Raw genomic sequence first — 72089 nt, 5'->3', positions numbered from 1 at the left:
TTCTGCTTCAGTACTAGCCACTGCAGTTTAAGGCAACAGATTCACAATATAACAGATTAACATGAGATAAAACCTAAACTGTTTAAAATGTGTATAAAAATGAATTTAGGCTTAAAAGAAAGAGAAAAATGAACATAGACAGTTATATAAAGAAATAGAATGTTTTAAAAAATAAAGTCTTTAAAGAGAAAGTAAAAGTAATATAAAAAATAAGCCATGTAAAAATTGATATTGCACAAAAAATCTGGATTGTGCTCTCTTAACTGCACAAAAACATTTGATTGTGAAGGCTCCTCAGTTAAGACCATATGTATATTTTAAAGGTATCTTGACCTAAAAATTTATGTCCAAGGATATGTTGCTTTGGAAGGAAGTCTATGCTTTTGTTTCTACAAAGAGCAAGATGCTATGGATGTGTTCCAGGTTAAGATGGATCAGATTTGATCAAGCCAGACCTCCTGAATCTTAACAGATGGTACCTATCAACAAAGATTATAGCCAGTCCATAATTCTTAATTTTCTCATAAGATCCCCATAAGATTGCCAGTGTCCTCTATCAGCAGGAAGTAGCCTAGAACACTATGCCCACATTCCCAAAAAAGGATTATGGATGTTTTTGTCTTTGTTTAGATTGCTGGTTACAAATTGTTATTGGTCATAATTAATCTCTTTCTAAAAAAGGGGAATAAGATATAGAAACATAAGATATAGTTATGATAGGATAAAAGGGTAGATTTTTGAATCTACTTTTAAAAAGTAACAACTTATTTTAAATGTTTTATAATTCTATGCATTTTAGTTTATTGATACAAATTTAAAGTGAATTTTATTATATTATATGTATATTTCTACTCTTGATTAAAGTATTTTGTGATTGCAATTCATTTGAAATTGTAATGTATAATTAAGAAATACAGATTAATAATTAGTATTCTATAATAGTCAAACTTATAGTCATGTTAAATTTTCTAGGTATACAAGATATAAATTCAATTAGGTAGGTAATCTTCAAATATTTCAAAGACCTAGAGAACATGGCATTTAAAATATTTTGAAAACTTAGACTTTCTGGACAATGAGACATGCTTGTTCCTGACAGTACTAATAATTTACTTCAAAGAGAAAGATGGGCATCAAAGGCACTCCATATGGAGTTTATCTTCTTCTTAGTAAAAATAGCCATCTGGGTAAGAAACTGTGTCTGGACTGTTTGACAAAATGTTGTATTGACTGGACATGCAGGAGCCATAGGAAGGTAACCACTGAACTTTGCAAGGCAAAATGGTCCTTCAGGTTTCTGCTTTGCAGAAGAAACTACCAGACACAGGAAGAAGTGACTGAGAGACTCTAAACCTATGGGCTGAAGATGGATGCCCCAACTTTACAGAGGAACTTTGGATGACTGTCCAGGCAGACAGCTCTCTCTGCCATTCTAGAATTTTGGAATTGTTTACAATGGTCTTCCTGTTTATTTAGATAATATTGTGTCCTTCTGAGGTCTTCAATGTAGTTGAAGACTAGATGGTTGTAATTATATTTTTCCTTGGTTATGATAAAAGATAAATTAGATATGAAACTTTAGACTCACAAATATAGGATAGATAGAATATTTTCTTTAATTTTGCAAAATGCAAATAGACTAGATATTATATCTATAATTCTTGATTGATAACTATTCTATTATATGTAATTTTACTATGCCAAAGTTAAACCCTTCCTTTTTGATTAGACAGAAAAGTAGAGGTGCTGTGGGATGTTCTGTATGCTGTGAGTATGTGTTGCTCTGATTGGTTGATACATAAAATGCTTATTGTCCAGTAGCCAGGCAGGAAGTATGGGCAGGATAAGCAGACAAGGAGAATTGTGGGAATAGGGAGGTTGAGTCAGGAGATGCCCACACGACATCCAGGGAACAGCATGTAATGGCACACAGGTAAAGCCATGAAAAACATGGTGACATATAGATTAACAGAAATGGGTTAAGTTTAAGTGCAATAGCTAGTCAGTAGAAAGCCTGAGCTAATGGCCAAGCAGTTTTAATTAATATAAGACTTTGGGTCTGAGCGTCTGTGGATGGGGTGGGACACAGGAAAACTTCCAGCTACAGATATTCATACTTTATTAATTTTGAAGGGCCTGCAATATATGGAGTCTATATTTTCCACAATAAATTGTTACAATTAATAAGAAAATAATATTTGATAATACAATAATTATCTTTTAGTCCTTACCTCTTTACTTGTAAGTGTTTATTGCAATGTGTCATTCATTGGTCTAGTTCAAAACCTATGGCTTCTGCTGCACTATTGATACTGGGCCCTCAGTGGGACTCCACTTGGATAGCCTGTTGTTGCCCTGTGTCATAGAGAGCCTGTAGCTTTTTATATGCACGTCCAGCCCTTCACATACTCTACAAGTTCATAGAAGAAGTGGATGATGGGGTGAACTGACTCATAGCCTATGTGGTAGCTATGTTGGTCAGCCAGCCAACTTTTCCTCATCATTGCTGCCCTGGTGAGGTCTCAAGAACTGCTCCAGGTAGCTCTTACCAAGTACAGCAGGCTCCAAGGCACAGGGCCAGTTCTCCTGCTCGCATGGTCACTTGCCCCCTCACTCTACCTAGGCCAGGTCTACTCTTTTACCCAGGAGCGGTGCAGGTCCCTTTCTCAGTGCTGCAGTTGGTAAGGGGCAGGGCCAGCTCTTCCATCCTTATGACCCTGAAGTTGGCTCTTCTGCTGTTTGCAGTTGGCAAGGCATGGAGATGGGGCATATTTCCCTCATCTGTGCCACCAAATGGCATACAAGGGAAGGGGCAGGGCTGCTCTCCTGCTCTCACATCTCACCTGCACCCCTGCCTACAGGGCCAGGCAATAATTTAATATCACCATCTGATTATAATCTAACAACTCCCCAAGGAATTTAGAAAATATTCACAAACTAATTAAAACAAAAATATAATATTGTAATAGTTGCATAACACACTTAAAGCAATACACAAAAAGGATAATACAACAATCTACCTCTACTTTAAAAAAATAGAGAAAAGAAAACAAACTAAACTCAAGGACAATGAAAACTAGTAGAGAATAGGAAACAAGAAATATAAGCCAAGAAAGAAAATGCTATTTCTTTCTTAATATATACATGAATTCACAAAACTTCATGTGGTCTGACAAAGAAAAAAAAAAGTGAGATTACTCAAATTAATAGAATAAGAAAGGAGTTTAAAAAGAGAAATGAATAAATATAAAAATCAGACTGATCAAATTAGATGATAAATGAGGTATCTACACCTCTAAAGTGGAAGAGATATGTAAACTGACTCCATCAAACATGAAATTCAAGTTGTGATTTATAGTGATTTATGAAGTTCCGCTCCACAATCCAGTTCCTGATTTTTATGTGGAAATATGTGATATGACAAAGGTTTCAAGTATTACTAAACTCTTTTAAAAATCACTAATGCAGGTATTACTGCCACCAAAATAAACAATGATCTAACAGAAGAAAATTTTTTTCTTTAATATTCATTTTGAAAATACACAAAAATGTTCCAACCAAAATCCCAATAAATCAAATCAAATGACAAGCCTGTAAATACACCAAAACATCTTGAAAATTAGTGAAAATTTATTATATTAATTACTCTACTCGTTTGGTGATATAAAATACTCACAAATTTAGTAGCTTAAAAACATATATTATTTTCCCCAACATGACTTTAATGTAGAGTTCATAGGATTAAAATGAAAGTGTTAGCAGACTTTTGTCTCATTCTGAAGACTATAGCATAAGAATATACTTTAGAGTATCTAACTCAGTCATTTCATTCATTAACTGTTCTACTGTGTATTTTTAACACATGCTGCTGGGATTTTGATTTGGTTTCCATGTATTCATTTGTTAAGATTTAATCAGCATGTTTTACTCTGTTCAATCTTTATCAACTTTAAATTAGATGATGTATTCTACAGTCCATTATTCTTTGGTGGTTCCCATTAATATGTGATTCTCATATCCCTCATGCTCTGTATTATCCAATCTAGCTTCCCTTCTTTAGCCTCACTTAACTCATACCATCTGTCAACATGTGACAGCTATACTGATATTTCTTCTTCAAGAGATCAAATACATCGAAGATATTTCATCTGGACCATTTATTGACATTGAGAGACATTTCCTACATGTATTTCCTTATTAAATTCCACAATTTTCTGAAGTCTCTGCTAAATGTTACATGCCCAGGAAGGCTTTTCTCTGAACAGCTAATAGAATTGGACTTCCTGTTGTAATTGGTCAGTATTTGTCCTCCCTCAAGAACTGTAAAATCCACAAGAATAGCAATTATAGCTGATTTTTTTTTCTCCCACACTATTTCAATAGCTCCTTTAACCATAGAAACAGAACAAGGCATTTAGATTTCTCCTAGTTATTGATTTGCGGACATGTCCTGATAAAGAATAAATGAATGTTCATTTTATAAGTGATCACTAGGAATGTCATTTAACTTTGCTAACAGACATGATGTATTTGTCAATAATAATCTGATACAGTTTGTAACAAGTACTTTTGCTTTATGTAAAACAAGCATTTAAAAAGAACAACTGTATGAAGAAGGATCATTTTAATCCTCATATGTAAGGCTCCACACTTGTTTTGTTTCTTTCAATAGACTTTAACTTTCAGGACATTTTCCCCACAATAGCATGGTGATTATCTTAATATTTTCCACAACAGAGCAAAATGTGTTATCATAGTATGAGGCCAGTAAAATGTTCTTTTGCTTAAATAGAGTCCCTGAATGTAAATACTTTAGTAGTGCAGAGAATACATTTTCATTTTAAAGATATAAAAGAAATAAAACTGCAGTTCACAAATGATGGAAAAATGAACAATAACCTCAATAATTTATATTCTGGACAAGGGCTTTGTGGAAATTGGATACAATGCTGATGGGGGGTATTCTGTTTTGATACAGATTTTTACATGATTACTCTAAACAACTTTCGAATCAATAAGTAATTATGATTTTTTTCCAATCAAATAAGTATTGACTTAGAAGAAGACATGCTTTTCTCTACTTTGGAAAGAGAATATACTGATTGCTATTTGCTATGATTTAACATTAAATAAACCCGTATTTCTGTTAAATAAAGTAATACAGATTTAAGAGAGCACCACACTAACTTTATGTGCTTTTCTTGGGGTCACAACAGGCTATTATGTCTGTTTCTCTACCAAGTCTTTGCATACCAGTTTGTAGGAGATATACCCAGAGAATATAGTAGTGTGTTTATTTGAATCATTAATATTAAATCTTACAGCATTATCTCTACTTTTTATAACACTGAGTAGTACTGATTGTTCCACAGTAAAATTCATTTATAGTGAGAGAAAGGACAATATTTGTGCCATGATGCTTTATGGTACCGGGTAGCTGCACTGTAGGACAATGGCAGTTATTCAGGCTGCTTTTATCTCAGTTAATCTGCTTGCTCAAGGTACATCTTAAATTTTCATTCCCAGAACACAGGGATACATTTTGGCCACCCGTTTAAGAGTTGTTGTTGTTGTTTTTTTTCTTTTCATTTTCCTTTGTTTTCTACAACTACTGTTAGTATAATATAGTTCATTCTTTTGAGTGCTATAGACACTTTATCTTTTCATTAATATGTGAGGACAAGTCAATCATTTTTTTTACTTATATGTTTCCTATGTAATTATCATTTTGTAAAGAGATTATGACCTTTATTTTAATTAAATTTAATCAAATATGGAGTTAAATCTCAACTCATAGACAATAATAATAGTATTCTATATTTTGGTAGCTTAAATATACTGAAGTAAGTGAATTTTTTTAATAATATGATAATATTGGCTAAATGTCAAAGTAATATTCTATTTGTCTATTACATATTTCAGGATAGATTAAGATAAAACTCTTTATTCAACAAAAATACCCTTGATGTAGCATTTGAAAGATTATTTATTGCATACAACACTCTAGACAGGAAATTCTTGGACTTGTGTCTTCTGTGAAATAATGATGTAGTCTCAGGAAGCCTTCATTGTTCTTCACTGAAAGTGTATTTTATTCTTAATATGAGGTTACCTAATTCTGGCAGTTATCAAATTGTAATTAAATTTTTGGCAATAAAAATTGTAAGTAATAAGTATTCCCTTTGGTGACACAGTAGCTTGCATCAGTCACATGCCCCTTCCAACTGCATATACTAGAAAAGGAGGTCAGTTCTCTTTGTTTCTCAGAGAGGGGTATAGACACTGTTATGCCAGAAATGTTAATCAAGCATGGGGAACTAGGCTTATAATCCCAGGTGCTCAGGAGAATGACACAGGAAGAAGATCACCAACTCATAGTCTACCTTGACTTTAGAGTGGTTTCTCACCCAACAAGAACAAATTATGGAGATTCCATCTCTAAAAAGAAAAGACAAACAGATAACTGGTAATATAGTTCAGGAATAAAGCACCTGTCTATCTTATATAGGACCCTCATTCAAATGGTAAAATCATTATAAAAACATCAATTAATGTTTAAAAATGGAAACATTGATCACTTAATAATAATTTGTTTTAATTACTGCATTTAAATGATTTTATATCCATTAATACTTAATTATTCTAAATAAGAACCTACCAAATATAAAGTAAATAAAATTCTACTTGTAAAAAGAACTTATTCAAGATTTTATCAATTCTGTTTTGGCACCAACATATCAAGATATTAGTACAATATGGGCAGTGAGCTGACCGAGCAGATAAAATGTCTATGCAAAGCTGATTTTCTAAGTTCAATCCCCAGTTCCCATGGTGGTAAGAGAGAACAGACTCCAGAAATTTACTCATTAACCTACACATGCATGCCTTCACATATGCTTTATATTCCACAAACACAACACATATGCATATAATAATAAGAAATAAAATGAAGTAAACACTTAATCTAATACCTGTTAGCAAATGAAGCAAGCAGCTTCAGAAATGATCGACTATAAAAACAGTCCAATGTGCACTACAAAATGTACCTTGAGCACACAGATTAACTGAGAGATAAGAGCTCATGTCCTAGAGTGCAGCTACATCATGTCAAAAGCTTGATGACACAAATATTTTGTGTATCTGACACAATGCAATAACATATTATTCTAAAATTATCTCTCTCCCTTTTCCCTCATGTCTCCATCTCTCTGTCACTGTCTTTCTCTCTCTCTTCCTCTCTCTCTCTTTCTCTCTCTCCCCGTGTGTGTGTGTGTGTGTGTGTGTGTGTGTGTGTGTGTGTTTGTGTGAAGCTGCAGTTCAAACTTAGGACTGTGTAAGTGCTAGGAAAGTGAGAATCATGAAAATAAGTTGTACATCTCAAGTTTCAGTATTTATTTTTTCCTTCAGTGTTTTATTCCACAATACCAATAATCCAAATCACGTTTTCTAACACTTCTATTTGTTTGAGTCATTCATTTTCTCCTTATGTTAAACACTATTTTCATAGAGAGTTTGTTTCAGGTTCCTGATAAATTGTGCTGATACTTAGAATATCTTGCAAATGAATTGAAAGCCAAATAGTCTCTATTCTGGTTCTAGGGCTAAGTTGAGCTAGTGATATATGTGTGAAATAAAATGTACTAGTAACCATCAGAAAACCTCCTGTGGCAATAACAGGAGGGAAATTAATTCCAGTGTCACTACTCTAATTAGAAATGTATATATGTCTACTCCATGCATTTTCTCTGGGATCATACAATAATCATAGATAAGTATGGGAATCACTGTTCCTCTGATATTGGAAACAAGCTCCTCAATCATTGTCTTTATTTAATTCCTGTACTGGGTGGCTGTTTTCATTAGAGGGGGACGCATAATTTTATGCCTGCTTCATGAAGAATACATCTTAATTTTATGAAAAACATACCATTTAAATATAGAACCTTTTTCTCTTTTACTTTTTATAATAACTAATGCAATGTCTAGCATGTCCTTTGGTTAATCCCATCTGATTTATGTTTGACCCATGAATCAATTTATTCAGGTTGTACAAAAATGTTCTACTTGTTAAGATTTTGATGTATTCCTGAATGGATATCTCGCTGAGTTTTTCTTGTGATAATCTTCATTTTACTCAAATTAATTTTTATATCACTTCCTCTTGTTCTATTAGCTAAAACTCCTACAATGAATAGAGCTATCCTAAGGAACAAAATGTATTCATGAGTGTGAGCTGGCATCCTGGCACCAACTCTAAGTCATCTGACTTCCATGGATAATTAGAAGGTGTGTTTCTGAGGCCAAAAGGTGGTGGAGCACGCCTTTAATCTCAGCACCCAGGAGGCAGGGGCTGGTGGATCTCTATGAGTTAGAGGTCAGCCTGGTCTACAAAGTGAGCTCCAGGAAAGGTGAAAAACTACACAGAGAAACCCTGTCTTGAAACAAACAAACAAACAAAATGTGTTTCTAGATTATGTATTATTTTTGAACAAATCCTCTTTCAGACATTTAAAGCTAATATATACTATTTATTATAAGACTGTTGGTTAACTAAGCAGTAATTCAATTACTCTATATGTATTTGTATTGGCATTTAAATAAATATTATTATATCATGTCAGGGACCAAGATGTCAGGAACCAAACATGAACCATGGAAAATTACTAGCTAGGCCAGAGAACAAGTCATACACCCACAGCCCTTTCCCAGAGCAGTAACACCTGTTTACTAACCAGAGGCTCCCAAAGATAAGAGAACATTCCACAGTCAAGTGCCATGACAACTGAATGTAAAGAGCATTCCATGATCAGGTAACCTAGCAACAGAACAAATGGGCCCTGACCAGTGACCTTAGCCAACAGCCTGCAGTTACAGGATCTGCACATCTCCCACATCCTGCACCCCTTCCAAGTCTCTTCACCCTTCCCTCCTTCCTGCCCCCTCCCCTCCTATGCTATATAAGCCTTACTGAGGAAAATAAAATTTGCAGCTTTATCAGAATCCTGTCTTGCTGTCATCTTTTGTGTCCCCAGTTGAATCCTCGCTGGCTGGGGCAATGTCATATGAAAATGATTTTAATGCTTCTTGTACACTCTGATTTCTGTTGTAGTTATAGTAACATCTCTTCCTTCATTCCTTAGATTGTTTTCACAACTCTGGACCTTAATTTCCATGGAATCAATTGATTCAGTGTGGATGTGGTCCTGGCCATTCAGTGATCAAGGTCCCCACAAACAATGAACTCAATGTTATTTTTGTTTCCTAATTTTTTTGTTTGTTTTGGTTTTTGTCATACAAGTTTTTTACTTGTGTTTTTATGGAGTGTGTGTGTGTATGTGTGTGTGTGTGTGTGTGTGTGTGTGTGTGTGTGTGTGTGTGTTAGCTGTGTTTCTTTTTAAAATTTTGATTTCAATTGACTGCCTATTTTTTTTCTAAAGAAAGAAAAAGAAATATCTGGAGCTGGGTTGGTGGGGAAAATATTTGAGGATTTGAGGAAGGGGAAAGTGTGATCAGATTATATTGTAAGAAAGTATTTTTATTATATAAAATAGCAAACAAACATAAAATTGTTTATAGTTTATCTGGAAAGAGCAGGGTTGGGGGCTTAAAGATGCTGCCAAAAATTGTCTCTGTTTAAAAGAAGTAAAGTGCTTTGTTCTTAGACTGTAAGACAGGTGACTTATTGAATTTCTGGACTCAATGGGGTGTCTTTGCACTAAAAATACAGACTGCTTCAAAGACATTTCAATTAAATGAAATCCTTGGGAGTCCTCATTGCTCAGGGTACTAGGAGATTATTTGCTTGTGTTTAGCTTGTAAGGAACATAAGCCTTTGTATCTGCAGCAGGGTTTCCCATAAGCTCAGACAGTAATCACATAGAGGTTACCACGGAGGTTTTCAGAAGGAAACCTGGTAGGTGAGGCAGTGTATGACAAGGTTACAGTCCTACCATGCAACTTCTGATCATTTAGTAGTTCCTAAGCTTTGGGGGCTTACTTGAATGCCTGGAATGTGAAGTATGTGCTGAGCAAGCTTTATGCAGTGAGAAGGGGCAGCTCACAAGAGTACACAGGTTGTCTGTCCTGAGAGAGGCCCCAAGGTTGGTAATAACCAAGTCCTCTGCAGCTTCTACTGTGCTGCTCTGTGCTTCAGACATTTAATGTAGTACTTTAAGATCAAGTGTTTTCACTAATAGTTCAATCTTGTTTTCGTCCATTTTCTCATGTTTAATAGCCTGGATCTATCCTTTTAAAAGGGGTGGTGGTGGTTATATTCTGCCACTGTATTTGGGAAACCTGCAATTTTGTTTGTAGTTGGAGACCTTCCCTCCAGCCCCCGCCAAGCCCTGTTAGACAGCCCACTTATAAAATAAATACACAGACATTTATATTATTTAAACTGCTTGGCCATTAACTCAGGCCTACCATTGTCGTCTAGCTCTTACTCTTATATTTAGCCCATTTCTATTAATCTATACTTTGTCACATGGCTTGTGGCAGTGTCTCCTACCAGCTTTCCTGTTCCCAGCCTTCTCTTCCTTGTCCCGCCTACTGTATCCTTCCTGTCTGGCTGCTAGGAGGAGACACTGCCAGCCACTGCCAGGAGAAGCAACATGTAAAGACACTGGTAAGCCACAAGTCACGTGACAAAGTATAGATTAATAGAAATGGGCTAAATATAAGAGTAAGAGCTAGACAATGGTAGGCTTGAGCTAATGGCCAAGCAGTTTAAAAAATTGAATGTCTGTATGTTTATTTTATAAGTGGGTTGTTGGACTAGCAGGGCTTGGTGGGGGCTGGATAGTAGATCTCCAACTATATTTGTTTCTACTTTTTATATATTTAATTTCTAAGATTTGCCTTGAGATGCAGAAGGGGTCTTGATCTTGAAGTTTTGATCAGTGCAGAATTGGGGAAGACCGATTAACACAGATCCATTATGAGACAGGCATGAACCATTCTGTGGTCCAAGGAAAAAATTATTGTTTTGATTTGAAATGTCCACCAATGTCCTATCTATTAAAGGACTGGTATCCAGCCTGAGTTTCTGTGCTTGTGGAAACCATAGGACATAATGCTGTCTGAGGAAAGATTGGTCATTTGGAAATGTATTATTATAGGGGATATTATAGTGATATTTTATTTGTATTGAAATGTGATTTTATTTATATGTTAATAAAGTTGCCTTGAGGTCAGAGCAAGCCAGAGCAGAAGCTGAGCGGTAGTGGTGCACGCCTTTAATCCCAGCAATTGGGAGGCAGAGCTAGGTAGATCTCTGTGTGTTCAAGGACATAGCCAGCATGGTAGACACACGCTTTTAATCTCAATAGCAACCATAGAAGACCTGGAGGTCTGTACAAACAGGCAGTGCCGAGGAGGTCATGTGGCTGGGTTTACAACCAATGAGAAAACAGAACAGAAAATCTATAAAAAAGGACACAAAGAGGTAGCTCTCTTGCAGAGAGGAATATTGGTGAAATTATTAAGACTACTCCACGTAGTTAAAAGGGAGATTTATTTTGTGGGGTAACTTACAAATGAAAGGATAGGTTGTAGGGTCTGGCAAAAGTATGGCGCAGTCTGGTGGTGTTCTCTGGAGAACTCTGCTCAGTGTACCTCCTGCATCCAGCATCCCAGAACCAAGAAAGAGCCCTCCTCTCGATCTTAGGTCTTCCACTTCCTCTCCTGCCCCTCCTTGTGTGCGTGATCATTACCGAAGCCTCAGTGGGTGTTGAACTTCCAGGCCAATGCTGGCATGGCTATTCACTACAGAGGAAGAACAGCAGAAGCAGAGAAGGGTAAGGTTTTCTGCTCTTGCTCTGACCTTGTGGTTTTTAACTCTGCATTTAGTTCTGTGTTTCTTATTTAACAAGCTGGTTACATCTACAGGATATTAGGATATCCTCTGCAATTTCCCATCATGAGATGAATGGGGATGCCAGCTATGCTTACAATGATATAGGTCTTTTTCACAGATCCTCATCCAAAGGATTGTGAACTAGAACATCTAAAATCAAGAAACTGAATAATCCTCTTCTCTTTGTAAGTCAATCAGACCTTTCACTACAACAGTGGGTCCTGATTAAAATATCTGTTTCAGTTTTGAGTCTATATCTAAGTTTTATTATTGATATTAACTTGAATAAGTTGTTTAATTTTTCAAAGTAGCAGTCTATAAGGGAAGGGAAGTATTAATAGCACTTTATGAGAATAAAGTGGCAAATTATGTTACTTAGCTTAGTTTCTAATACACATAGAATACCATTAAAGTAAATACCAGATATGTTTGCAAATTTTCATGCTTCTAAGAATATCAAGTTCAACATTTTAAAAACATGTCACTTGTACCAACATGAAAGGAGCCAAAATTTTGTAGTGACATACCAAAACCTTAGAATAATATTTTTTACTTTACATCTTAAAATTATTCAAAGGTTTACTGAGGAATATGATATTAACAGTTAAGCAATTGAGATTACAAGCTTAAAATGTCAACTTAAAAAAAACATTTTGACACATATCCTGCTTCTAAAATCAAAATGATATAGTTTCTCTATTTCCTTGGATAACACCTACAGTTCAAATCAGTTACTGGATAAAACATGTTCTTTTAGGAATGCAGATAATTTTAATACAGACATGACTTTATTATAATTGGTAAGAACTCAGAAACACATAAGACATCAGAGAATTGCCTTTGATTATTTAGCAAATACAGATACTACAAATTACAAATGGAATGATGAGCAGGAAGTCAGAGGAAACAATTGTCCCCAGTAATAGAAGGAAAAGATGTAATTATTAAGAACCACATTAAGAAAATGTTCTTTTTTGGACTAGTGGGAAAATGGGTTTAAATTTTTATTAGGGTTTTTTTTTTGTTTGTTTGTTTGAAGTGAAGATAATATCATCATGTTAAGCCTGTTAAGTGGCTTTTACTGGAGTGATTTTAAAAAAAATCTTATTGTAAACTGAAGAATTATTTAGAAAATAGTAGACATGAATTACTACATACTGGTTTCCTCACTATTGAACTGAATTTTAAATTACATAAGTGTATTAACATACTGTTTTGCTTCAATAATTTTAGATATAAATTTGAAAATCATGTATTATAACTCTTATTTTATCATTCCTTACAAGGCTTCAGTTTATATGACAAAATTTTCATTCTCTTAATCAACAGTAGTATCTGAATAATTCTTTAGCCATTGCTCCATGCTATTTTAAAATATTTTAAAATCATGATGTTATATTACATAAAATAATAGATTTGAAAGATCAACTAGTATTTTAATTTGCTTATTTCTACTAGCTTACTAAAATTAAGTATACAATATTTCTATGTTATTAGACCTAGTTTTATAAATGATTGAAAGGAAATTGATGACAAAATATACTTGAACAAAATTCTACTTGCCAAGAGACACAAAATAAATATGTACAAAAGAGATTTACAAAACATTAAACTATGTATCTGATGAAGGGAAGAGTAAAATGTTAAAAACATATATTAACCTCTGTCTCAGTGCAATGTTAACTATTAAAACAATAACCTCACTAGTTCAAAACTGTATTCTTTCTCTGTCACAATGCTGGTTTAGAAAATGTAACATTCATAAGCCTTTTTAAGTGAGATTTCAAATATTCACTTTGTATTACAAACGTCAAAATAAAAACAAGTCATTTTTAAATAACATTCAAAATATGCAGGGAAATTGCCAAGTAATTCTGTTTAATAATTTGTACAATTTGCCTATAACCTATGTTATACGTATATTCAGAAATCTGAGTATTTTAAAATAAAATTCAAATCCCTGCCTTTGTAAAATGTATTGCATAATTTGTAGTACAGTATCTTAAAATCCGAACTACTAAAATTGGAGAAGTTACAGGTAATCCAAATACTCTTTCATCCATGAAGCAAAGGTATAATTATAAAAAAATGGAATGATATTAATATGTCTAAAAATAAATTAAGGAAAAAGCTTATATGAAAAATATAATTAAAGTATAGAATGGTAATATTATGGCTATGGCTATCAACCTGTATTCTGTGAATGTGTTGCTCTGATTGATTGATAAATAAAGTGCTGATTGGCCAGTAGCCAGGCAGGAAGTATAGGTGGAACAAAGAGAGAAGAGAAATCTAGGAAGTGGAAGGCTGAGACAGGAGATGCTGTCAGCTGCCCATGAGAAGCATGATGTAAGATACTGGTAAGCCACAAGCCATGTGGTAAGGTATAGATTTATAAAAGGAGGTTAGTTTAAAATATAAGAGCTAGATAGCAAGAATCCTGAGTGATTAGGCCAAATAGTTTAAATAACATAAGCCTCTGTATGTTTACTTGGCTCTGAGTGGCAGCAGGACTGACAGGTGAGAGAGATTTGTCCTGACTGTAGGCCAAGTAGAACCAGGAAAACTTCAGCTACATATTATCTCAAAGGTGGATAGCATATTTCAAGACTATTGTTAAAGACATCAACTCCCAGATTTCTTTCTTGGAATATTTGTTGTTGGTATATAGGAAGAATGCTTGTTGTTTTATGTTTAATTTTGTAGCATAATTTGCTTAAAGTGTCTTCAGTTGCAGGAGTTTTTCTCTTGGGCTTTTTTTAAATATATATATCATCATATCATCTGCAAATACAAATATTTTGATTTCTTCTATTCTTATTGTATTCTCCTTTATTGCCTCAATCATCTTATTGCTCTAGCTAAGACTTTAAGCTTTGGATTCACCAGAAATAGAGGCAATGCACGTAATTGCTACACTCCTAATTTTTAGTAAAATATGCCTTGAGTTTTTCTCTACTTAGCATTATTTTGGATGTGGCCTTTTTTATTATTATGCTTTAACTATGATAGGAAACTGGTTTTAGCAAGATGAAAGTGGATTACTCACACCTTGTCATTAAGTGTTCTCTAGTAGCTAGGACTTCTTCAATGTCTTCTAGATTATGAATGTCTTGGTTATTATTCTATCACTGTCAAGAGATAACATGGTTGAGGCAAGTTATATAATAAAGAGTTTACTAGGCTTATAGTTTCAGAGGGTTAGAATCATGGATGTCATGTCTGTGAACACGGTAGCAGGCAGGCAGCATTGTGTTGGAATAGTAGCTGAGGGCTTACATCTGATCTACAATAATGAGACAAAGAGATCTAACTGAGAATAGCATGGGTTCAAAGCCCACCCTCACTGGCAGACCTTCACCAAAATGGTCATATATCCCAATCTTTCACAAACAGTTCTACCAACTAGGTAACAAGTATTCAAATATGTGAACCTATTGAGGCCATTCTCATTTAAACCACCACTGTGAAGGAAATTTTCAATAAATTTTAGATTTACCTTTCAGTCTAAAGACTCCTAGAGGCAAGAAGACTTTCTAGTTGCTGGCTGCTCTGCTTCTATGATTTTTCAGCTTTTGTGCTGATTTCTGATTGTGGGTTTTTATTATTAAGGCCAATTAGAATTTGTGCTACAGAAGTGTGTCACTAGGGACAGGCTTTGATGTTTCAAAAGCTCAAGCCAGGCCCAGTTTCACCCTCTTTTTTGCTGCCTGTTGATTTAGATGTCACACTCTCAACACCTCCAGCACCACATCTGCCTGGTTACCAGCAAGCCTCCTACCATGATGATAGTGGACTAAATCTCTGATCCCATAAACCTGCTCCAATGAAATGTATTCCTTTATGAGAGTTGCCACGGTCATGGTGTCTCTTTTCAACAGTAAAAACTCCAACTAAGACAGGATATTAATTCCTGGAGATTATTTCTCCTGCTCTCAGTATTCCTTAGTTGCCTATCATTATTTCTCTTTGGCTATGGCTCCGTAAGGTCTCCCCATCAGTGTTTACATGACTATTGGTACTGTATCGTTCTATCCTGTCCATGTATTATTAAGGCAGGTATGTTGTTGAAGTATCAAGTGTGAAGTTTTCTGGGCATTGCTCAGAGAAACTACCTCACAGGAAATTCACTGTCCTCTGACACTTACACACTTTCTGGCCCCTCTTATGTACTGTTTCCTGAGCCTTGAGTACAGGACTTGTGTTGTAGATGTGTGAACATGGTCTGAAGAGCCAGTGCTCACTTAGTCTCTGCATTTGGACAAGTTGTGACTCTGTAATAGCTTCCATATGTTGCAAAGTAAAGTTTCTTTGATGAATGATGAGAGATATAATTATTTGCATGTATAAAGGTACATATTTACAATGTTGTTCAGTCTTGCTGCTCTATTAAAGCAATAGTAGCATGTAAATGGATGGAACTAGAAAATATGATGTTCAGTGAGGTAACCAGACTCAGAAAGAGAAACACTACATTTTCTCTCTTACCTGTGGTTTCTAGATCCAAATCTTCAGATGTTAATATGTAATCTGGAGTAACCACAAAATCCAGGAAAATAAATCATTGTGTCAGTCATATGAAAGGAAATAAGGGAGGTACAAACGATTTAACAAGGGAAATGAGAAAAAGTAGGCAAGAGATATTTCCCTGGGGTAGAGGGAGCCTCTTCAATACATAAGGTGGAAGAAATACTAAATAATACTAAAGATACCAGAGGAATCCATAAGGACTTATATTATTATTTACCTAAAATTAAATATAGTCCCTTGCATCTTTTTAAGGGTGATAGAATTATAATTTGATAAATATTAAAAGTGGTTAGCTTTTCTTTGTAATATAATTGTTATATATTTGATCAGAGAATTTTTCAAAGAAATGTTGATCTATATTTAAAATTAAAATATTCTATGTGGTAAAAAATTTATAACTGTAAAACAATCACATGCACTTTTGATATGCTTAAAGTAAGGCATACATTGTGATTTATCTAAAGGAATTTCAAGGCAGAGGCAGGAGGATCCCTGTGAATTTGAGGTGAGGCTTATCTACATGGAGAATTCAAGAACAGCCAGGGCTACAGACAGGTACTCTGTCTCCAAAAATAAAGAAGACATACATTATGTTTTTTCCTAAAGAACAACACCAATCCTTGTGATAGTAAAGAGATGCCAAAAATCACATGCATACACACAATAACAGAAGCATGGGAGTATAGAAGTAATTGTGCAATTTGATCAGCAATTTAAAAAATATAGGATTATCACATAGAAATAAAGCATTTCCCATGCAAACAGACAGCAAAGAACAATGGTATTATTAGAAATAATTATATTGCAAACACTTTATTATTAGGAGTTACAGGAATTTAGCCAGGAATCTGAAAAACTCTTTAACTCCAGGGGTGAACAGGTAGAAACTTATCCTAGACAATGCAGAATGATCTTCAGATGCATTAGTTGATTCATCATTATGGAAATAATAATTCTTTCTCTATTAATTATTCTATAAAACTTCACTGAGATGGTATCACATGAACTTGTGGATTTAGAAAAGTACTTTGAAAAATATTCCCTTGAGTCCTTACATTCTAGAAACAATCTCAACATAGAAAGAGAGAGAGAGAAATACATGAATGTAGTCAGAAAATTGTAAAGGCCACTTAGTACAATTAGTTTACTTCATAATAATTCATAACTAATAAAATGTATTTATGTTGAGCTGAGAATGACCATAAAACTGAGTAGTTTCAAATATTCTTCTGGAGACAAACTTTGAAATTACTTTATTTCCCTTTCTCTACAGGCTTGTTGTACTGATTATTCTGGATTATGGATGAAATTGGGCAATTCAGGGTATTATGTTCATAGACTACCAAGGAGTATTAAAAAAAACAATTTTTTTCATCAAAGTTGATTTCTGCACAGTTAAAAATGTATGGTGCTTGATATTATTTAAGAATGCCTCTCTTATGTCTAAATGTAACATGCAAACATCAATTATTGAGAATCATAATGCAATATACTTTGGACCCACTCACTTATATAATTTTAATTTTCAGAATGCAAATTATTTTAAATCTATCTTATCTGATTATATTACAGTGGAAACTTCAACATTTGTCCTTAAATAGAAAATCCTCATAAATCTTTCCTAGATAAATGTGTTGCAATTGGATGATATAATAATATTTGACCAACGAGAACAGTTTATTTGGTATTTCTTTCAGATCCTGTTCTCATTGCTAAGGCAGAAAACAGATCTTTTTAACTGGGATGGCAGCAGTTTGGCTGTGTTTCAAAACTAGGCAGGAGATCATGAGAATTCAAGCTACAATACATCTCTAAGCCATGCTGAGCTAAGTGGGAGTTTTGTACTTTAGCATGCAATGAATTAGGTCTCTAGTGATGTGAAAAGAAGAGGGCAGGCAGTTCCAGATGGCTAGTGCCACAGAAGCTAAGGGTCAACGTTTGCAGGGAAAGGGAGTGGGTGCAAAACACAATCTCAGTGATTAAAAGTCAATAGACAGGAAAACAACCTGAACTGTAACAGCTGAACGGAAATTCAGTTGGCATGAACAAATACTGTTAAGTTTTGCATGTTATTAAGGTCAATGGCATTATTAGAAAATTTGTACCTATTAGGGCCATGGTACAGGATTAAGCTGCCATAGACTTATTTTAATCATTTTTTATTTTCATTTCTATTTTGAAAAAAGTGGAACAGCAAGACATTGTGGCTAATAAATTTAATAAGATAGGAAAATAATGATAACACAGAAGATTTTATCTTATTTTTCTTTCCATTATGACTGAAACCATCTATAACTTTTTCTCTATTTCACTAGTTACGATGCAATAGATAACAGCTTTGTTTCCAGCATCCTATGGTTGATATCTCATGCAGGATTCATGTACAATTATCTCAATTTGGTGTTTTTAATTTAATGCAAACCTTAGAGAGAGGAAATAACATAAGAAACCTAATGATTGTTCATAAGGTGAAACAATAAGATGTTACTTGTTACAAAGAGTTTATACAAAATCCATCTAAAAGCACATTTTAAAGTTAAACGAAATCATTATAGACTTAAGTATGATCTCACTGTATCAATTAATAAGTGAGCAGTAAATTATCAGAGAGAAATGCACAGACATACAGAGCATTTCAGAGAAAGATGTATGTGATGTATACTTTACTTAGGTAGCAGAAGATTGGAGGGAAAGTAAAAGGATAATGTCACTGAAAAGGTAGGAGCCAGACCTGGCATCAATATGAGATGGCATAGTAACTTGTGCCCTCTTTTCGTCCTTAGAGCTACCCTATACATTTGAGTAAGATTTTTACAAGTTTATCACCTGAGTCTAAAGAGTCAGTGAGTTAGTCCACAGTACTAACATTAAGAAATAGGATTCATCTTTTTTTAAATCCTTTTTATTAAAGATAGATTTTTTTCATATAATATATATTGATTATGATTTCTCCTCCTTCCACTCTGCCCAGTTATTCCTGACCTTCCCTCGCATTCAGATCTGTCTTTGAATAGAAAAATATCAGTCTTTCAAGGGATGGTATTGAAATAAAATGAAATAAATTAAAATGAAAAAATAAAACTAATACAACAGAACAGGACTAAATGAACAGAAGGAAAAGAGCCCAAGAGAAAGCTCAAGAAACAGGTGTAGAAGAAGAGACCCACTTGTTAGCACACTCAGGAATCCCATAAAACACTAAAAAGGAACAAAGTATGAATATGCAAATGACTTGGATGTTTTGTGTGTGTGTGAGACAGAGAGAGAGAGAGCATAATAAATAAATAAATAAATAAATAAATAAATAAATAAATAAATAAAGTAAAAAAATAAACAAAACAGAAACTGACAGGACATTATGGGACAAGGGACATCCAAAGATGCTATTGAATTGGATTTCGGTAGCCCTATTATGTTGTGTTAGTTTTTGCTTTATCATTTTTTTTGGTTGTGGTTATTTTTTCCTCATGTTTTATTTATTATATTGGTGTTTTAATTTTACACATCAGCCATGGGTTCCCCTGTCCTCCCCCCTCCCTCCCCTGACCCCACCTTCCCCTCATCCCTTCCAGGGCCAAGACCCCCCAGGGGATTCAATTCAACATGGTGGATTCAGTACAGACAGCTCCAGTCCCCACCTTCCAGGCTGAGTAAAGTGTCCCTGTGTAAGCCCAAGATTCCAAACAGCCAGCTCATGCACTAAGGACAGGTCCAGGTCCCACTGCCTGGGTGCCTCCCATACAGTTCAAGCTATTCAATTGTCTCACTTATCTGGAGGGCTTGATCCAGCTGGGGGCTCCACAGCCTTTGGTTCATAATTCATGTGCTTCCATTTGTTTGGCTGTTTGTCCCTGTGCTATTTCCAATCTTGGTCTCAAAAATTCACGCTCTTACAGTCCCTCCTCTTTCTTGACAACTGGACTCCTGGAGCTCCACCTGGGGCCTGAGGATCTCTGCATCCACTTCCAGCAGTTATTTTGATGAGAGTTCCAGCACGACCATTAGGGTGTTTGGCCATCTGATCACCAGACTAGGTCAGGTCAGGCTTTCTCTTGACCATTGCCAGCAGTCTACAGAGGATGTATGATTCTGGATTTCTGGGGACGGATCTAGCACTTTGCTTCTTCCTGTTCTCATGTGGTCATCATTTATTATGGTCTGTTATTCCTTGTTCTCCCTTTCTGTTCTTGATCCAGCTGGGATTTCCTGCTCCCCTAAGCTTTCTTTCCCTCAGACCTTGCCTTTCACTGTCATCCAGGTTGTTCATGTAGATCTCATCCATTTCTCTGTCATTGGGTGATCCTTGGGTCTTTCCTAGGGTCCCATTTTCTAGGTAGCCTCCCTGGAGTTGTGTAGCAGTCTGGTCACCTTTTTTTTTTTTTTTTTACATCTAGTATCCTGCTATGAGTGAGTACATACCATATTTGTCCCTCTGAGTGTGGGTTACTTCACTTAGGATGATTTTTTCTAGATCCATCCATTTGCCTGCAAGCCTCATGATGTCATTGTTTTTCTCTGCTGAGTAGTACTCCATTGTGTATATGTACCAAATTTTCTTTATCCACTCTTCAGTTGAAGGGCATCTAGGTTCCTTCCAGGTTCTGGCTATTACAAACAATGCTGATATGAACATAGCTTAGCAAATGTCCTTGTGGTATGATTGAGCATTACTTGGGTATATGCTTATGAGTGCTACAGCTGTGTCTTGGGGGAGATGGATTCCCAATTTTCTAAGGAAGGGCCATATTGATTTCCAAAGTGGCTGTACAAGCTTGCATTCCCACCAGCAGTGGAACAGGGTTCCCCTTGCTCCACATCCTCTCCAGCATAAGCTGTCTTCTGTGCTTTTGATCTTAGCCATTCTAAAAGGTGTAAGTTGGTATCTCAGAGTCGTTTTGATTTGTATTTCCTGATAATTAGGGAAGTTGAGCAATTCCTTAAATGTCTTTCATCCATTTGATCTTCCTCTATTGAGAATTCTCTGTTTAGTTCTATAGCCCATTTCTTAATTGGACTGTTGGGAATTTTTTGTCTAATTTTTTAGTTCTTTATATATTCTGGATATCAGCCTTCTGTCAGATGTGGGTTTGGTGAAGACCATTTCCCATTCTGTAGGCTGTCATTTTGTCTTGTTGATCGTGTTCTTTGCTCCACAAAAGCTTCTCAGTTTCAAGAGGTCCCATTGATTGATTGATTGCTTCTCTCAGTTTCTGTGCTAGTGGTGTTATATTTAGAAAGTGATCTCTGGTGCCAATACGTTCAAGATGAGTTCCTACTTTCTCTTCTATCAGGTTCAGATTAGCTGGATTTATGTTGAGGTCTTTGATCCACTTGGACTTAAGTTTTGTGCACAGTCACAGATATGGATCTATTTGCAGCCTTCTACACATTGACATCTGGTTATGCCAGCACCATTTGTTGAAGATGCTTTCTTTTTTCCATTGTACATTTTTGGCTTCTTTGTCAAAAATTGTATGTTCATAGCTGTGCAGATTTAATGTCAGGGTCTCCAATAGTGCTTTCTGTAGGGCTTGTGGATAAGTACTGTTTAAATCTGGCTTTGTCTTGGAATGTCTTCGTCACTCCATCTATGATGATTAAAAGTTTTGCAGGGTATATTAATCTAGGCTGGCATCCATGGTCTCTTAGTGTCTGCATTATGGCTGTCCAGGTCCTTCTGGCTTTCAATCTCCATTGAGAAATTGGATGTTATTCTGATGGGTTTGACTTTATAAGTCACTTGGCCTTTTTCCTTTGTTGCCCTTAATATTCTTTCTTTATTCTGTACATTTAATTGTTTAATTATTATGTGGCAAGGGGACTGTTTGGGGGGACTAGTCTGTTTGGTGTACTATAGGCTTCTTGTATCTTCATAGGCATTTCGTTCTTTTAGGTGGGAATGTTTCTTCTATGATCTTGTTAAATATATTTTCTGTGCCTTTGAGTTGGTATTCTTCTCCTTCCTCTATCCCTATTATTTGTAGGTTTTGTCTTTTCATGGTGTCCCAAATTTCTTGGACATTTAGGGTCATGACTTTGTTGGCTTTAGTGTTTTCTTTGACTGATGAATTTATTTCTTCTACCATATATTCAACACTAGAGATCCTCTCTTCCATCTCTTGCATTCTGTTGGTTATACTTCCAGCTGAAGTTCCTGTTTGTTTACTCAGATTTTCTATTTCCAGCATTCCTTCTGCTAGTATCATCTTCATTTTTTCTAGTTCCCTCTTCAGGTCTTGGACTGTTTCCCTCATCTGTTTCATTGCTTTATCATGATTTTCTTTCAGGGACTTACTGTTTTCTTCTGCTCTATTTGTCCTTTCCTCTAGTTTTTTTTAATAGGGTTCTTCCCATTTTTTGTGTGTCTGTTCTTCCACTTTATTTTTTATTTCTTCTATAAAAGGCTCTAGCCTCTTCATGATGTTACTTATAAGGTTGTTTTCTTCTTCTTCCATTCCATGATGTTCAGGTCTAGCTGTTGGTGAAGGGCTAGGTTCTGGTGATGCTGTATTGCTCTTTATTTTGTTGTATGTGCTTCTGCCTTGACATCTGCCCATCTCCTTGTGGATTCATTCTTGGTCGTATCAGTGTACTTGGTCCAGACAGAGCTGAAAGATTTAGGGAGCCTCTCTCTGTTCCAGATGGAAGCTGTGGGCTGGATGGGAGCTGTGGTCCAGATGAGAGTGCCGGCTGGATGGGAACTGGGGGCTGGACTCTGAGTCTCAGGAAGTCCCTGGGGTCTCCTTATCTTGTCCAGATGGGAGCTCCTCTTGTCCAGATGGGAGTTCTGGGGCAGGTTGGAAGCTCTGGTCCAGATGGGTGTTCTGGGGTAGATGGGAGCTGGGGGCTGGTCTCAGGAAGTGGTTGGGGTCTAGGGCAAATGGGTGTGGGGGCAGGGTGTGGAGATTGCAGGGTCTGCCTGCAGTCTTTGAAAAAGGGAGCCTTCTAAGCAGGGCTCGCTTAATGGCAGGAAACTGGGGCCAAGTTGGGCAGGCCTTCCAGGTATGGCTAGTGCCCAGGGGTGGGTGTTAGAGGCGGGTGCCTCTCTGACTATAACCCCAGGCACTCACCACTGGTCCAGATGGGACTTCCAGGATAGGATGGAAGCTGTGGGCAGGTTTCTAAATCTCAGGAATTGGCTGGGGTCTCTGGCAGATGGGTGTGGGGGCAGGGCGTGGAGGTTTTAGGGTCCATTGGAGAGGGGGAACCTTCCCAATGGGGATGGGGGTCCTGCCTTTGGTCAGAATCTGGGGCCCAGTTGGGCTGGTCTTCCCTGGAATGGCTGGTGCCCAGGGCTGGGACCTAGGTGCAGGCCTCTCTGGGTGTGACCCCAGGCACTCACCTCTGGTCCAGATGGGAGTTCCAGGGCAGATGAGAGCTGGGGGCTGGTCTCTGGGTCTCAGGAAGTGGCTGTGGTCTCAGGCAGGTGGGTGTGGGGGCAGGGTGTGGAGATTGCAGGGTCTGCATGCAGTCTTGGAAAAGGGGAGCCTTCCTGAAGGGCCTGCCATATTGTAGGCAGTTTTTACTTTATCTTATGTTATTATTATCCCATGGAAATCTGTTTGTTTCCTAATGAGAGACTGAAAGTGGATCCAGGAGGTAGAAAGAAACTAGAAAGAGTAAAGAAAAGGGAATGTGTAACCAGGATTAAATTATGTTAGAAAATAAAAATCTATTTTCAATCAAAGGGGAAAAAAAGTTTAGCCTCATTAAATTATCTCTAAAATTGTAACGTTTCTCAAAAATATTCAATGCTTCAAAGCTGTGGGTTCCTGTAAAATTAAAGCAAGTTATATAGTTTCTTTATTCCAGTAAGGAATAACTAGGACAGTCACAATTAAATCAAAGAAAAAAAGATGTCCAACAACAAGAATCTCAGTGTCAGATGACTGAAATACTCACACCATCTTCTGGAATCTTTATTCTTTGTTTTTGCAGCTCTGCTCTCAGCAGCACACACAGTCGTTATCGTTATCATGGCTTCAGGATGACAATGCTTCACAGCTGCTCCTCTCATTGGTAGACATCTCTTGCCACTAGACTATCCAAAACCTTAGAGTTTCAGTTCCAGCAGGGCTGAACTTTCATTGTTTGCTTTCTTGGTCTCTCTTTGGGGATTTTGATCCTGACACATGGTTTTCTAATCCTCAACTTCTATTCATGATCCCTTCAATCCTGGGGCAACTGAGGATAAACTTTTATTAATGACCTCTCCTGGCCTTTAGGCATCCAAGCTTTAGCTGCACCTCATGATCCCTTCATGCCTTCAAAATGAGTACCTCCTAGGAAACTTTTACACATTACTAATTTTGACTTCCAGCACAAGGTATAGCCATGATCTCCTCTGCAACATAGCTTCTGTGTACTGACACTGAAAAATAAAATGATCCCAGGTTTATGATCCTAAATGATTCTGGTCTATTTTCTTAATCAATGCTAATTTCTCAGTTCCAACTAACAAAGTAATACCAACATCCCATAATTTTTTTCATTAAGGCTTTTCTCTGATGAATGTCTACCTAGTTCCGTAGTCAATCTTCTATTTTAATGAAAACTATAGTGATATTTTATTTGTATTGAAATGTGATTTTATTTATATGTTAATAAAGTTGCCTTGAGGTCAGAGCAAGCCAGAGCAGAAGCTGAGCAGTAGTGGTGCACGCCTTTAATCCCAGCACTTGGAGGCAGAGCTAGGTAGATCTCTGTGTGTTCAAGGACACAGCCAGCATGGCAGACACACGCCTTTAATCTCAATAGCAACCATAGAAGACCTGGAGGTCTGTACAAACAGGCAGTGCCGAGGAGGTCATGTGGCTGGGTTTACAACCAATGAGAAAACAGAACAGAAAATCTATAAAAAAGATAGGACACAGAGATGTAGCTCTCTTGCAGAGAGGAAGGACAGCAGAAACAGTGAAGGGTAAGGTTTTCCGCTCTTGTTCTGCAATTGGTTCTGTGTTTTTTATTTAACAAGCCAGTTACATCTACAGAAAACAATCACAAAATACATTTGTGATGGTTGATACACACCTGAAAATATCTGCCTTATGTCTTTATATATTTGTATACACACATACATGTATACTGTGTGACTAATTTTTTTTCCATTTTTAAAATCATTTTCATTCTGAAGTTTGTGCTCCTCAATGAGGCAAATATTTGACATATGAAGGAGAGAGAAGATTTTAAAGAGAAATATTTTCAAAACACTCAAAGCAACTCATCAGCAATCTTGTGCTACTTGTCCATGGCATCTGTGCTTTCAACGCCATTCACCCAAGGTGGGAATAGTATATGTAATGAATGAATGATAGTTATAGAATACAGACTGTAAAAGTTTTCAAAATATGCACTGAAGAAATAATAAGGACTTGAAAACAACAGAAACACATGCATTGTGCATTCTAGATTAATAAAGAATGTATTATGACATTCCATGGTTATTTTAGTTGATTTTTGTTATAAGGAGAGGAGTAATGGCTTAGTGATTAAAAATACATATGGCTGGCCCAGATGATCTGATTTTTGCTCCCAGTACCCAAATTCTGTGGCCCATAATTGCTTGTAATTCCAGCAGTTGGGAACACAGTGTGTTGTGGAATATTTGTACAATGTGTGAATGTGTGTTGCTGTGATTGGTGTAATAAAAAGCTAGGCTAATAACCAGGGAAGAGGTATAGGTAGGATTTTCAGGGAGAGAAAGGAAGAAGAGGAGGAATTTAGGGATGCAGGAGAAGACAGGAGACATGGAAATGAAACAGGAGTTGCAAGATGGAAGAGAGGTTTTCTGGCCTTTGAGAGCACCTGCACACACTGGCACACAAAGAGTGGAATGGACTAGTTTTAAAATATAAAAGGATTAAAGATTAAAAAGATGAAAGAAATATTAACGAAGTCCCTAAAGAAGTGTTTTGATTTTATCTAATTATGACCAAATTTGCTTGAATATAGACATTTATATAAAGAAATATTTTTAAAAAATAAAGTCTTTAAAGAAACAGTTAAGGGAATATAAAAAATAAGCCAAGTAAAGATGAATATTACACAGAGAATCTGGATTGTGTTGTGTTTGATATTTTTAACTGCAGAAAGACATTTGAATGTAAAGGATACTAAATTTATATATATAATTTCAATCTTCAAAATTTTGATCTAAGGATATGTTGCCTTGGCAAAGAAGCTCTGTCTTTGTTACCATAGGAAGCAAGAGGCTATGGATTTGATCCATGTTAAGATGGATCAGATTTGATCAAGCCAGACCTCCTGAACCTTAACAGATTGTGCTTATCAACAAAGGTTATAGCTGATCTTCCCAGGACTTGACCAGTATCTCATATTTTCTCAGGATTCCCATGAGAATGCAGTGCCCTTTATCAGGAGAAAGTAGCCTAGGAAACTATGCCCACATTTTCAAAAAACTGGATTATGGATGTTTGTCTTTGTTTAGGTTGTTGGTTATAAATTGTTATTGATCATAGTCAATATCTTTCTAAAAGAGAAAAGGGAGATATGATATGGAAATATAGGATATAGTTATGATAGAATAAAAGGGTGGATTCTTGAACCTATTTTTAAAGAGCAACTTGTTTAAAATGTTTTACATTGGTATAGATTTTAGTTTATTGCTAAAAATTTGGAGCTGATTTTGTTATAATACACACACACATATATGTATATGGTATTATGTTTATATAACTCATTTAGACTGTAATGGATAATTAACAAATACAGATTAATAATTAGTCTTCCATGATAGTCAAACTTATAATCACGTTAGTTAAGTTTTCTAGGTATATATGGATATAATTCAATTAGATAGTTAATTTCAAACACTTCAAAGACCTACGGAACATGACATTTAAAATGTTTTAAAAGTTTGACTTTCTGGACAGTGAGATGCATCTGCTCCTGGCAGCACTGATTTACTTCAAAGAGAAAGACGGGCATTGAAGATAATCTATCTGGAGTTTATCTTCTTGTTGGTAAAAATAGTGATTTGGGCAGGAAACTGTTCTTGCTTGGAATGCTTGACAAAATTTTGTATCAACTGGACATGCAAGACCAATAGGAAGGTGACCACAGAACTTTGCAAAACAAATAGTCCTTCAGGTTCCTGCTTTGTAGCAGAAACAGTCAGACATTCTACAGGACACAGAGAGAAGTGACTGAGAGACTCTAGGCCTATGAGTTGAAGATGGATGACTCAAAATTGCAGAAGAATATTGGGTGACTGTCCAGGCAGGCAGCTGTCTCTGTCATTCTAGATACGTGAAAGTTGTTCACAGTGCTCTTCCTGTTTACTTAGGTAATATTATGTCATTCTGAGATCTTTGATGTTATGGAAGACTAGATATAATTTTCCTTGGTATGAAACTTTAGACTCATAACTATAGAATAGATAAAATATTTTCTTTAATTTTACAAAAAATGAAATAGACTAGATATTGCAACTTTAATTCTTGCTCAATCTATGTAATTTTACTAGGTTAAGGTTAAAACCTTCCTTTATTTTAGAAAGAAAAGGGGAAGTGATGGGGGAATGTCTTTTTGTGTGCTATGAAAATGTGTTGCTCTAATTGGTTGATAAATAAAATGGTGATTGGCCAGTAGCCAGGCATGAAGCATAGGTGAGATAAGCAAACAAGGAGCATTCTGGGAAGAGGAAGGCTGAGTCAGAAGACACCAGTCTACTGTCCAGGGGGCAACACATAATGACACACAAGTAAAGCCACAGAACACATGGCAACACATAGATTAACAGAAATGGGCTGAGTTTAAATGTAGGAGCTAGTCAGTGGTAGGTCTGAGCTAATGGCTGAGCAGTTTTAGTTAATGTAAGCCTCTGTGTGTTTACTTGGGACTGGTGGGTGAGAGAGATTTGTCCTGATGGCAGGCCAAGAAGGACACAGGAAAACTCTGACTACATTTGCTTTTCAACACATGTTTTATAAGTATAGACAAGTTTTTTTGTTTGTTTGCTTTTGTTGTTGTTGTGTAATTGTTATTGTTTAAGGTGTTTTCTTGTTTGGTTTAGTTTTTAGTTTTTATAGCAAGATGATAGAAGACAGAAGGAAACAAATTAGAAAACAAATAAGAATAAAAGAAAAAAGAAAAACAAATCTCATTTATGCAGTGATAATAGCACCATAATTTTGATGGTGAGAAGTGTTTAAAACATCCTTAGAAAATAAGAATGTCAGAGTGTCTCTAACTAAGCCAAAATTCTAAGAAGCAATTCAAAAGTAAATGTAAATGTTTAAATTGTACTATAATAAGGCACTTCTGTTGCAGATTGAAGACAAATTTACTTTCACTTTTTACCACAGGAATTTTAAAAAATCTTTTTATTCATTTTTCTCTCATATACTATATCCCCATTGTAGCCTCCCCTCCTCATTCTCCTCTTCCCAGCTCCCTCCCCACCTTGCCTCTTCCCCAGATCCCCTGCCCCTTCATTTCCCTTCAAAAAAGGGCAGGCCTCCAAGAGATATCTACTGAACATGGCATAACAAGACATAATAAGAAGATGCACAAACCCTATAACCACCCCATTAAGAGGAAAAGGGTCCAAGCAAAGGCAAAAGAATCAGAGACATACTCACTCCTGCTGTTAGGAGTCCCACAAACACCCCCACTAAACAACCACAACATATATGTAAAGAACCTAGCACAAACACATTCAGTTTCTGTGATCTCACATGAGTCCTGTGTGCCCCTGTGCACTAAGCAAAATCTTAGTCAGAATAAACTCCAGTCTTTTTTTTTTAATATAGATGATAGTGAACATCCCTTATTTATCTGATGCATTTAGTTAGAATAAGCAAAAATTTACCTTAATCTATGAGACCACTTTCTGTAATAGAATATTTTATTGTGTTTATAGCATAGTCACTAGGGAAGATGAGAGTGAATTAGCAGTCAGTTAAGAAAATAATTCTCCTGGTGGTGGTTGCACATGCCTTTAAACCAGTACTCGGGAGGCAGAGGCAGGCAAATCTCTGTGAGTTAGAGGCCAACCTGGTGTACAAAGTGAATTCCAGGAAAGGTACAAAGCTATACAGAGAAACCCTATCTCAAAAAAAAAAAAAAAAAAAAAAAAAGGAAAAGAAAAGAATTCTAAATATTTATTTCATTTGAAAATAATTTCTTTTGTTTCAAAGCTTTGTATGTTTCCCAAATGAATTTACTTCTCCTAGTAGACAAGAAAATAACTATCCCACTTTCTGTGAAGTAACATTGGAACATTTGTTTATGTACTGAATTTTACAGTTATTTTACTGTACTTTGTTTCTTTAATTGTTGGTATACCATAAATAAATAATGAAATTTAGCTCATAAAACTTACATACAAAGTTATTACTCCTATGTAGGCTAAATTTGCATTTTTTTAATTATTCAGGTTGCTTACAAATGTAAATGATATTTTAAGTATTAATGATATTGATGTGACTACAATGAATTTTCTTCCCAAAGAAAATATCCCATTTATTTACAGGATAAGAAGTGAAAGCTGTTGGAGCATTCGTGGGTGTTTATGATGTATAGATCTCAAATGTTCATGTGAAAGATTCATCATGTGTTATCTTCCAAGAGTTGGATGCTTAAATACTTCACAGAGAATTATTTACTTGAGTAATTGCTGCATTTCTTTATTTACATAAATTAAAACTCATTTTCCAATTGATGGCATATTTTAAGAGAGGCAATTTGGCCACAATTTGCATAACAATGATATAGCACTATTAAAGGGAGTTAAAATACTCCCCAAGGTGATTTCATCCTATCAGATTTGTTACTTAACACGTTACCCCAGGTGTAGTGCATTGAGAAGGTACTACATGAGATCTGACTACAGATGATCATCTCAATGAATATCAGTTAGGAAATTATTGCAGGGATGCAGTTAAGTGATGATAATAGATGGAACCAACTGAAGGGATTATCAGGGAATAAATGCATACTAATTTACAGATTCAGCAGCAAGTAAGAGAAGGTGATGTCAAAGAAGGTAATTTCTGGCTATGTGATAGAATACTATTCCCTGCGATTGCAAACAGAGGTATATTAGGATTGGACAAGATAAATATTTTGTTATATTCAGGCTTGATGTATGTTTGTAAAATGTATCTGTGAACTGAACCCCATAAGAACAGGAGTACACAAAGTGTTAAAGTAGAAGAGACACTAGGGAAGACTTATAAAGAACTTTGTGCAGTATTCACCAGAAGCCAAATGGAAAAAGATTAAGAGACACAGGAGATGAAGAAGACATACTTCAGGTGTTTGAAATATCAAGGAAAGAAATCAAAATGAGCAGCACTGGTTTGAAGCACTGAAAGAATATTGGGGAAAGTATCAATTTTGATTTGCTGGCTCTTTCGTATCACCAGCTCAGTGAAAGAGCCTAGGTATATGTTGACCTTTATACTGGACCAAAATACTGTTCACTTGTCAGGAAAATCCTTGTGACATTTCTGCTTCTCTAAATGGTTTATGTATTGTTTCAATGCCTGAGCCTTTGCTTTAGAGGACAGCTCAATTCTTCATAGAAACTATCCCTCCCAATAAGGACACTTCGTACAAACCATACACTCCCAATAAGGAATGTCATGAGACATTCAACTACCTCTCAGTTTCAAATTTCACATACTTCCACTATTTTGTAAACCTTTGAATCCATTTTAAAATCCATTTTAATACATTTTCCTGGATTGAAATTCTAATATTAATTGAATTTCCATAGAAGCCACACCCATATTAAGACACTGCATGATTGCTGGACTAATCAGAAGTTTCTAACTGTAAAGCATTGAAATGGATGTCACAGAGCCAAACTATCTGGGGCTGTTTTTATTTAACTTAATTGCCATTTATGATCTATCTCTATGTGTCACCTAATATCTTTGCAATGAATGACTAAGTTTGGAATGTATCATGGTAACAGATTACTACTCACCAACAGTACAAAAGCTAAAGTCATACAGAAGAGATTCCCTGGCTTTTCTGCAACCTATCTACCTGGTGCTCCTAGCAATATATTTTAAAAAAATGAAATGATTTCTACACTGGAACTGATTATTTCAGGCACCATGAATCTGCTCTTATATCATGACTAATTATAGTTTTTCTCAAGAGTTAACATCTACAAAAAATAAAAGAAGTAGAATTAACATTGTAATACTAGATTTCAGGTAATAGCTGTAGTTTTTACTGTCATTACCTAACTTCAAACAAATATGAATTTCTTTGTTACTGATATTATTGATTTTTTCATAAGACGAAAGTCTACATTCTAAAATACAGCTGAATATATAATAAAAGTATCCATTTAATAAAGTCAAGATGAGAGAAATTGTACCTGTGCATACAGGGAAATCCAGTATGTGAAGGGAGCATATGACTGTGAATTAATATTAGTGAGACATCACAGGAAAGCACTTTAAAGAAAAATAACAGCATGACTAAGAACTTGGTCTTTACAAAACAGATCGAGAGACCACGATGAACTTGATTTTAAATAGGTAAAATTTATAATGCTACAAAAATACCACAGCATCATAAAACCCTCCAATGGCTAAAACAATTGCATCTCTCTTAAATTTCCATTATTATATATACAGTTAAAAGTGAGGGCTCCCCACTTCTTATGTGTTTATAAATTAAAGTCCCCCACACTGTCTGAAATAATATGGGAACAGTTTAATCAGAGATATGATAGATAAATAAATTGATAGAGATATAAAGATCAGATAATAACCAAACAGCTCATTATTTATGATGAATTATCATTCTAATTTTCACTGTTTGTATGTATTCCTTAAAGAAGATTGGGTGTGGGCTTTTGCAATCCTCTTCCATATTACATTATATTAAAATTGTTATTTATCTTTTCTCTTGCTGAGTAAATTAAATCTTCAAATATTGTTTCTTCCTTAGCATGAAACCCAGCAGTTTAAAAGTGTTTTATTTGGCCGGGCGGCGGTTGTGCACGCCTTTAATCCCAGCACTTGGGAGGCAGAGGCAGGCACCTCCCTACAGAGTGAGAACCAGGACAGGCACCAAAACAACACTGAGAAATTCTGTCTTGAAAAAACAAAAAAGAAAAAAAGTGTGTTATGGTAGAAATTGTTGTCAAATACATTGACAAGGAATAAAGACAATGTTCATGGTTTATGCAAACTAAGAAGACATAAAAATATATCCAATAATTAGTCACCATTACATAAAGAAATATCTCATAGGTGTGCTACAGAATAACCTACCTTGAAGTAATTCACTTTAATGTGCTGGAGATTTTTAAAATGTTTCTTGTCCCTTTCTTTAATAATGACAATATTTGCATTTAAATAGACTTCACTTATTTTCAGAAGTTCATCTGTTCCTGCTGTTTGTTCTCCACCTATTATTTAACCCAGAGTTTATGGTGTCAACATTGCTTTCATTGAAAATGATTAGGATATTACTAAATTTCTGTCTCCAGGTAAAAAAATATGCTAAATTTTGAGTGTAGTATACCTGGAAGTTAATGTTTTATACTGATTCAAATTGTTTTAAATTAAAATAAGCAAGGATGAGGTCCCTCATCCTAACAGAAAAATCTTCATACAGTACACAGACTTTTCAATATATGAAAACTCTTCTCTAGAAAAAATATAGTCATATGAAAAACATGCTAAATTGACAGCCTTAGATTTCACATAGTTTGCAGAGCTATGAGATCAGTGTGTTGACAATGCTTTTCTATTGTGCTGTTGTACGTGTAAATCCCTGTTTATGGGATTTGGGAATTGCTGGTTACTAGAGCAGAATGTGAATTCATCTAAGTAACTCTGCATAGCTTTGATATACGAAGGCTTTACATATTACACATTTGTCAGAATGTTGAGTATTATGCTCTTTGTGTGTGTAATCAATGGAGACTGAAGTTCATGGAGAGAAATGTGATTAGAGCTCTCTATTGTATTTGCCTTGTGCCAAACCCAAATGCTACAGTATGTTCCATTTCCAGAGAAAAACTACTAATCTAACAAAAAATATTGCTGTTCTAAACAATATGTTTCTAGAGTTATTGTAGATATAGTAGAAATGCCTGCATTAATATTATTGGTAAGAGAAATGACAGCTAGAGAATTTTATTCTGATCAAATGTTGTGCTGAGAAATAAAAAAAAAAATTAAAAAGAACAAAATACATTTCTGCTAAGTTGAATGGAAAGAAAGTGCTGGTGGGCAGAAAGCATTTGAATGAGTACAGAATAGAGTTGGTGAGTCTCTAGCTTCATATGGAGGATTTATAAGGACAAGAGAACAATGTGTTCTGTTTGTAATCACTTAAAATTGTTTATAGAAAGAAGAGGCAAAAGGCATATTTTGGCTCAATTAGTAAGAAAATATAGATGAATTGTGTTTACATGTATAGCATATATATTAAAGGTCAAATTCTTTCTCTCTCTCTCTCTCTCTCTCTCTCTCTCTCTCTCTGTGTGTGTGTGTGTGTGTGTGTGTGTGTGTGTGTGTGTGTGTGTGTATGTGTGTGTCTGTAAGTGCCTCTGTATCTCTCTTTATTTTCTATACACACATAAACACATACAGTGACTATGTTTCTCTTTGGCAAAACCTTAGTCTTATTTTGTAATAAACTTCTGACTTTTTTCACTTAGACAAATTTATGAGTAACTAGATTTTTTGTTAATATCATAAATTGAATTGAATCAAATCAAGTGACAGAATAACATTGATATATCATAAACAGTAACTATAATATTTGTCTATGAATACTTTACCTCAATGTTTGCCTATGTTGAAAGAAAGAAGTCAAAGTATACAGATTTGTCATAGGTCATGGATGAGGTTTGTGGAATATTGATGAAGCAAATGATATAAACTTGCGGGGTCCTACCCTAGAAAAAGAACTATAGATAACTAATAGCTGCAGAAGAGGGGAGGATTAGCCTCTCCCAGGGTTAAGGTCCATAGCTTTTTTAACCCATTTCAAAGTGGTCAACATTGAAACAATATATAGAAAAACTGACCCATATATGTACATACACATAAACATACATATGCATTTAACACCATAATAGTCAAAGAAAAAGTGGCTATCAAATTGAGAGAGGAAGGGGACATGGATAGAGTTGAGGGACATGGCTTGGAAAAGACTGGAGAGAGAAAAGAAAAAGGAGAAAATGATATACTTAAATTTTAATCAAAATCTTTAAAAATAAACATTTTGTCAAAATTATAAGACATTAAAACATGTATTAAAAAGATGGCAATTAAAATAAAAGATTAAATAAATTATAGGTAAATATTTTCCACAATTATATAAATTATTTCAATACTGTATTCAATGTGCAATATAGATTACATTTCACTGAAGATAATATTCCATAAAAATGCCCAAATAAAATGATGAAGGTGAAAGAGAAAATAATTTTAACAATGCTGAAATGCTCCTATATTTAACAGCTTTAAGGACTTCAGTATATTAATGTATACTCAATTTAAATTCAAAGGTTTGAATAATAAACTCATTTTTTAAAAAAATTTAATAATCAACTCGTAGTTAAAGTATATGTTCAGAAAATGAGCAGAAATGACACTAGGGATCAGAGAAGTTATTGACGTATTTTACTACTCATTAAAATAAACGAAATTTGAAAATGTAAAATACAAACTATGCTGGGGTGGGCACTATGGGCATTATCTATGCTGTGTGGAGTTTCCTAAGAAACAATTTTAAAAATAGATACATAACAGACATACAGAAAGGATGAATGCTTCTTTTTGAAGTTCTGTCACATTCACTACTTATGTAACTCCCTTCAAAGCAAATCTTAACTCCTTCAGGGAAGGGCATAAACTCACATCTCATGGAAAATTTTATTGCTAGGGAGCAAGGGTGACAGCTGAGTAACCAGCTATTTGTTTTCTAACCTTTTTTGAGATTGCAGTAGATACCTGTTTTTAGAAAACAAAAATTTAGTGATTTTTGTGTGTTGCCACACAGGGAATAATCAGCAGTGGAAATGATCCATGGGACCCATTTTAGGATGTAGGCTGTGACTGCAGTTAGGTTGAAATGGTTTTATACCAGGCCAAGTGTGAAGATGCCAAATAAGTGTTTACATTATCTCTCTTTTCAAGTTTGACACTTTAAAATTTGAAGAGAGTAGGAGAAAAATATAAAATGAAATAGTTACTTTTCTCTACTAAAGTCCAAACGTGACTTTGCACACATGGTGTAAGTAATAAACCATGTTCTACAAAGCAATATAATGTAAGTTAATGTTTTGCATGTGCACTCATACACAAACACACATATATGCATGCACAATTTATAAAATCATACATATCTGCCATATATATGCTTGATCACATATATACATCATCTTATAAAGTTGCTTTAAATATCCTCACAAAATGGCTATATATGGTTTGAATCAAGAAAAGAATTTGGAAAATAAAATGCTTTCCCTAGAATATTTAACATAATTACTGCTGATAGTAATTAGGAAGAGGGGTGTGGTGGTATTGTGTTCCCCAAAATATTGTGCAACCAAATAAATTTATCTGGGGTCAGAGAACAGACAGCCACTAGATACAGAGCCAAAAATGGTGGCTAGAAAATGGGTCAGAGCAAGCCATAGCAGAAGCTGGGCAGTGGGAGTGCACCCTTTAATCCCAGCACTTGGGAGGCCCAGCTAGGCATATCTCTGTGTTCAAGGATACAGACAGCATGGTGACTCACGCCTTTAATCCCAGGGAGTGATGGCAAAAAGAGAAAGATATATAAGGTGTGAAGACCAGAAACTAGAAGCATTTGGCTGCTTAAGCATTTGGCTGCTTAAGCTTTTAGGCTTTGAGCAGCACAGTTCAGTTGAGATTCATTTGGATGAGGACTCAGAAGCTTGCAGTCTGAGGAAATAAGACCAGCTGAGGAACAGGCAAGGTGAGGAAGCTGTGGCTTGTTCTGTGTCTCTGATCTTCCAGTATTCACCCCAATAGCTGGCCTCAGGTTTGATTTTACTAATAAGAACTTTTAAGGTTCATGCTACAAATGGAAGCCACTTGTTTTTATGAGTGTGGTAAATGGTAAGTAAATAAGGACAAGAGAATACCGTGTGTGTGTGTGTGTGTGTGTGTGTGTGTGTGTGTGTGTGTGTGTGCGCGTGCGCGCGCGCGTGCTATAATACTGGGACATAGTGAGTTTTTAATCACAAACCTTGTTCAATCTCATTTGTTTTTTGAGAAAATAAGATTTATAAACTCTATCAAATTAACTGTATAGTGGGGAGAGAATATTTAACAAAATTAGAAATGAGAGGTGGACATAACAACAGACTGTGAAGAAATTTAGAGAACACTAAGGATAAACCTTAATAGCCTGTACTTCAACAAACTGGAAAATCAAGGAGAAGTAGGAGGAGGAGGAGGAGAATTTCTTAACACTATCACTTACAATAGTTAAATCAAGATCAAATGAGCATTTTAAACAAACCTATAACCCTTAGCAAAATAGAAACAATAATAAAAAGTCTCACAACTAGCAAAAACCCAGGGCCAAATGGTTTTTATGCAAAATTCTATCATAATTCCAAAGAAGAGCTAAAGCCAATACTCATCAAATTATTCCACAAAATAGAAACAAAATAAGCATTGTCCAATTCTTTGTATGAGGCTGCAGTTACACTAATACCCAAACCACATAAAGACCCAATAAAGAGAGAGAAAGAGAAGCATAGACCAATATGATCTTTCATGCAAAAATTCACAATAAAATATTTGCCAACCATAATCAAGTAGGCATCACCCCAGAGACTCAAGGATGTTTCAACATACATAAATTGATAAATGTAATCGACCTTATAAACAAACTGAAGGACCAAATTGACTGATAATATCAATACATGGAAATAAGTTTCTTTAACAAAAATCTAACACCCCTTCATAATTAAGGTCCTGGAGAGATTAGAGATTCAAGGGCCATACCTAAACATAATAAAGGATGTTTACATCAAGCCATGCCCAACATCAACTTAACTGGAGAGGGATTAAAATAAATTCAAGTAAAATAAGGAACAAAATGAGGTTGTTCACTGTCTCTGTACATATTCAATATAGTATATGAAATCTTAGAGCATTAGGACAACAGAAAATCAAGAGGATACAAGCTTGAAAGGAGAAAGGCTGATATCTCTATATGCAGATGATATGATAATATTGTTATATGAATATATATATGAATACATATATATTCAACTGTAAAACTCCTATGGCTCATAAACACTTTCATCAATATAGCAAATTATAAAATTATCTTACAAAACTCAGTAGACTTCCTATATATAAATGACAGACTGAGAAAGAAATTAAGGAAACAACACCTTCACCATAGCCTCAAATAATATAAAATATCTTGGAGTAAATCTAACCAATCAAGTGAAAGATTTGTGTAATGAAAACTTTAAGACATCAAAGAAAAAATTTTGAAGAAAATATCAAAATATGGAAAAATCTGTCATTTTCATGGAATAGAAAGTTTAATATACTAAAAATGGTCATTGTACCAAAAGCGATCTACAAATTCAATGCTCATTTCTGATTAGGGTTGCTGTAGGTATATGGAGTTTTTCTTACATAACAGTTAATTCTGTGAAGCTCTATCAGAAAGTCTTAAAGATTTTGATGGGTATTATGTTGAATCTGTAGATTAGTTCATCAATATAGCAATTTTCAAAATATTATTTTCCAATATTAGCTCATACATGATAACACATGATGATGATACATTTGTATAATTTCAAATATCTTCTTTCTTCAACATGTTCAATTTTGGGTTGGGGGGGGGTCTTTGCTCTCCTACCATAGATGGTTTCCTACATTTTTTTGAATACTTAGGAATACTGATGATGGGGTTTTCTTTTCTTTTACTTAGATTATTTTCCCCTGTTATTGAAAAAGGTTATTTTTTCAAAACAATATATCCTGATTACTATTTCCCATCCCTCTACTCCTCTCAATTCCTACTTACCTCCCCTCCCATCTTGATCCACTCACTTTCTGTCTGTCATTAAGAAAGAACAGGCTTCTTCTAAGAGACAGCAACAAAACATAACAAAATTAAATATAATAAGATAAAACAAAAACCATCACATCCAATTTAAATAAGGTCAACCAACAGAAGGAAAAGAGACAAAGAAAAGGCAAAGAATCAGTTCCCCACTCATTCACATATGCAGGAGGCCCATGTAAACACTAAAATGAAACTGTAATATACATGGAAAGGACCTTGTGCAAACCCATGCAGCCTCTGTGCTTGATGCTTCAGTCTCTGTGAGTTCAATTAAGCTTTGCTTCATCTAGAGGGCTGTGTTCTCCTGCTGTCTTCTGTCACCCCTGGCTCTCACATTCTTTCTGCCTCCTCTTCCTTGGGGTTACCTGAGCTCTTAGGGAAGGATTTGATGTAGACATTTCATTTAGAACAGAGTGTTGCAAGATAACTCTCTCTGTATCTCCATAATGCCTAGCTGTGGGCTGTGGGTCTATATATTTATTTCCATCTACTGCAAGAATAACTTTTTCTGATGGCTGGGTAAGGCACTGATCTATGAGAATAGCAGAATGTCATTAGGAGTTATCTCATCACAACCTTCCCAAAATTTGTAGGCAAATGGGTGGAACTAGAAAAAAAAAATCATCCTGAGACAGGAAACCCATATCCAGAGAGATAAATAAGGTATGTATTTGCTGTATGTGGATATTAGCCCTTAAGTAAATGATAACCAAGCTACAATCCATGGACCCAAAGAGGAAAGGTATAGAAGAAGGGACAGAGTGGTAGGCATAGGAATGTCCCTGGAGGAGGAAATAGAATAGTTTATGGTTGGAGGCAACTGGAACAGGACAGTTGGGGTGGAAGGATGAGGCAATGAAAGGAATATCAGCTAGATTTTTAGAGGCATGTGAGGGGTGATATGGAAAGCCAGTTCAGTGGAATCTTCTTAAAATATGTGGAGGCAATTTTAAGGAAGTCTCCATGTAAGGGGCAAGATGAAGTCCCAATCATCCATTTCTGTCACCAAATGAATCTTTCAGTACAGGGACTAGGTTACAAGTAATTGGTTTCTTGGCCAAAGGGTCACATGTGCTGGGAGCCATGTAGCCTGGTCTCAGATCAGTTTATGATTACTTGTCCAGTGAGTTTCCTAGGGAAAAAACACCTGTGGAAACAAATTCTCACTTGACAAGGACCAGTAGACCATGGAGCAGTGTAGGGCTTTACAAAATTTGTGCAGCTTGGAGGCTCCTTTCTCTCTTACTATATTGTTGAGTCTTTGGGGGGGTAGTTTTACTTTGTCAATCACACATGCAGCAGCTACAATTTACCCTGAAAATTCTCTTCTTTCTTGAATATTTTCCTCCAAGATTCATCAGGGGGCTAATGCTTCTCAAATCTCTTTCTGGAATTCAAACTACAATTCCTAATTTGGAGAACTTTTCTGACTCAATAGAGACAGTTAGGGACATATAAGAAAACAACACTTGGAACATTAACCATGTATCACAGTCTTGGAAAGGAGAGTAAGATATGCATCCACAGAAAAGGACAAAAGTCTCAGTAGTACACCTAGTGCCAACTATTGAGAGTAGTAGACACCAAGCATATAGAATCAGTGATAGTATCTAGTATGATCCAATTGGAAAAAACTGCAATAATAAATAGGGGATAGATAAATCCATGTTTATAAACAGGGGCTTATATTGGTGGAAGAACTATGTAAAGTGAGATGGGAAAAGAGTGCTTTGTAAAAGTCTGCCAAGACCATTGCTTACTACCCTCAAACTGACATCAAGGATCCCTTGCGGAAAACAACACCTACCAAATAAGTGGAGTTCATGCCCACATAGAACCTTCACCCCTAAATTCTATTGTCTTTTGATTGGTAGTGTACACACTACCCAAAAGAAAAGCATAAACATCAACCTAGCCACAAAATTTTTGATCTACAATGTTGTTTTGTCTCTAAAATATAACAGAGCAGTGGTGGTACAAAGCTTGTTGGAGTAATCAACCAATTTCTAATTTGACTTGAGACCAACTCCAGAAGATTGAACCCATACTCAGCACTGCTTGAGTGATCAAGATCCAGAGATTAGATAGCCCAGGAACCTAGGGTAAAAAGAGTACTACTAGGTCCTAAAAAAGATTCATTATTTTTATATGTTTACATTCTTTTTATCTCACTACATTCAAGAAGAAATTATCAGATGAAAGTTTTCTAACACAGTCTTTTAGGACTTTTTAGTATATTATCTTGAGAAACGTAACCTCTTATTGTATTCCATCTTTAAATATTTTTTTTTGTCTGATGAGGGTAGCTATTTTTTCAAGACTGACCTTGAATAGAAGTAGAGATTGCAAATATTTCATATCTTTCTTGATTTGGGAAGTATGTTTTCAATTTTCCACTTTTATTAAAATATTGGCTACAAGTTTATTTTATATAGCCTTTACTATATTGAGATGTAAGTAATATCATTTCCACATTTCCTCAGGGCTTTTATTATGAAAGGTCTTCCCAATTTCAAGTCACTTCCACTATATTCTGAGATGACCATATGTTTCTGTCTTTGTATCCACTTATGGGTGTTCATAGTAATAGACAAGAGATAAGGCCAGGGACACTTTGATATTATTTATTATAAAGATATTTGTTAAAGTACATTATATATGCATGTTTTAATAGCTGGCACATATGAATTACTTAATGTTATTTTTTTCATGGTAACTATTCCTCAACTCAGATGTTCCTGGGGAAGCACAAGTTTGAAGTAAGTGGAAAGTTACTACATTCAACATTTCTAGAAGTGTCTTAGCCTAAATATCCACAAAATGAGATAATTCAAGGGCTAAACACACACACACACACACACACACACACACACACACACACACACACACACTACAATATGTCATATGTCTTAGAAATGTGGCTACACAACAGACCAGTGGGGGAAACCTGAGCCCCAGAATGACTACCTGCCATTAAACTCCTCATTGACATATATAATCTGCTACCTGGAAATGAGGTAAAGGGGAAATATTTGTAGAATGTTGATCCACTGTCTTCTCATTTTGCTAGCTTTCTGAATAAAGTAAAACTTAAAAGATTAATGCCTCTGCTCACTGACCACCATTGTGACAGAAATGAGGAGTTCTTGTAGGCTGGACTCACATTTGTGTAACCAGCCATGTGTCCATTTCTGGGATGAAATCAATATGGTTTTGTTACATGATATTAATGATTCTTCAATTTAGATTTCAATATTTCTTGATAAATTTTGTATCTTTGTTCTCTGGGGAAATTGAGCAATAGTTTGTTGTTGTTGGTGTGTGTGTGTGTGTGTGTGTGTGTGTGTGTGTGTGTGTGTGTGTGTGTGTTTGGTCAACATCTGACTTTGATGTGAAATTAATTCTGGTTTTTCACAGTGAGTATGTAGGACCATACCCCTTTCTTTATTGTGAATAGTGTTAAATATATTGGTGAGAGTTTTTAAATGTTTGGCATAATTCATCAGTGAATCTGATTGTTTCTCGACTTTTATAATGGAATTTAAAATACTATTTCAATTTTGTTGCTTGTTATTTCTTTCACCTATACTCATCTTCTGTATTTAATTTTGGTAGTCAATAATAATTTAGGAATTTATATATTTTCCATATTCTTAAAATTTAAGTTTTCAGTTTTTCCCCAAATGTGCTATTGGTTTCACTGTAGTCTGTTTTAATTCTCATTTTAATTTTATTAACTTGCTTGGGTTAATTTAGCTAGAGTATATTAACTGCTTTTCTTTTAAATGAAACATGTTTTGAATCTCTATATGTTTATTTTAATTATCAATCTATTAATTTATTCTTTAATACTTCTTTCCATCTTCTAAACTATAATTTGTCTTGCTTTTATTTTCTATAACTTCAAGGTACATTATTTAAATTGTTTTTTGTTATCTGTCCATATGTGGTTTTATGTAAGCACTTGAAGGTATGAACTTGCCTTCTGGAAGAATCATCGCTATCTCAGATGTAGTTAGAGTTTTCCTGCCTGGCCCAGTCAGGACAAATCTCTCTTACCCGCCAGTCCCACAGTTGCTCAGACCCAACCAAGAAAGCACACAGAAGCTTACATTGTTTAGAAACTGTATGGCCGTAGCAGGCTTCTTGTTATCTGCTTCTTCTATCTTAAATTAAGCCATTTCTGCTAGTCTATACTTTGCCACATGGCTTGTGGCTTACCAGTGTCTTTACATGTTGCTTTTCATGGCGGTGGCTGGCGGTGTCTCCCCAGCCTTCTACTTCCCAGAATTCTCTTCTCTCTTGTCCCGCCTATACTTCCTGCCTGGCCACTGGCCAATCAGAACTTTATTTACACAGAGCGATATCCACAGCACTTCCCTTTTTTTTTTTTTTAAGGAAGGTTTTAACTTTTACATAGTACAATTACATATAACAAAACAATTATCAAGCAAGAATTACAGTTACAATATTAAAGAAGATATCCTATCTATCTTATATTTGTGAGTCTAAGGTTTTATATCTAACTTATCTTTTATCATAACTGAGGAAATTATAACTATCTAGTCTTCAACCACATCAAAGACCTCAGAAGGATATAATATTACCTGAGAACCGGGAGAAGGGTGTAAACATTTTTCAGGAGTCTTGCAAGAGTAGACAGAGACAGCTGGCAGCCTGGACAGTCACCTAATGTTCCTTTGTAAAGTTGGGGCATTTGTCTTCAGCCCATAGGGCTAGAGTCTCTTGGTCACTTTTTTTAGTGTCCTGTAGAATGTCTGGCAGTTTCCTCTGCGAAGCAGGAACCTGAAGGACCATTTTTTCAAGCAAAGTTTAGTGGTCACTTTTCTATGGGTCCTGCATGTCCAGTTGATCAAGCAGTCCAGGCAAGAACAGTTTATTGCCCAAATGGCTATTTTTGCCAAGGTGAAGATAAGATATGAAGTGTCTTCAATGTCCATCGTTGTCTCTGAAGTAAATCGGTGTTGCCAGGAGCAGACATGTCTCACTGTCTAGAAAGTCTAAATTTTAAAAATATTTTAAATGCCATATTCTGAAGGTCTTTGAAGTATTTGAAGATTACCTATCTATCTGAAATATCTCTATGTATACCCAGAAGACTTAACTAACATGGCTATGAGTATGATTATCACAGATGATTAATTATTAATCTATTTTTAACTATCCATTACAATTTTAAATGAGCTATACAAACATAATACCTTAAACATGATTAGAAATATACACACAGTATAACAAAATTAACTTTAAGTTTGTATCAATAGACTAAAATCTAAACCAATGTAAAACATTTTAAACAAGTTGTTGCTCTTTAGAAGTTCCCTAATCTATCCTTTCATCCTATTATATCTATATCATATTCCCCTTTCTTCTTTTGAAAGAGATCACATTTATAATCAACCTGCTTTAAATAAAAATATTGTTTTTTTTCTGTCCCACACCAGAGGGCTCTTCTGATTTGGGACACAAAAATCTCTTAACCTTTTCTTTTAGCAATATGTCTGGATTTAGAGAAGGAGTGAGCCAATTCCATCTCCAAAGCCAGCTTGATAATTTTGGGAATGTGGGCGTAGTTTCTCTTACTACTTCCTGCTGGAGGGGGTCGCTGTATCTTATGGGGATACAAAGAAAATTTTAGGATTATGGAGTAGTCCATTAGGGTGAACCTCTGAGCCAGTTGCCTTGAAACCATTCTGGATGTCGGATCATCTGGGCCATTGTGTCATTGGAGACCTTTCAGGTGGTCTTGGCTGATCAAACCTGATGTATCTTAATCTGGAACAAATCCACAGCCTCTGGCTTTCTGTGGAAACAAAAGCAGAGACTCTTTTCCAAAGCAACATATCCTTATATCCAAATTTCGAAGTCAAGGTACCTTTAAAATTTACATATTTGTTTAACTCAACAGCTTTTATGGTCAAATCTTTGTCTGCAGTTAAAAATCCCAAAGACAACATAAACCAGATTCTCTGTGTAATATCCATCTTTGTAAGACTGAAATGCCACTGTGGCTGTCGGCTCCGCCCACCTCAGCTTCCCAACATGGAGGTGGTACAGTTTACCGATAGCTCTGGGTCTGGAGCCATGTGTACCATCAACTATCAGAAGCAGTTCTATCAAAGCAGCGCATAGCCCAGAAACTTTTTTTTCTTTTTTTAAACTAGCAAAGACTAAATCTACCACGTAGCAGAGTAAAGTGCTGCTTGTAGATTCCTCATTCCCGCCACACTGCAGGTCAGACGCACAAGCCAGGAACCGCCACAGTAGCTCAAACCGGCAAGCTGCCGCTAACTTGAGAGAGACAACTAGGACGCTGTTTTTAGCTCCGTTTTAGAATCTTTTTTCTCAGGTTTTAGGTGGAAACTCTTGCCAATACGTTGGGCGCCACTCAGAAGTTCTAAATTTGGGCTATTACTCTCAACTGAGAGTAACAGTTTTCAATTTACACCATGAATTTTCAAACTACACATTGTTCACTAAAAATGGATCGTTTATTCTCTAACTATTAGAGGAGCTTCTGTAAATATATGAATGCTTATTTCTAACTTTACTTCACTATTAACCGGTAAGACATAAAGTGCAGTTCCATGTCTTTCCAATTTGTTAATCCTTACTTTGTGGCTAAAATGTGATACATTTTATATTAAATTCCACAAGATAGCTGATAATTGTGTGCATCCTTATCTTTTGGATAGAGTTATCTGAAAGTAACTGTTAAATACAATGGTGATATAATTATTGAATTTTTGTGTTGACTTCTAGTTTAAGAAACCTACCTAAAAATGAAAGCAATGAATTGAAATTATTTAAAAACATTTAATAAGGATAGGTCTTACTTGTAATGCCTTTTAGTTTTTTAAAATAAAAATTGATGCCAAATATTTGGTTCAGTTACATTTTGATTACTTCTTGTTTCAGTTGGTTTGGTTTTGATATTTTTGTCTTATTGATAATTTGCCTGTTTAGATTTTCATTTTTTCTTTTGGTGGGTTTTGTTTCTTGCTTGTTTTTGTTTCTGGTTTTTGGTTTTGAGGAGAGATAGATGATAGATAGATAGATAGATAGGTGATAGATAATAACAGATAGATAGACAGACAGCAGAAAATAAAGTTCGGTGGTTATGGAGTTTGGGAGGATCTAGGAGTTCAGGGAAGGCAAAACATAAAAATAATATATTGTTATAAAATTATTTTAAAAGGAATTTCTTGGATAACTTTTTCTTATATGTCCTTAATATGTCCTTCTTTACCTGAAAGAACTAGTTTAGTAGTAGTCTATTTTCTCAGATGTCTATCTAACTATGACACCTAGGATTGCATCTTTTCACCTTCTAACTGGCTTTGAGGATTGATTATAAAGATCTCATATTGTTTTGATATGTATTTCTTTGTCAGTCCTTTGGTGTTGCACGATATTTTTAACTATGCAAATATGTATTGCATTTGTTTGACTATGTAAAGATGTGTTGTTTTTTACCTTACCTACCTAAGGTACCTGCTTGGTCTAATAAAATGCTGAATGGCCAATAGCGAGGGGAGAGGTATAGATGATTTCCAGGCAGGGAGAGTAAGAAGCAGAGGGATTTAGGCTTTGAGGAAGAAAAAAAAAGGGAGATAGCAGGGGACAGCCAGACAGACACAGAAGAAGAAATGAAGCAGTACATATAGAATGAAAGAAAGGTAAAAAGCCCCAAGACAAAACACATATGTATAGAAACAGGTTAAATTAAATTAAAAGAGCTAGCCAGGCAATGGTGGCACACACCTTTAATCCTAGCACTTCGGAGGCAGAGGCATGAGGATTTCTGTGAGTTTAAGGATAGCCTGGTCTACAAAGTGAGTTCTAGCAAAGGCACAAAGCTACACAGAGAAACCTTGTCTCAAAAAAAAAAAAAAAAAAAAAAAAAAAGAGCTAGAATGGCAAACCAAATCTCAGGCTGAGCATTCATAATTTATAATAAATCCCTATGTCTTTATTTAAGAGTAGGTTGGTGGCCCAAAGAAAATATCAATTATAAATGGCGCCCAACATGGGACCCAAATATTGACATAGGGCCTGAAAAAGCTAAAGAAAAAGAAAGGATACATCTGCTTTAAGAGTTGCTGCTGTGCAACAGAGCAACTTGAAGAGCTAGCACACTAAGTAGAAACAGCAAGCTAAGTAAAAATGCTTGCCATAGTTCAGGCACCAACTTCTAGAGCTGGGTTGGATAAACACAGATCCTGGTTAAATTTAGCTCTTGACTAGGCCTTCAGGCTTAAGCCTTGGCTCTCACAGACCAAGGAGGGGCAGAGCCAACCTGCAGTGCCACACAGCAGAGGGCCTAGCTGCTGCTTAGCAGTTTAAGGTTTGACTCACATTGTCAGAGACTGCTGCAGTTGCATAGTACAACAGATTTATACCAAAAAGTAAATTTAAACAGGTTACAGTGTGTGTATGTGCTTATGAAAGAAAATAAAATGGATATAGACAGTCATAGGAAAATAGACAGTTTAAAAATAATCAATTGAAGTCTTTAAAGAACGAGTAAGGTAATGTAAAAAGAATAAGCCATATACAGTTGGGAAATACACAGGGTATCTAGGTCCTGTCTGGAGTTTTGGTGACCTTGAATTTTTTGAATGCTGATAAGCGAATGGCAGCTGCTGAGAGATATGGGATTATAAAAGGAACTGGTGAAATTAACCAGCCTAGCTACTTTAGGGATGTATTAATTTTAAAATGAAATTCAGAAAATGTGTTACTCTGGGTGAGATTTTATTCTTTGTTTCCATAGGAAATGAAATTGCTCTAGATTTCCTCAAAGTTAATAGAGACTAGATTTGACTGGAAGAGATCCCTGAAAATTTTAAATACAGTTTGTAAACACAAACCTAGGAAAACTATAGGACATGTGATATGTATTCTGATCTCTTAACATGATACCAAATCTGAGACTGGATGAGACATGATAAATTTTGTTGTTTTGGGAATCCTTATTACTTATTTTCACATGTCATCCTTTCATATGGCATGGATAGAGGTTTGGTTATATGGTCCAAATTTACAAGATTGACATATGTGTTTTACCTTCCAAAACATAAAACAAAAAATTCTTTGGTTGACTTGTGTACAATACACAGTTCATACTTGTGTTAATGAGAATATGTATATAACTTTTGAAAGTTTATATGTTTTTAGAGCAAGACACTAATTAAAATGCATGTCCCAGATGATCCATCCTTTCAGAGTGCCTCTGTTGCAGGATCTTCAGAGTTCTGCATTCAGAACAACTTCAGATCTGCTAGCTGAAATGGTCTTCTCTTGCTTAAGGTATTGTACCTATGAAGTTCACAAAAAAAATATATTATAAAATTATACTTCTAGCAAGGTATTATTAGACTGTTTAGGATATTTACAAGCAGGTTTGTAGCTAGTCATCTATACCAATAAAACTTGTAGTTGTGATAATAGTAATCTTCAAATGCTTCAGAGACCTATAGAATATTACGTGTAAGATGTTTAATGACCTAAGGCTTTTCATGACAGTGAGACACATCTGCTCCAGGCAGGATCAACCTGCATCATGAAAGAATGATGCACCTTGAAATATCTCCATATGGAGTTAGCTTTTATTGTGGAATAGCTATCCATTTGGGAAAGAAACTGTCCTTGCCTCAACTGCTGACAGTATATTATACAAACAAGACAAGTATGACAAAAGGAAAAAGACTGCTGAACTGTGCCATGACAATGTGTCTTCAAAATTCCTGCTTCAAATAAAAGTCTGTCAAATATCCTAGGCCTGTAGGCTGAAGATGGATGTCCTATCATTGCAGAGAAACCTAGAATGATTGTCCAGGCAGCCAGATGTCTTTGTCATTTCTATGCTTTTGCTTGTTATGTACTTCCCATTTACTCAGGTAATGTAATACCCTCAGGCCTTGATGGAATTGAAGATGAAATAGTTATAGTTTTCCTTGCTACCAAATTAAGAAAAGAAACTTATATAGGAGATGTAATATTTATAAGGTTGAGAAACATAAAAGCTTAAGTTGCTTTTCTAAGAAAATGTTTTAAATTCTAAAAAGACATTTTAGTTTTAGTAATAACAAGAAAGGTTAGAAAGTAAATTAGGTACACAACTTTGGACCCAACAAGATAGGGTAGATAATGGAATATTTCTTTGAATTTGCCAAATAAAATGGACTCGATATTGTAAATGCAATTCTTATTTGATAATTATTCTTATTGTATGTAGTATTACTATGTTAAAGCTAAAACCTTTTTTTAGACAAAAAGGGGAAATGTTGAAGAATATTTGTTTAACTATGCAAAGATGTGTTACATTTGTTTAACTATATAAAGATGTATTATATCTTACATGGTCTGCATAAGGCACCTGATTGGTCTAATAAAAAGCTGAATGACCAATAATGAGGGCCAAAGTATATGTGTGACTTCTTGGCAGGAAGAGTATTTAGGAGGAGGGATTTAGTCTTGGGGAAAGAAAGAAAAAGAGACATCAGGAAGAACCAGGGACCAGCCAGCCAGACACAGAGGAAGCAGGAAAATAGGACATACAGAATAAAAGAAATGTAACCAGCCCTGTGGCAAAATGTTGATGAATAGATACAGGTTAAAATTAAGTTAAAGAGCCAGGTGGTGGTGGCACATGTCTTTAATCCCAGCACTTGGAGGTAGAGACAGGCAGATCTCTGTGATTTCAAGGCCAGCCTGGACTACCAAGTGAATTACAGGAAAAAGACACAAAGTTACCCAGAGAAACCCTGTCTCAAAAAACAAACAAACAAACAAACAAAAAAGTTAAAGAGAACTAGTGGGACAAGCTTAAACTAAGGCCAAGAATTCATAATTAATAATAAGTCTCTGTGCCTATTTTGGGGAGCTAGTTGGTGGCCCAAAGAAAATTCCAACTACACTGTGGTGTACAGTTTTCACAAATTTCATTACTGATTCTTGTATTGTTAACACATTGACTAATATGTTTTGGGATTGTCTAGTTATTTCTACTGGAGATTCTAAATAATTTTATATTGCATGTTCATTTCTTTTCTTAGCCTTGATACATTTTCTGCTAAAATTTCATTGAGTAAATTATCTCTGTTTAGGGGCTGAGGAGATGGCTTAGGGGTTAAGAGTCATCACCAATGCAGAAGACCCAAATGTTGCTTCATTTACCCACTTTAGTTCTCTTACAACAACCTGAAATTGAAGTTCTAGGGTGTTTCAGATCCTCTAGCCTCAATGCATATAAACTTAGGTACATATACCTACACAGACTGACATGTGTACACATGGTTAAAAATAAAAATAAAAATTCATAATAATAATAATAATGTGTAAGATTGTATACATTGCTTACTTCTACCTTGGGTATTTTTGATTGACCTCTTCAAATCTGGGAGTTTATAAATAATTTAATAATGATCATTTAATTCATTACTTGAGTTTTTGTCGTGCCCGCCTCGACCAGCAAGGATGACACAACACCAGAGCTCTTCTTTAAGCAGTTTATTCAGGACCTTGTTACAAGTGATGTCTCTCTCTGGGCGAGCCTCTCCCAGCCCTTAAGTAGGCATGGGCTGCCAACCCTGAGCAGCCACGTGGGCGCTGTCCATTGGTCCATGCAAACGCAAGCAACACTCGATTCCAGCCACAGCCAAATAAGGTTTTGTTTACCACTTGTAGCACTTGCTGTAGGGAGGGCGGAAGCCAGCGCCATCTTTAAGGTACGGCTGCATGCAGCTCTCTACAAGGTTTTATGGATACAAATGCATTGTTTTAGGAATTGTCATTTTCTTTTTCTCCTGATACCTCTGAGTCACCAGAGAATACAGAGGAAGCATTTAATCTATTATCTTATCCACAGTTCAAGATTCAGTTCATTAAATAAACAATTGTGATGCAGAAAGAAAGACATATCAGTTTCTTTCAATGTTTTCAGCATTTTAATAGATGATATCATTGCTACCTTCATCATCAAAGTAGGAAAATACAAGACTTTTTCTCTCATTATACACATATCTCTCATCAGGACTGTGTGTACATTTTAACACAAAATACAATGCCAACTGCACAATAATTTCCACTTTCCATTGTCATAGTCTTAGGACTAGAAGATGCTTTATTCCCTGGATTAAATCAAAAATTTCTTAACATGTTCATTCTTTATCTTTTATTACTTCTGTTAATGAACTTATATTTGATCAACCAGACTTATTTCTTAATATAAACCTGGACAAGACTCTCTCTGCTTAAATTTTGTACATTTGTTGGTTATACTTGGAATTAATTCAAGGGTTTGGTTAAAAATTCTTGTAAAAGTTATTGATTATCTATGTTGATTACTTGATTATGTGGAATAAACTCAACTATTTGTTTATTGATAATTTCTGGAAATTTTCTGAATTCCGTAACAATTTAGAGCCTCAGAACTATTGCATAGTTCTTCCCTGTTTCTTTCTTTCTTTTTTTAAAACCATTTCTGATACATATAGATGGCTCTATAATATCCTCTTGGTTCTAGTATTAATGCTACCTCCTTAGTCGGACCTTGTTTGATACATTTTCTGTGATGTGCTTCCTACAACTTTCAGTCACATAATGGGTTTGCTTACCTGTTTTATGCTTGTCATCATCACCTTTCCCAGTAACATTCTTCAACTTGGAAGCTGAGGCCATTTTTCTCTTTCTTGTGCCTCTGCGTTTGCTTCTGCCTTATCAAGCAGTCTGTGGCATCGGCATCGGAGTAGTATTATCAGTGTTGCTGACTACAGTAGTGACTCCTTTGCTTGGTGTTTGAGTTAATTACCTGACATTTTTGTTTCAAATTGTAGGGTAATTTAGTTTTGTGCATGATATTTATAACTATATTATCATATGAAATGTGAACTACGAGAGGGAATTTAATAGGAGTAAATATTTGGAGACTACTGAATGAATGTATATGATGTATAAACATGAAAATTCAAAATGTTTTAATTTATCTTTTCCTGTGCATTGATTATATATCGTTTTGCATGCTTATATTTGCTAACCTTCTATCTGGTGAGTGCTTAAGGAATACAAAGTAGTTATGCTATGATAGAGGGGATTCTTCAACAATTAGCCAGCATCTCATTAGCATTGATAGTAACTTGCCTTGTTTTCCATTCACTCCCTCTTGCTTTCTTTTCTCTATTTTCCCCAAACACAAATATTAATCAGCCCCAAAGCATGTCATTATGAGGTTGTCAAACAGCAGTAATCAAGTGAAGCCTCATTATTAATGCTCTAAAATCACCTGTCTGTTGAAGTTTAATCAAATTACCCTTCCTCCAATAATCAAGAGATTAGTGCATGTTTGGGATTGATAGTTGTTGTTTTGTAGTATCCATGATTTATATTTATATTTGTGCCTTTCCCATGCCATCTCATTATTCTTGCTTACAATGTATTTCAGATATTTTACATTCTACAATGTGTTTTGTTTTACTTACCTAATCTGAAACTTCTTGATGGTACAGATTTTGATGGCATTTACAACTGCCCATAAACATAACACTGAATTTTCTGTGGCACCATGACCAAGTCTGAATGCAGATAATTGAAGACCATATGGAATTCATGAAGTATTGCTTTGTCAAGTAGGAAAATTATAATTAAAATTTATGTTTATCGCACATGTTGATAAACATCTACCACTGATCTATATTCTCACACTAGTCCTGTTATTTAATTATTATCCCTAGATTATTTTTATCCTAAGGAATTACTTACACTTGTAACTAAAATCAACATTTAAAAAAAAAAAAACATGTTTCAACTATATTATTGAAGAAACATTTGGGAGTATCCTACCCCCTTGTGCTATGAACCTGACTCACAATGATCATTGATGAGACAAAACTTTCCAAAGAGAAATGAACCAAAGTGAAAACAAAAAATACTACAAATTCAGAGAGTTTAATATCAAGGCTCTTTGACAACTTTTATTTTCTTCATAGACTATGAATCTGATATAGTCCAAATATTAAGAGGAAAAAAATTCATCTTACCTGTTTTGACTCAAGTTAAACTAAGCAAAATACAAAAAACGGTTACAGAGTCTTCCAATAATAGACAATACCTGGACTTTTCATTTACATAATCCAGTTCTGGAATCCTTGTACTTTTTCACAGTAGCTGAACTCTGCTTGTTAAAACACACTGTAAATAACCGTTGTTGGTCCTTTGATTTTCTTGTCATTTAATTGCTATTACATATTTCTAAAATAAATTTTCATTTCATGATCAAATGTTAATACTGAACCGGATTGCCATTTGGCTGTATAATTGAATGGTGTGCATGAACAGAATAGTTAATCCCACAAATACAGAAAAGACTAACGCAAAACAGGTAAGGAAACCCTACCTATGCTGAAAAGCCCAGTGGGAATTTTATCAAGTTATGTAGCTTCTCAAGTGATCATTGTTTCCCACTGGTGACATGGAATGAATAATATATATATAAAGTTGTAAGAAAGTTAAAAACAATATTACAGGTAAGGTACACTCATTGGACATTGAAATGAGCTTAAGAAATAATATTTTGATACTGAAAGACACAGAAATCTGTTGAAAATAAATATTAATTGAAGCCCAATCCTAAGTTGTAAAATAATGTTCATCTATTTGGGTAAGTAGAATTAGAAGAAAACAGAAGCCTATAATTATGCTCTAGCCCATTGTCAATATACTCATGTGAAATCCAGGATCTTTTTTTTTTTAATTTTTTTCTTTATTATTTTGTGTTTTAAATTTTGTACATCAGCCATGGGTTCCCCTGTCCTCCTGCCCCCGCACCCACCCCCATCTTCCCCCCAGCCCCTCCCCTCCATTCCAATATGTCCTCCAGGATCAAGGCAACCCTGGGGATTCATTTAAACCTGGTGGATTCAGTACAGGCAGGTCCTGTCACCTAATTCCAGATTGAGCAAAGTGTCCCTGTGTAAGCCCAAGGTTTCAAACAGCCAGCTCATGCACTAAGGACAGATCCTGGTCCACAGACTGAGTGCCTCCCAAACAGATCAAGCTATTCAATTGTCTCACTTATCCAGGATGATCAGATTACTAAACACCCCAACAGTCGTCTTGGAACTCTCATCTAATAACTGATAGAAGTGGATGCAGAGATCCTCACCCAGGACCCAGATGGAGCTCCAGGTGTCCAACTGTCGAGAAAGAGGAGGGTCTACAAGAGCGTGAATTGTTGAATCCAAGATTGCAAACAGCACAGGGACAAATAGCCAAACGAATGGAAGCACATGAATTATGAACCAAAGGCTGTGGAGCCCCCAGCTGGATCAGGCCCTCTGGATAAGTGAGACAATTGAAATCCAGGATCTTAAATCAACTACAGTGAGATCAGGATTTGTATATGATCAAAAGTACAAGTTTATATAATCCACGCTTTCCTCTGAGAAATGAATATTATATTGAAAATATTATTCTATCACAATATATATTCATTTTTATTTATGTAGATATTTAACTAAAATTCTCATGAAATAGAGCATGCAAAACTCAAAATTCTGGTATGTCTTAGGCTTTACATTGCTATGATAAAACACTGTGAACAAATCAACAAGAGGAGGAAAGGTTTTATTCCATCTTATAGCATGTAGTCCACTGAAGTTGAAGCAGGAACTCAAGGCTGAAATGGAAGCAGGACTTGAAGCCAAAACAAATGGGCTGTTGCTAATTGGCTTGCTCTTCCTGGCCTACTCAGTTAGCTCTCTTTTATACCCCAGGACAACCTGCTCAGAGATGGTTCTGCTACCAGGGCCTGAGCCCTTCTGTGCCAATCACTAATCAAGAAAATGCTTCCATAGACTTGCCTACACATTAATCTTGTTGAGGTTTTTTCTTTTTTCTTTTTTTTCAAATAATAAGCTTCTCTCTTCTCAAATATTTGTAGGTTTATGTTACTTGAAAGAAGAGAAAGCAAAATTGGCCCCTTGTAAACTTGAAACACCAATACAACACTGTCAATTATGTTTTATCCCTCAGAACTTCATACTAACTAATGTCAATATCAAAATAGAAAATATTCCAAATTTTAAAAAGTACCAGTCTTTAAGTCTCCTTGAAAATATCCAGTATACCATTAAAAGTTCACAGTTTCTCAAAAATATCCAAAATCCCAAAACTGTGAGTTTTTATAAAATTAAAGAGAAACAAGATAAATAGGTTCTTATTCTAAGAAGAAAGACCAGGACACTTTAACAATCAAATCAAACCACAACCAAATAGAAACAGTGAATAGCTCTTTGTCAGAATTTGAGTTTCATGAGATCTGCTGGACTTCAAGTGGCTTGAGCCCTCCTACTTCTCTGGATCTACTCCCTGAAGAACACACAGCTTCTTTCAAAGGCTCAGTTTGGACTCACTCCATACACACTGCTTTCCTGGTAGACTGTCTCCTTCTACTGACATTTTGAAAATCCTAGGTTCACCTGTGCAACTGGGCTGCATCCGCATCAATAGCAAATGACTAGTATCCAATTTTGATTGTCCTAGCAAATTAGTTTTTACTTAATTGCTACTGGTCTTTTGTTAGCCACAGGTTTATCTTCTGCTCCAACTGATCAGAAACACAAATTCTTAATTCAGAATATAACACAAGACACTCTTATATAACATTTGCTTCCCTCTGAAACTTCACAAGTTAAGCAGATTTATTGTCTTCCCTACTTTTAACATCCTTTATATTTCAAGTTCCCATAAAACAGCCCTCTGAACTCTGAGCACTCAACTGGTTTTTCAGCCCAAAATACAAATGCCACTCCAACCTTCCCGAAAACATAAAGGTCTGTCACAGCAATATTCCATTCCTAATACCACTATTTGCTTTAGTCAGTATTCTCTAAAGGAACATCACCAAGGAGTGAATATATGTTTATTATTTGTATGTGTGTGTGTGTGTGTGTGTGTGTGTGTGTGTGTGTGTTTCTGAGAATTCATTATGTCAATTTAAAATATAAACTAAATATAAAATAGCAACTAAATGACACCTGAGAAATTGATACACTAGCATTTATTTGGTTTTTGAAGATATACCTATATTTCACTGAAGAACTAGACCCAACAATAATCAATCTGTAAGTCACAGTGCCTCAAAAGTCCCAATCTGGTGCTGGGAACCCAGAAGATTTCTAGAGGACCATTATGGTCCCTGGTCCATAATGACAGCTTGGAAACATGAGTTCTGCTAGCAGTAAATGAATATTCATCATTATCATTACCACTAGCAGCAACAGGAGCAACATCAGGGAAAATCAATTCCAGGTTAAGAGGAGAGGCCAAGGGAACAAAAAGGTAATATTAGATGGTCTTCCTTCTGACATCCTTTGTTATATGACTTGTATCCAGCATGTGCCACACACAGTAGATTTGGTCCTTCCACATCAATCAAAGCAATCAGAATAATTCTTCAGGTGAGACTCACTACTAAGGAGTTTCTAATTTATGGAAAGTCAACATAAAAACAAACTATAGTAGATGCATTAGATATTAATAAATTTTAAGAAACAATTTCAGATCAGAGAAACTGATCATAGTCTTAAATGTACACTCATTAATTCTACTGTCATACAAGAACACAGCATGCATATGATACATACTTTTGTATTTCTGCTGAGTGATTCAAGCACTCAAAGAATAAACCCAAACATGTTTCTGAAAATATTAGTTTTTTTCAATACAAATATCACATTGCAATTTTATTTTATGTTGTGAAGCAATGTTGGAAACACATAATAGAAAAGGCTCTTTTCACAAGGCCATGGTGTTTTCTAGAAAAAAATCAGATAAGATGATTAGTAGGTGTAAGGCCATCTTTTGGAGCATGAACAATATGTCAAAGGTAAAATCTCTCAGGAACAGGAAGAACTCCTAAACACTAGTAGCTATAATGTGTCAGTATCTCCTAAACTATTGTTTTAAGTGTGAACTCGGTGGGTTAAAAAATAGTTATACACTGTAAAGAAAGAGAAATTGTGGTAGGATATTAAAGGAGTTGGAGAGGAGAGGGCAGGAGGTAAATTTGTTAAGATACTTGTATATATTAGAAATTCTTAAACAGTAAAAGACATGATTTTTTATATTAGTTTCATTTGAAATCAGTTTATTCATTCTGACATATCAATCATTAAAAAAATCAGGCCTAATATTTCATGTTATTGTCATACGAGTTGCATTTGATTTTGAATACCAAAATTCTCCTCATAATAATATTAATCTTATATTTGTGCCTATTCCCCATGTAGATAATTTGATTAGAGACAAAGTATAAACTAATCCACAATGTGTGGTAACTTGGTGACAGCTCCCACACAGCTTGACTCAGCAATCATCTGACACACTTGAGATTATTTTCAATCATAGATATTCAACAGTTCCTGTTAATGTCATGCTGAAAACCAGAGGCATCATTCACTAATTAGATAATCATGTCCTTCAGATGTTCAATCTAGAGGGAGAACTGCTGAGTTGCAAGTGCCTGAGATTGAATTAAGTTCTCAATTAAACTCATGAGCTGCCTTTGTCATATGTCTGTTTCTTTCTTATTCTGCTACCCGTTTCAATATTAGTATCATTGACCATGTGAAATATGGCAATGATCAAATCTCTTCAAGTTAAGACCAAAAATAGATCTTATCCATCACTGAAGATCTCTCATCATTTATAACATTTTGCACATTTCTATCCTTCTGGAGCAATATAACAAGTCAAAATTTTCCTAGTAAATTTCTATTTTACTTGTATATTTTTCTATAATGCCATTATTCATGTCATCATCAATAATGAAGCAATGCATACAAAATTTATTTTATTTAGCTTTACTTCAGAGAATGACATTTGTTAAATAAAATACATGCATGTGTATGTGCATTGGTAATTTAGCCTTAGTTTGGAGAACTATGAAATGGTATTTAAATAAAAGAAAATGGAGAATAATGTACTGCTGTCAATAACTTCTTATGAGGGTACAAACATGAATATTTGAGAAAAACTTAGATACATAAACTCCAGAGAATGTGAAAATTTGAATCAAAATCTCCATCAGAGATATCATAGAAATATAAATTTATTGATCTATTATATAAGTATAATTAAAATGCATACAATTCATGCCTATTGCTTAATAATATATGATAAAACAGGCTATATAGAGAACTAGTATCTAGAAAATTTAAAATAGAATTGATCTTTACATTTCTTTTAGTGCTCCACTAATCAAGTTTTTCTTCTTAAAGTTAGCTTTTCAGAATTTTTTTCAAAATACAGACACAAACAACACATACTCATGAGTGGACATGTGTGCATGCTCAAATACTCTTTCTCTCACACATGCACACACAGTTTATTTTGATCATAATGCCCCTTTTATTTTTATATCTCCTTTCCACTCCTGAAGAATTTTTTCCTCAACAAATCTCCCTTCTTTCTCTCTCCCTTTCTCTCTCTCTCTCTCTCTCTCTCTCTCTCTCTCTCTCTCTCTCTCGCTTTCTCCCTTTCTTTCTGTGTGTGTCTTTCTATTTCTCTCTCTGAGTGTGCACAAGATTCTGTGAGAGACATTGTGTGCGTGTGTGTGTGTGGGGTCTGGATATTTATGTATGCGTGCAGGTAAACCACTGTATTTTGTTAAAGTTGTCCATGGGTTTGGGTGAAGTTATATTTTGTTTTCTCTAACACATCTGGCATACTAATTTTTAGAACATATATCTAAAAATTTTATCATTCAATAATTTTTGTAGCAGTTATGATGCCTTTTTAAAAATAGTTTCTCCCACATTTTATATTATAATAAATATACATTCATTATTTTTCCCTTCCTTTACCTCCCTCCAAATCCTCCTTTGTATACCTCCTTGCTCTATTTCAAATTCATGAAAGTTTTTAAATTAATTGTATACACCTACACACAATTACACATTACATATATGTGCATGTATGCCTCTTCCTAAATATATAAGTGCAAGCTCCTCAGTCTTTATAATGCAACTTACACATATGCTTTTATTTATGACCATTTGATATTGGATAAATTAATTATTCTTGCTCTCCCCTGCCTGGGGAAGACTATTTCTCCAGATATCAGCATTTCTTAATTGCCTTTAGTTTTTTGTACATGATTAAGGCCTAGTTGGCTCTCTCCATTGATATTAACATGTCTGTTGGTGCTGTCTCTGTTCAGTTCATATGTAGGCGGTTGTGTTGGTGAGACATTATGGGTTTAGCTTCTGATAGTCCTAAGAAAATACATGGATGCCTTTTATGTGTATAGACCCTTTCATTTGTTTATAGAACTTAATTTTTTCCAAAATGTAGTTGTCTATTTAATACAAACCAGAGTCACCTTAGAAGAGAGAATCTCAAATAGGGAATTGCTTCCTTCATTTGAGCTGTGACATTCTGTGAGAGAATTGATGTTGGTCAGCTGGAGCTGAGGAATCACCAGTGATTAATAAGAGATAAATATCACTGAAGCAAAATACTTTGGAAATATTTCCACATGGGTAGTACATAGATGCTGTGGTTAACACTGGCAGTAGTAGGGTATAGTACAAGAGTGTCTTAGTGTTACTATATCTATGAAGAAACACCACCACAAAAGCAACTTATTGAGGAAAGTGTTTATTTTGATGAATTCTTCTCCCACATAACATTTCATCATAAACAGTGGTGAGGGCAGGGACTCATAGAGGGCAGGAACCTGAAGGCAGGAAATGATACAGAGGCCATGGAGGGGTGCTGATTACTTGCTTGCTCCCCCTGTTTTCTTATAGAACCTAGGACCACCAGCCTGAGGATGGCACCACCCACAATTCTGGGCCCTCCCTCATCAATCACTAATTAAGACAATGCTCTAAAGCTGCATCATATGGAGGCATTTTCTCAATTGATATTCCATTCTTTTAGATAACTCTAGCTTGTGTTAAGTTGAAATAAAACTACCTAACACAAAGGCTATATCTCAACCAGGAAGATGAACTTGACAATGTGTGAGAATCTTCCACATTCTTCTTTTGTAAGATAATTGGGGCATGGAGAGAACCTAAGACATCTCATCACATTGAAATATTTGAGTTCCTGAAGACTGGCATGGAAAGCACATTGGTAAACTTGTTTTGTCATTTCAATAGAAGGCTTGTGTTTGAAGAAGTCATGATGAGAAACTGAGGCTTCGCAGTATATTGCGAGGTACCCCTTAAGAGAGGCTAGGGAGGCCATTGATGAAGGTGTAGCTTCAGACAAATTAGAGATCCTAGGATATGGGACATTCCAGCATCCAAGGATAGGAGTGTGCATGGAGTAGAGCCATTGTGAGCCTGTTGGACAAAATCTGTGTTTGGGGTGACAGAGCCAGAGAGGTGGAACTTCCCAAATCTTTAGAAGCCCAGCAGATAGATTATGAGTGAGTGTGAAATGCTAGTCACTGAGTCCCAGAGTATACATTTATGCTGTTTAACTTTGATTTTTAAAAATATGATCATTATTATAGGACTTATAGGATCCTTCAATTCTGAAGTAAAGAAATATATGACTTGTTTTGTATTTCACAAGGCCACAGCTAAGAAACTGACTCCTTTTAAAACAACTTAGACTTTTAAATTTGGGGAGATTTTTATTTTAAAAGTTGTACTATGTTGCAATACTAATGTAAGTTCTTGAGTACAAACAAGAGAAAAAGGGTAATATTTTCAATTGATGTGCTTGTGTTTTAAAGTGGATAAAACAGTGGAATGTAATTGTTTTAGTTATCAGTGTGACACAAACTTATGTCACATATGGAAAGGGAGACTCAACTGAGAAGTTGTCTCCATCAGATTTAGCTGTGACATGTATATGATACATCTTCTTAATTGCTAATTGGTATAAGAACCTCAGACTACTGTGGGTAATATCACCACTGGACAAGTGGTTCTGGATTGTATGAGAAAGCTATCTGGGCAAGAATCAGAGGGAGAAAGGTAGTAAAAAACATTGTTATCTGGTGTCTACTTCAAGATGCTGTGGTATCTTGCCTCCAAGTTCCTGCCTTGAGTTCTTGCTTTAGGTTCCTTTGATGATGGACTGTAACCTGTAAACTGGAGTGAACATACTCATTTCCTGAGTTTATTTGGCCTATGTTATATGACAGCAACAAAAATATATTTTAAAAGAATATATACTGACACATTTGTGTCTTTGTAATTCATAAGCTCTTTCTGCATTGCCACATATAAATTTTGTATCATATAAGTTCATGTCTTTGAATACTTGATTACTAGGAGCATTTTGGAAAGGATTAGGTTGTATGGCCTTTTTGGAGGTCTCTCTCTCTCATCTCTCTCTCTCTCTCTCTCTCTCTCTCTCTCTCTCTCTCTCTCTCTCTCTGTGTGTGTGTGTGTGTGTGTGTGTGTGTGTGTGTCTTATGGTTGTGTCTCAAGATGTAAGTACCCATCTACTGTTTCATCAACATGTCTCTCTGCCTGTTGCCATAGTCCCTGTTATAATTGACAGAGATTAATCCTCTAAAACTATAAACCCCCTTTGTCTAAAGTTGTTTTGTTTTGGTGTTTTGTCAGAACAACGGAAATGTTACTAAAAAATTTTCACAACGTTTACAGATTTATTTACTTTTATTAATTTATATGAGTGCTTTCTCTGTAAGTGTGTGTGTGCAAATCAAGCATGTGCCTACTCATGGAAACCAGAAAATACCACCAGATCCCCTGGAGCTAGAATTACTGGCATTTTCTTCCTTGGGATTGCTGGGAAAAGCAATTTGTATCTTCTAGAGCATCAGGTTTACTTAACCATCTCTCAAGCTCCATCTTTCACGTAATTTATAATCTTTCAGATCATTGGTTCCACTCTAGAGTTTGAATCTTGATATTTTGACATTTTTTGCTTCCTTCTAACAAAAATGGCATCCCTTACTCCTATACATATCCCATATGATTTGTAATCTCCAGATTAATAGTTAAAAGCTATGGTAGCATGATGGCCCTCTGTGTGAGTAAATAGCTTATTTCCCTAGATTCTCAATCTTTTTTTTAAAGTAAAATCATATAGTTTGTACTTTTTATATTCTGTTTTTAGGAATCTCTTCTATCTCTATGCAAGCTCTTTGAGGAAAGATCTAGGTCAAAGTTGTATTTGTAGTATAGAACAATACTTCAAAATCTTTATGTCTCCAATGTATAATACATTTTCTGAAATATGGCAGGCTGCCTAATAATGGCTGCTGAAGTATGGTTGTGGATTGCATTACTGTATTTTCTAGTACATTTCATGCCTTCTAGCATTTCTGGAGGTATACTTTTGTGGTTTCTGACAAATCTAATAGGGACACTTTTGAATTAAAGGATGGATAATCCCCAGGCAATGATTTTTAGCTTACTTCAACTCTGCCAAATCAGAACCATATGCTATCAAAAATATTGCCATAGGGTTACAGTCATATCCACAAAAATTAATTGTTTCCACAAATTTCGATTACTTCTCAGAAGTTATTCTAGTTTTACTTCCTGTTTCAATTGATTATATTGGTAGAGCAAAATGTCTATTTCTTATTGTCTAAACTGGAAATGTCCTTTATGTCAGAGAATGAGTACTTAAACTTCTGTTCTAATGGAGATGACATTTCTGTATTCAAAAATAATTTTAAAATATTCCATTGGTAATAGGGTATATATATTAAAAGAAGTCAAATAAACACAAATATTTATTATAAAACTTAAAACACTGAAGAATGAAATTGATGAAATCATCAGAAGATGCAAAGGTCTCCATACTCCTCGATTGGAAAAACTTAAGACAGTAAAATTAGCCACTTCTGAAAAGCAATTTACAGATTCAATGCAATTGCTATAAAAATCTCAGCATAATATTAATAGACATTGAGAGAACAATTTTCATCTCATATTAAAGTCCAAAATATCCAAGACAGTTAAAATTATAATTAGTAATAAAAGTACTGCTAGAGACCAGACCTTTAATTATATTACAAAACTATAGTAATAAAAACAACATAATATTGGCATCAAAGCAGAGGCATTGAGTAATAGAATCAAGTCAAAGACCCAGGTATAAATCTGCTTACCTATGGACAAATGATTTTCATAAAGAAGCCAGAAGTATGTATAGGACAAAAGTTCAGTTTGGTGTGTGATGATTGCATCAATGTGTATGATGCAATCTGATCATATTCATCTTAACCCTGTCCCTTCTAGCTTCCAGCACTGTTAACCTCTTTCCTTCTGTTTTTCTCAAGATAATCTATGCCTTTTTGCTGTGATTTGTGAACAATTGCATTCAACCATGGCCATCTGTATGGTCACTGGTTTAGCAATACTCCTTTGAGTCTCAGAGAATCACAAATAATTACACAACCTAAGAAATGATTGTGCCATATTCACAATTTAGCAAGAGTCAATAGTTTAGCAATAAGGAAAATGGCTCTGTTAAGTCTGTCCTCAGTTTGTGATTGAATGTTGACAAGCCTAATTTTGTTGTTGTTTTGTTTTTTGATACAGGGTTTCACTGTGTAGCTCTGGTTATCTGGGAACCTGCTCTGTAGACCAGGCTAGCCTCAAACTCACAGAGATCTGCCTGCCTCTGCCTCCTGAGTGCTGGGATTAAAGGAATGCACCACCACTGCCAGGAGACAGACCAAGTTTTATTCAGGTTCAGTTTCACATCTCAGCAGCTGTCAGATTATAATGATAGTATGTAGTAATATAAGCACTTGGAATTCATGGGTAGAGTAGTAATTATATTCAATGTTCTGCCAGCCCAGTTACAGTCAATTTTCTTTACATGTTCCAAAATACAGTATTATCGTTACATATTATTTTACTGTAGTTTTCTATCAAAGGGCTAACCTTGAAACATACTTATAAATAACATTGTTTAGAGTGAGCAGGTTGTATATAGGAATATATCTGTATAAACATACATATATTTAACAACAATTGACGAAAAAGAGGCCATGAATTAGAAAGAGTATGCAAAGGTAATAGGAAGATTAGGAGTAAGAGAAAGGAAGGGAAATGATGCCATTGTAGTCTCAAAAAGATAAACGAGTAGTACAATATCTTGTAAACTCATGTTAACTGTATCCTCATACGTTTAGGCTCTGAAATTACTTGCTTGTTTAGCTGACAGTCATTTGTCATGTTTTGCTAATGAATAATATTATGTTGTTTGCAATTACTTTTTCGTAAGTTGAGACATTTGGTTGATTTCAGATTTGGGCTATTATAAATAAAGGTGATGTATAATGAAATGAAAAATTTTATGTAATCATGTTTCCTTTTTTATGTTAAAGGGGTATCTGAGTGTTCTGGCTTGAAGTATATTTTACATTACCAGACTTTACTTCAATTTTGTACAAGTGAATATCATTTTGACTTTGCATCAGGGAGGTAAGAAGTAAGTGAATTACTGAATTACTGTAGCCCCTATCCTGTCTTTTTATTTGGCATGGCCAAAGTTCTGGTCATTGTCTGGGGATGAAGGAGTACTTTTGTATAGTTTGTGTGCTCTCATTGACAAAATTCAGTGTATTTTGCAAGTTAATTATATTTTTTTCCTATAAAGTGTGAAAGGGTGCTGTATTTGTCTTATTTTTATGAAGAAGTTTATATATCTACTATTATTATGAAGCTCCCCTTTATCATTTAGATGTTTTATAAATATTTTCCTTCAGTTCAAAATTTGCCATTTTACTTTATTAAGAAGGAAACCTTTGATATTAATGCCCATTTTGTTATAGTCCAACTTGTCAGATTTATTGTATGCTTCATGATTTGCAATCCATTATTCTATTTTTTTTCTTTATTTAATTCTCAAAACAATATTGCTGCTATTTTGAGGAAAAGGCTTTCCATGTAGCACAGGCTGATCACACTTATGTTACTCTTCTTGCCTCAGCCTCTCAAGTATAATTGGGTTAACAATGTGGGTTTGCACACCTGGGTATAAGAATTATGTTTCCTTGAACTGTCATTCTGAAATTCTTTAAATTGTAGGTTTTACGTTTGTGATAACCTTTGATGTGGTTTTATGCTTAAGTAAATGTTTAATTGTAGCTTAGTGATAATATTTTTGGCAGACATTTTTCAAAGGCAATCTTTTCTTCTTATGCTAACACATTATGCAATTAGTTGGGCACATATAGGAGTTTGTTTTTGAATTTCCATTTCTTGTTTATTCTTCTATATGTTTCATTCATCTATACTTTTCATTTGAACACTATTCTGAACTATATTGAATACTATCAGTAATCAGGGCAGGAAGGAAGAAGGACACAGTGGTCCCACAATGTCACTGCTGGCTTATTATTGATAGGTTCTCTAATAAGGGAAATTATTGCTGTGAGTTGTATCCCCTTTGATGACCCACGGGCCTATGATGGAAAGTTTCAATCCAATTGTCTTATAAATGGTGCTATTTGAATTTAACAAACAAGTGTATAGTTTGGGTTAGCTCCCAACTTGACATAATTCACTCGCCCAGGATGAGAGAAACTGTCTCCATCAGATTGGACTGTGGTCACACCCTGTGAAACACACTTTAAACTGCTAATTGATGTAAGAGAGCCCGTTAATTGCGGGAGATGGCATATCCTTACGATGTATAACAAAAGTTCCTGAGCAAGCTAGACAGAGAAAAGGCAGTAAGCTGTTTCCTACCTCCTTTGTAGCCCCTGAGATTTTTCCTTGAGCTCCTGCCCTGTTTTTCTTCTATGGTGAAAGGTAAACTGTAAGTACAAAGCATTTCTTACTCAAATTAGTTTTGGTCAGTGTTTGGTTATAACAGAAGGAAATTTAGAACAAATAATCATAGAATAGAATCAAAAGGTCATAAATGTGGAAAAGAAAAGAATATTGACGGGGTGGGTAATAGGGAGTCATTAGAAGGGAATACAAGAGGGTTGTGAGAGAACAATAATAATATAATAGATACATTTATGAAATTGTCAAATTACAAAAGTAATAAAAAGAAAGAGTGAAACTTTGGAGAAATTTGAGTTTTAGAGTTTCATAAAAGCATTGCATTAATTTTCTTGGTAATGTAGTAACACAGGGCAATGGATAATTATGAAGTTTATTGTGAGTATTTTTTGGATATCATGAATTACATTCTCACAGGTTTAATGGGTGTGTAGACACTGCCTGTTAGTTCTGACTGTGTACATTTAGCCTTGTGTTATGGGGAAGTAGTAACAATTAGCAGTAGTGAGTATTTAGTGCAATGAATTGCTATCTGAAGTAATTCCATATCATTTTGTCACTTTGAGGAAATCAAAACTGACACCTCCTCTAGCATGCAGGCATAATACAAGCTTAAGCCTATTGTTCTTCAAAGGAATATAGAATTTCAAAACATTTACAGGAATATTGGTTATCCAATATTCAAGGGTCAGACCTGATAACATACGTACAATTAACACACAGACTCAGGAGGCTGTACATGTATATTTGTGTGTTCTGTACATGTGTATATGTGTATTGAACAATTAGTGAACATAAGACCATGAGTTTGAAAGAGACTGAGAAGTATGTGGGAGGGTTTAGAGGGAGGAAATAAAAGATTATATTATAATCTCAAAATAAACAAAATACTCAAAAAACAAAAAAAGTGTTAAACTCTACTTATGTGTCATGCTTACAAACTGATACAAGAATCAAGTAATACTTTATCTCCAAAATTAACCACAGAAATATATGTTAGGTATCCAATGTGTTTATAACTCTTTGGTTTGTAACTTGGGCTGTTATATTGATTTTGTTTTATTTGACAGTCTTACAAATTATGTTGCTAAAGAATATACTATAAGTATGTGCATATCTGTCTCTATATATATATGTCTATTTTTCATTGGCTTTTAAGTAATTCTGAATTTTATCTTGACCTATCTCTTTATACATTGTGACTTTTATATGAGGCAATGGTTATCATTCATGCATATGTTTACTATAAAAGAGAAGCATAGAATATACTATCTTAATGGTTTTTACAAGTAAGACTTTTACAAGTATAAGACTACTAAAATTATACCCACAAACACACACCCACACACAATAAACACACTCATTCGAAGGGCAGGTAGATATAGAGAGATTAAGTACATTTCCTTATTGCCATCTCAGAAGTAACCAAGATTTACTTCAAATGGCTGTCTTCCTTCCTCAAAGTTATTTGTTACATTAATTTTTTATCACCAAATAGATTTTCTAATTGATACCATTTCATAATTAAAATACAACAGATACTCTTAGGTATCCACATTTTCTTACCACAAAAGATGCTCTTAAGTTCAGTATATGCAGAAGTCATATTTTTTGTTTATTACAAATTATTATCCTATAATCTCTCATTTTATTAATTTTTTCTCTTCTTGGCAAATGTTTAGGAAAAATGTATTTCTACCTTCTATATATTATAGTATTATTGTATGTTCATGATTTTTCTACTGGTATAGTAGCAAATACTTTATCAGCCTGGAATAATAGCAAATATTCTATCAGTATAGACATTAAAGGCAATATTTTGTTCAGTGTTATGCACTGAATATCTGCTTATTAATCTGCTTCTGACGGCTTAATGCTTCTGTCATTTTGAGGAATTGAACTATTTAGTATGGTTTGTCTTATGTAGCTCAGCATGTGTCAAATGGGGCACAGATTATTTTTGAATATTGAGTACCTTTATTCTAAATCTCCTGGATTTAAAGGTATCATTAGTTTCCTTTTGGTTACCTAATGGTGTTTCCTTCTGAGGTGAAGGTATGAAAGAAAAACAAATTTTCACTCTTAAATTCAGTCCTCCCTATCAGCTCAGCTTTTTTAGCAATTTTGCTTGGCATAAAGAGAGAAAGCCTGATCTGACTAAGTGATCAGATGACTAAACACCCTAACAGTCGTCTTGGAACTCACATCCAATAACTGATGGAAGTGGATGCAGAGATTCTCAGCCAGGCCCCAGGTGGAGCTCCAGGTGTCCAACTGTTGAGAAAGAGGAGGGTCTGCAAGAGCGTGAATTGTTGAATACAAGATTGCAAAATCACAGGGACAAATAGCCAAACGAATGGAAGCACATGAATTATGAACCAAAGGCTGTAGAGCCCCCAGCTGGATCAGGCCCTCTGGATAAGTGAGACAATTAAATAGCTTGATCTGTTTGGGAGGCACCCAGTCTGTGGGACCAGGATCTGTCCTTAGTGCATGAGCTGGCTGTTTGGAACCTTGGGTTTACACAGGGACACTTTGCTCAGTCTGGAAGGAGGTGACAGGACCTGCCTGTACTGAATCCACCAGGTTTAAATGAATCCCCAGGGGTGCCTAGATCCTGGAGGACATGGGAATGGAGGGGAGGGGCTGGGGGGAAGGTGGGTGTGGGTGCGGGAGGGGGGAGGACAGGGGAACCCATGGCTGATGCATAAAATTAAAACACATAATAATAAAGAAAAATTTATAAAAAAGAATATTAAAATTACTATCAAATTATATAGTGCATTCTTTTATTATTTTATTAATAAATAAATCTTGGGAGTCAGATATTAGGGTACAAACCTGATAGGTACACAGAGCAGCAGAGAAAAGATCAAGTGCCCTTCTCTCCATCTTTCCAGATCAAAAAGCCTTGAGATTCTTTCCAAGCCACTCCTTCCTCTCTGTGATTTTCTAGCTCTTTCTGGGTCAGCCAGAAAACTATGTGGTTTATGTAGGCCAGCTGAAAGTGACTCTGCCCTCTAGATCAAGGTTTAACTTTATTGACAGTGTTGGAGTGACAATATAAACCAATCCCCTGCAACAATATTAGCTATTTTTTCATAACATTAATTTTATAATTTACTGATTACTAAATTCATTGGGGAATTTAAAAATTGTTTATCAAGAGGCACATTTGGACGTTTTCCTGTGTCCCGCCGGGTTCTACAGACACTTAGACACAAGTAAATACAGAGAGGCTTATATTACTTATAAGCTGTTTGACCATTAGCTCAGAATTATTACTGACTAGCTCTTACACTTAAATTATCCTATAATTCTTATCTACGTTTAGTCACGTGACTTGGTATCTTTTTTCAGTTCCGCCTTCACATCTTGATTTCTCTGTGTCTGGCTAGTTTCTCCTGACTCATCCTTTCTCTTTCCAGAATTCTTCTTGTCTGTTTATTCTGCCTATACTTCCTGCCTGGCTACTGGCCAATCAGGGTTTTATTAAACCAGTGTACAAAAGCTTTATCCCACAGCATCATAGTTTTCAAGGGACAATATTATAGCTAGTGTGCATTATTTATAAAATGCATATGAAGCATATGGAATTCCAGGCAAATATTTTTTATTTGAAATATGAGTTATCACTTAATTCATAGCATAATTTAAAAGAGAATCATACTCATTTTTGTAATATTTATTATGTAACATCAATACATATTAAATGTATTGCTTAATGATTGTGGTATACCTTGACAATTGTATCAGTAAGCCCATTTGTTCCCATATGAAAATCATATAGTGGATTCAGAGAAGACCATTTGTTGGTCACAAGCTCCACAGAAAGTCTTGATTCAATTAAGAGAAGGTAAGCATGTGATTTATTCAAGTACTACCTTTATAACACAGATTTTTATAAGTAGAAATAGCGTCTATCATAATCTTAAACATAAATAGCAATAAGTAAATAAACTAGGAACATAGTCACTTTTTGACCATTATCTCATTAAATAATGTTCATAATTGCATGTGCTATGTTTTATCATGGTTGATGGAAGAGTAGGTTTTTAATCATCAACTTCAATGTAAACATATGAGTGACATGTTGCATTTGTGCAGCTATGTGGTCATTAGATGATAGCATTATTATTTTTTTTCTACCTCCATTGTAGTGCTATAGGGCCATGGTTTTATAGGCTGTCAGCCACTGACCAAGACTTCATTACACAGATGACAATAGTAATATGTGTATACACCAACTTACTTTGTATATGTATAAGTAAAGGCAGAAACAACTATATGCTACTTAATCAAAAGTAAGCAGAAGAGAAACATTTAGATTTACTGATATACTTTTACATGTCTTTTTGCCTTTTTCAAAAACTCAGGCTATTCCCCCATTTATGGTTTTTAACCTCAATTTTTACTCATTCTGATTAAAATAAAATAGTTTTTATACTTTAGCCAAGCAAACTGGAAAAGCTTCCATTTGTGTGTCAGGAGAATGCCAGTAGAAATTGGGAGTTCATGGGTTGGGGATTTAGCTCAGTGGTAGAGCACTTGCCTAGCAAGCACAAGGCCTTGGGTTCAATTCTCACCTCCAGAAAAAAAAAAAAAAAAAGAAAGAAAAGAAAAAGAAACTGGGAGTGCACAATGAAATAGAATAATAAAGAATGCATTGTCTTTGCACGAATAAGCAATGATTGTAATGTAATTCAGGTGTAGTTTGGAGAACTATGCATAAGCTAAACTTTGTCAACTTCTTCAGAATCCATCACTAGGCTGGAAAAATGCCTCAGAGTATAGAGTGCTTGTTATACAAATATGAGGCCATGAGTTGGGGTCCTAGACCCCATATAAGGCCTGTAGCAGTAGTGCAGCTAGGGTCTCAGAATTTCTGCAGTGAGAGTGGAAGCAGAGATAGGATAATCTCTCAGGGAGCCTGTGAGTAAGCAGGGAAAACAAGAGAGCTTGTTAAACAAGGTGAAAGGTGAACAGCTACACCTGGGTTTGCTCTGACCGCCTCTGAAGATCATATGCATGGGGTGCATGATTATGTGCCCCCACTACACTCACACACACACACACACACACACACACACACACTACCATTCATATATGTGTATGTATGTACATTGTGTATATATATATATATGTGTGTGTGTGTGTGTGTGTGTGTGTGTGTGTGTGTGAATAGATATACACATACATGAATGTACATGTCATTATGTTGTAAAAGTAAGGGAATTGAGTCAGGAAGATTAAATGGTTTGTGTAAGATCTTAATTTAATCACTACAGCTTGATTTCTATCCCAAACTTACTTTGTAGTGACCACATTAAATCAGCATAACATCCCATATCACTCTGTAATTATAAATACTTACCGGTGGCCATGTGAACATCCACAGCTAAGTGAGAATATATGCTTACTAGTATTTATTGATGTCAGCAATTTCAAAATTCGATTATTCTGAAGATATTTGTTTCCTGAAAACATATTACATTAGTTTTGATGGAATTGAATATGACAAGACTTTGCTCAATAAAATTTTCTGATAGCATTTCTATTATTTCCATGATTTCTAGGAAGAATCTTTGAAGCATTAAAAATTATAGAAAATAAAAACATATTTATGTTTCTTTTCTTAATTTTTGAATCATTTATTTATTTTTCATCCCATTTTTATTTCTATTTGGTATGCTGTTTTAAAAAAAAGTACTGTCTGTCAGTATATACTGTTGGATATACATTTGCCTTAATAGTATAACTGTTATTTAATATTATATATATTTTCATCAGTAAGAAATTAAGTGTTGTTAAAGAAAATTAATATTTGTGTTTAAATTATTCAAAGAAATATGAAGAACTTTTAGTAGAATTATTTGGGAGATAAAATGGTGCTATAGTACATTTAAAATGTATGAGAATAACAGCATGTAAAAACCAGCATTATTTTCAAAAGCAGTTATTCATATTATGTAACATATAAATTATATATAATGAGGGATGTATGAAATATAGTGCCATGGTAAAAAATTTAAAGAAATAAAACTAAACTTCCCTAATAAATTAGGAGGGACAACTAAAAAGACCAGAAATAAAGCATCAAACATTTTACTCCACAGATTTCTGAGTCTACTATTATACAGAGTTGGATTATTGGCTTTTAAATAGCTCAGTGAAAGATTTTAGGATGTATACAAGATTAAATAAGGGTAAACTAAAATGTGCCTTGCTAAGCAAGTACAAGATTTACATTCCATGAAAAATAATCTGTACAATACACACCCGCTTGCAAATCTTGTCCTTTTTCTTTTTTTAAACAATTCTTTAAAAAATTCACAAATATATATTGGTCATTTCTTCTCCAATTCTTGCCCTGCAACTCATGTCAACCCATCAATATCCACAGCTCCACCAACTTTATGTCCTCTGTTATTTGTTTTGCAGTAACACACTAAGTCCAATTATAGCTACCCATTTTCACATAAGTGTGGGGTTATCCTCTGTGGTACATGCAATAAACCAATGAACAAACCTCCTCCAAAAATGACTGTACCTCTTTCAGCAGACATCAAATGCCATTTACTCCTGTACAAGGGGTGGTGCATCATGCATCAGGAGCCATTATTTCTTCCATGTTGGATATTTTAACTTGCTTGATCTTGTGAAGTCTGTGCAAGAAGCCATGGCTGCTCTGAGTTCATGTGTGCAACAGATATTTGGTGTCAAAGGACTGAATTTCACACCCCTTATGCCCATCCTACATTTCTTCCATTGTTGATGTCCCTTCTTACTTGATTTTCCTGATCCAAAGGGTGATAGGAAAGGCACATCTCTTCTCTTCACAAGTGTTCACCGTCAGT

This window comes from Onychomys torridus, chromosome 10 (assembly GCF_903995425.1).
Source record: "Onychomys torridus chromosome 10, mOncTor1.1, whole genome shotgun sequence".
Lineage (NCBI taxonomy): Eukaryota > Metazoa > Chordata > Mammalia > Rodentia > Cricetidae > Onychomys > Onychomys torridus.
This window is presented reverse-complemented; position numbering follows the sequence as displayed.